Here is a 72,089-nt window from a genome sequence, read left to right on the forward strand (position 1 = left end):
ACCACCTGCACCTTGTACCCACGTGCAAATGGCAGAAAAGCACCTCTGTGATCCAAGCTCACAAACGCTTCTCCACGTGACCTTCATACTCACAGTGGGACATGTAAATCCTACAGATGCACATACCTCTTTAGTAATAGGATTCAGGTTCAGTGCTTTCAGCCACGCTGGGTATGAACATAAGCTAAGGCATTTCTTGCTGCATTTGGGAGTACCACAGAGGGTACTTGTCAATAGGATCTGATTGTAGGTTTCTTGAACCCTCTGACTGAGGCCAAGCAAGCAGAATAGGGGTCAAATCCATGTCATCCCAATTTTAGACTGAGGCAGTCCAAGACCTGCTGGCAGTACAGAATCCACAAGCATTACAGCAAGCTCACCCCCACCACAGCCATGTATGAGACAAGTGAGAAAAGGAGTATGTTTGATTTCCCATCATCTGTACAGAAGAAAGGAAAAAGTTCCTGGCTGTTGGAAGAGCACTGCAGATCTGGAAAAGAGAGTGCTCAGCACCTATTCTTTGCAAGCCAGAGACCCTTTCTTTTATGGGAGGAAAGCACTTCCCTAATAGCCAAAGGAATGGTGAGGTCCAGCATCCATGGACCCAACAAACTTCCCTCTCTGTCTAGGGATACTTAAGAGCAAATCCCAGTTTCAAGAGGGATGCAGGACATGGAAACTGCTCCTGAGGAATTTGACTGGTGTCTCCAGAGCAAGCAACTGTGGTATGACTACAACCGAAGGAGTTAATAGACATTGAAATTGTTTTATTAAGTAGGTTTGCCAGAATTTACTTATTATTAAACCTCATTAGTCGGAGCCTGTCCTTGTACTCCATGTTCTTACCCAGTTGCTGCCTGCTGCCTGCTGAATAGACGGAGGGATGCTGGAGAGATTATTTCTAAGCCCTTCCCCCTTCCCTCTCCCCTCCTCTTCCAGGACCACACTGACAGTCCCAAGGGAAACAGAGGAGAGACAGGGAGAGGGCAGGATCCACCAGCTTTCACTCAGCATATTTCTCCAGGAAGCTCCAGGAGTCCAGAAGAGGAGCTGCCACTTTGGACGCTGTCTCCTTTGCAAAGGATCTATTAGTACAACATATATTACATGAACACATATGAATATTTTCCCTTTCCAGGAAGGAAGGACAGAAAGAGAAAGAGGAAAGAGACTGCAATCTCCAGAGTGCTATAGTGATTTTTCATGTAATCAATACTGTAAAATATCCCCAGGTCTTTCTGCTGGATTGTAACTCAGAGGACAGCTGATCTGTTGCGGCATGTGTACTTCACCTGCGGGGAAGCCAGGCACCGGGCAGCAGCCCGTGGCACGGTGGTAAGTAACTTCGGGGAAGTTTCCTTGCAATTTTTGCAGTTCACTGACTTGGGGTAATAAGTGATGCCTTTGAATCTTTAGACATTATGAACAAAACCAGGGGTTTGCTCCTGAAAGGGGGAAGTGAAGTGGGGGCATCTTTCAACTGCTTTCCCCCCCGAGCCGGTAAAATACTTTGCTTTCTGTTTTCTCCAGGGTGGGCAAATGTTCCCTATATCTTCTCAGTAATTCACAGTGACATAAGACCGGGTTGATAAGAATAGTCGTCATTTACAGAGCACTTTACCTCTTAAGGCATTTTACAAACAGCTACTAGCTAATCCTTGCATTACCCCTGAGAGGCAGGCAAAACAGGCGTGCAGTGAAAGGAAGAGGAATTGCAATCTGAGCATTCAAGTTAAAGCAATTAGGAACTTTGCATCCAGCTGATGGCAGGTAATTGACCACTCTAACTCTAATAAGTATTAAGCAGCTTAGTTGAGTTAGCATGTATTTAAGGGTTTATAGAAATAAGAAAGCAAAGCAACAACCACCGGAAAATACAACGATAGAACGATGACCGAGATCTGCTCAGAGAAGAGACCGATCTGTTCACATTTGGATTTGCAGGCATCTGACCCTTTGCGATAATTATGAATGAGGCTTTAGCTCTCCTCTGTGTCTGTGTGTTGCCAGACAACCAATGAGGCTGCAAAGCAAATCGCATTTACAGGCTGCAGATTTCAGGAAGAAGCACAGAGGTGCCTTTTACTTACAAAACAGTCACTCATTAATTTTGTGATTTAGGAAAGTAGCCTGAAACACATTTTGTCTTGCAATAACCTCTACTATGTTTTCTCCTCCTTCCTGTATCTTTTGGCTGACAGATAACCCTGCTCTGATGCCATTTCGGATGTCCCAGTGAGAACTCTTAGAGATGCCTATTCTCTCCAGAGGCAGTGACCAAGACTATAGTAACGTTAGCTACAATTCTTGTAATTCCTTGACCCACTTCTTTCCTGTCTCCGTTGAAACCCCTTCTGTCAAAGGGGTCCATTACCAGAGAGCCAGGAGGATTTACCATCCTGATCAAGTCTCTGCAGTCGATCTAAAGACAGAGATCATGATAAATGTTGGAGGCATCAAGTACCTGCTACCTTGGAGTACTTTAGATGAATTTCCCCTGACCAGACTGAGCAAACTTAAGTTTTGCAGCAGCTATGAAGAAATAATTCAGCTGTGTGATGATTACGATGAAGACACCCACGAGTTCTTCTTTGACAGGAACCCCAATGCTTTTGGGATGATTGTCAGCTTTCTAGCAGCAGGGAAGCTGATGCTCTTAAGCGACATGTGTGCCTTGTCTTTTCAGGAGGAGCTGAGATACTGGGGGATTGAGGAATCCAACCTGGAGAACTGCTGCTTTCGAAAACTATTTCAAAAACTGCAGGAGTTGGCCGAGGTACGCAAAGAAGAGGAGCTTCGGAGGAGCAAAGAAGCTACATGTGTCTTGGATGAGAAAACCAAATTTGGACAGTTTATGAACAGACTCAGAGATATGGTAGAAAATCCCCAGTCAGGACTCCCAGGCAAAGTCTTTGCTTGTCTCTCCATTCTCTTTGTGGCCACCACAGCTATAAGCCTTTGTGTTAGCACAATGCCAGACTTAAGAGCTGAAGAAGACAGGGTAAGTAAGTCCTTTTTAACTGGTCAAACTACAGAATTAAAAGAATTTGTCTGTCTTGCTAGGCATACATCATCAAAAAGATAGAAAAGATACAGAAAAACCATAGTGATGAGGTTCAAAACTGTTGCTGGTAATGAAATGGTCTATAACAGAAAATGCAACAATGGCTTAAATTAGTTCTATCATTTTCAAAGTGATATTCAATTAAGAATAATGTGAACAAACTACTTTACTAATTGTTAGCTAAAATACAAGAAAGATGTTCTGGACAGAATAGATATTGGAGCCCTCTAATACAGCATTGTTTTTCCTTCTTAAGAAGCAGTTGCTACTTACTGTAAGTTATATTAACTTGTTAGCACTGAGACTCTCAAACTGACATTGTGGAGTTTTCTCTTCAACGTGCTTTACTCTCTAGTTACAAGCAATCTCTCATTTGGACACATCAGCTAAAGAAATATTTTCCTCTGACACCTTTACTTTTAAAATAGCCAGGTATCTTCCCTTGTGATAATGCAGTCAAATCTTCAAAGAGGAACAAATATTCATTAGTTTTTATAATGCTATAATGTTACATTTCAATAGTTGCATAAAGATTAAAGGATGAGAGACAGATGAAGTGTTTACGCAGATACTGATACTTAAAAGCTGCGCTTCCAAAGATCATAATTCTAAGCTAATAGAATTCGGTGTTTGCCCATATATATATGTACATATTGTAGGAGTAATGCCAAATACTAGCAGAACTACTAACTGCATTTCAACCTTTTTCAAGTAAGTCAGTCACCCACATTAATTCAGGGCAAATAAATCAAGCCTATATCACACATGAAGGATCTTCTCTATAACATTGTTGTGAATATTTCAGCATTATAAAGATTTGTTATCCTAATAATAAAACAGAGGAAAGCAACAATCCAAAGTTATTTCAGATGTAGTAATGCCCAAATTCATCAAATAACCCTGACTAATGTCTTTAATAAATCCTGCACTTTATTTGCAAACTGCCCTTCCGAAAGTGTTGAGGAAATCCAGGTCAAAAAAACTCCCTGCCCCTACCACTGCTATAAGATAAGACATTCCTCAGAGTATTGTATATTGACAAATAAAGTAATTTTTACATTTATAGCACAGCATGGCATACACAATACAAAAATCTGTGTATATTTTATTGCTCAGGCAGTAAGTCACAGCAGCACAGTTGTGGTGAAGATATATCATGATACTGATGTCTCTGAATAAAACTAAGGACTGCACAGAAGGTTGAAATTTAAGATCATTCCTTGTTCCATTTAACCCCTTGAATATTAACTTACATTTGCATAGGAAGACTATTACCTTTCAGTAATAAGTCTGGTGCTCTTGCAGCCTTCCACAGCTATTACTTTTGGCAGGAAAAAACTGTAACACTGTTCCAATGCTTCTTCCAAGGAAGTACTTTAAATATAGAACATCCTTCTTACAGCTAGATGTAAAAACATTACAAACTCTGCTGTAGCAAGTGCTTCCTACTAACTTTGTTAATGGAAGTAGCCCGATGCATTTTACCGTAATATCCCAACCACTGCAGAAAAAGCTTTTATAAATACTTTTCATGCAAAAGAACAAGCACATAATGTTTCAGAGCTCAGCTAGATGTTCTATGTTGTGTGTTTTAAAAATAATTAACCATATGTTAGAAAGGGAAGCATGTTGAGGGTTACAAGTATATCTGGTAGCTGCGGTGTAGCTGCTGTTCCTGGATTTCCTATAAAACACAGTTGACATTACTCCTTAAAGATGTGCGTATATATCACTACTTTAAAAACAAGCAAACTGGATTGAAACAAACTCAAAAGATGGAATGTTTAAAGTGCAGAGAGGATGAAGGATGAACTACATTTGTCCAAATATTTGGAAACTTTACATAATTTACACTTACAGCACCAGTCTAATGCACTTTGTCATTGTGTCCCAGAAGCACAGAACAGAGTATTAAGAGTCCTATTATTTGAATCATTTAAAATTATGCCAGAGAAAACAGAGGGCAATAGATGAGACAAAATACTCATGCCTTGTAGAAAAGCAGAGAATATGAAGTACTAAATAGTAGTTTTTCCATGGCTAGGGATGGAAAATTCCCTAAATTTCCATCCCTAAACTCTTCGCCTGCAACACCTAAGATTTTCTTACTGGGATCCCAAAAGAGCATTTTAGCTAGAACTGGACAAATAACTCAGAGAACTTAACTGACTAAAAATACTACTTCATGGTTGCGGCTGAGTCATACCCAGGCAAATTGCAACTCTACGTTGATTCGTAACTCAAAATTGTTCACTGGCTGACCTCTGCAAGTGATTCCAAGATGGGGCCACATTTACCAGCAACCTGGGACAGGCATGCAGAATCTGAAATTTTGGATTTCGGGGCTGAACATAAAGATCACACAATATCTGTATGCTGAGTGACAGAAAACAGTCAAATTCCTTCAATAAAGTTTCTGAACAACCTGTAATTCCACACCTGAATTCAAAGTGCCCTGTCCTGAGGTTTATTCATTTCTGAGTTAAAGCTTGGCAAAATGTCTACGGTAAATGTGCTTACAAGTACTGCAAGGATCCATTTTCCAATGTCACTAACACTGGAAATTGAATTTATCCATTCTGAAATACAAATAAAAAAGGCTTTACCTCTGCTGCATAGGTACCACCCTAGGGTCCTTTTTCTCATCATCACAGCCACATTAAGAGAGTGAGAACTGGCTGGACTCCAGCTCAAGGAGAAGGATCAGAGTCAAAAAAAAAAAAAGGAAGAATAATACAAGGTGACTTCCACTTCTCTCAGAGGCTTGGCTGATCCCACCCTGCAGGCACATGAAATCACTTGTCCTTTTAGCAGTTGCTAAACCAGGTCTGCTTAGAAGGGAGGATAGCTGCCCGGGCAGGCAGAAGAGCAAACAGGACTCCTCACCATTCGAGGGAAAGTGAAAACTCCAGTCTCTGGGAGAGGGATGGCAAGGAGCCAAGGCAAGAGCATCTGCATCAGGGAAGCCCAGTCACCCTGGCAACCAGAGGGGAGGGAAGGAGCCATCTCTATGGGCAGCAGAAAAGGGAGGGGAGGGTTAGCCTAAAGATAGCAATACAGCCAAAAGTAAAATAAAGAGCGAGTTATTACAATTGATACCATGCACACACTCTAGAATATGTCAAATCACATTTAGGAACCTCCTCGTTAGAGATATGAAAGAAAAACACAGATAGATGGGCAAACAATTCTGTAACTATACATCACATAAGCACCTGCTATGAATCCCAACCCAGAGCGGACAGCCCCAAGTGGAGGAGGCCAAAAGTTCAGGAAAACTCTAGAGCAGTAAATGTATAGCTCTAGTGATCTCAAGTTTAACTCTGACCATGAAACAGATATACAAAAGAATTTATCATACATGATGCTAAGGAAAGAGGACTCATTAGTAACAAATTATGTTATTTGGGCATAAAACAACTGAAATGTCACATCCTCCAATGGCAATACATCCTTATCTAGGATATTTGCATCTGTTCTTTATGGAGACCAAACTATCTTCAGTAAGGAAGCAAATGTGGTATCATCAACATGTAGTAATCAAGGCACGTGTGTATGTTGAGATAGAAAAAAAGCATATTTGAGGTGAGGAACTCTGTTTATTATTGATCTGAACAGATAGCCGGAGAGTCCCAGTCCCACATAGGAGTTACAGTCAGGAGCCAAGAGGTATAACTGAAATAGTCACTGCTCAGCACATCTAACCCAAAGAAAAAAACTTGATTACACCAGAGAACTACAGAATAAAACCACTGCAGAAGAGCTTGGACAGGGAGACTGCTTTGAAGCACTCTTGGGATTTTCCTTAGGAAGAGATATTTCTTTTAATGAGTCCCTAATTGGCGTCCTCTAGAGAAATGACTCAGCAGAAAGGATAGAGCAAGGTCTTTTCTTCAGGAAGGCAAGCAAATTAAGGTCAGGGGGGGAAAGAAGAAAAAGAAACCCCAGACATTTCCATTCCCTGTCCCTCAGCACTGGTAACAACCAAATAATTTTCTCCTGGTGTAGACGGCTCCCAACAAATCACACTTACGTGACATTGTAGGTAAGTGTGGTTTAAGAGAGAAGGAAATGTCTATTCTCTGTTCTCCCTCTCTTCTCTGGTGATCAGCGAGTAGTCAGACCTTGTTACTACTATTTTTGTATTTGCTCTTAACTGACCTTGAGAAGCTTGTGATTGCTTTATGTATTGTATATAACCTAATGAAACGTAACCAACATAAGCTGCAATCAGTATTGTCAGATCTAATGATTTTATCTTGAAAATTAGAATATTCATTTTTTTAAAGCTCCCGTTCCTGGGGTCGTTTGATTATGTGAAAATCTAATTCCTTTTAAAAGAGTAAATTTTTAGGCTCTGGTTGCACTGAGAATCCAGAAAACATGCACAGAGGAAAAAAAACAGTACCTAATATAGAGAACCCTTTTGAAATTATTTTTTCATTCTACACTATTATTCTAGAGGCCCTGACATGTTTTTCAATGTTTAATGTTGCTGATATTGTCTGTATGATACTAATACCAGCATATTTGGCTTGTACACTAGAGGAAACTCCTGAGAAACACATTTTCTTTAAAAGTGGAGTAAACTTACTTTATAGGGGAAAAAACAATTTATTGGTCTTACTGTGAAGAGAAAGAAAATCAAACAAGATATTTGTTTGATCAGGGTTACCATTGCCACAGCTGAATGTGTTAATTATAAAAATTCCCATTGACTTGTATCTAGCCAGTTCAGATGTGAAGATATGCTTGCAAGAGGTATATCCTCAGTATTGAAGCTATTAAATCCATTACAAAAGCATTAAAATGTAAAGCTTCAACCCTGCCCATAACCTGCAGATAACACTAAATACCTCTACTGCACTTATTAAAGGAGAACCCAAAGAACTTGGGAGTGACTGGAGGAGATAATAATCCATATGGAGAGTGTCAATGAGAGGAGTGTAAACCTAGTTCTGCTGCTCACATAGTCTGCAAAGATAAGACTCTTCATCAAAGTGTAATTTGGCCAACTGTTAGAAGCAATCACCTTTGGTAAACTGAATATGACAGCCAGATTTTGAGAGATACTGCTGGCTACCATTTTTATAGCTTTTAAATAAGGGGGCCTAAATATTGATCAAAAAAGAATTTTCTAACTGATTATTAGCCAGGGCAAAATAATTCCTGCTGAAAAATATCTTTTTCAATGACTAGTACAGAGTACTATTAATGAAGTGGGGCACTATTCAGAATCTACCTGAAAAGCAGGGGTATTTCACAGTTACTTGGTGTTCAAACTTACCTTCTAACACAAGCATACATGACACAAAGCATGGTCCAGAATGACTTGCTCTATTGCAAAGGGATTAATGAAATCCTGACATTCAGAACCACTTCTAATGCCCATTCAAAAGTGTAAAACTATACAGGTGTATGTGGACATGCCTATCTATAAATATATTGGTATATACATATGACCTGCAATTATTTGGAACAAAATAAAGCTGGATGTGCATTAGTTCTATCGCATCTGCTCAGTACATTTTTCTGGGTTCTTATCAGGACGCTTACTGGGGACACTCACTCGCTCCTAAATTATCTAGTCATCTAGTACAGTTCTGATTTCTTCTAATCATTTTGATCAGCCATGAAAGTATTGCAGCATTTTAAAGTAGGAAAATGTGCTGAAGCACCAAAAACCTCCCAGCCTGCTAGGTGTACTCAGCACAGTAGAATCCAGTGAATTGACTTGCTTTGTGGATTGGATTAGTTACATTAGTAACAATTGAAGAAAGATATAAAATAAGAAGGCGTGAAACAACAGAAAACAGAATATTCAAGCCTGGGATTGTGATATATAGAGAAATTATTGCTTTATGGGATCTGCCTGTTCTGAGGTTTGCATATCTGTTCAGTAACGTCAAAAGCTTTGACCTTGAAATCGCACCATTATGTTAAGACTCTGATTTCATAGTTCCACATTATAAGTAACTGTTTTCCAAGCATCCGCAAATGGAATTGCATATTTCAGCATTAAATCTAATATGAACAACATTGATGAAGTTCATATTACTTAAGCCCTGCTCTACATAGCCAAAGAGGGGCACCAGCGGGGGGTGGACGCTGCTGAACATCTGTGTCTCAGCTTACCCTCGCTGCCACAGAAAACCATTTTCTTTAGAAAGTCTGGACACTCTAGTGACTAAATGGATTCTGCATGGTTTTCAAAAGCTGGCTCTGCCAGTACAAGGTCCGATGTTCAGAAAGCACAATTAGACATTATTAGTTTGCCTTATGTTCATCCAATTTTGGCTGTATCCCAACAGCACTAAGTCTCCTGGCTTTGCACGCTATCCTGGGGGGACACCCAGCTGTTCTAGCTGCTCTGCAACGGGCAGTCAATCAACTGCTATTCAATGTGCCAGCACATGTGTTCCTCACTGGGAATCACGCTTCCTTTTCCCTTTTGCTGCTTTCAAGTTTGTAATACTTACAACAGGAAAAAAAATCCTGTTCACTTTCCTCACTTGACTCATCTCAAGCACAGATGATTACCTAATAAATGCCTTCTTTGGGAAGATGGGTAATTCCTCTGAGGGAGGCACTCTATCTTTGGAAAACGCTATTTGAAATCAATGCATCCTCCAAGTTTGTAGCAATACTGCAACAAATATTAAAAATAAATAACAATCCAAATTTGCATGTGCTTTAGAAATTCCTCTTTGAATATGATGGAAATCTTTGAGGACTCCTCAGTCTACTGCTGCAGTCGAATTCACAATCTGGTATTTTAATTCTAAACAAATCTAATTGCTAATTTCATTGCAGCATCAGGGCTATGAACTGCATATTTTGTGTTGATTCCCACAGTGCCAGCATCTCCTGTTAGCACTAGTATTTTCCTTATAACAGATTCAACGACATTTGGGACCCCGCTGTACACCCTGTACTACACAGGTACAATAACAAGTAGTTTCTGCTCCAAAGAACTTAGAATGCAGTGAGGAAAGAAGCAGAGAAGAAACTGTAACAGGGTAAATGATTTGACCAGCAGCAAAATTGGAAATAGAAGGATATCCTTCTAAGTCCCAGACCTTGTCATTTTGACTATATTGTTCTTCACAGTTACAAAATGAAGTCTGTTAAATTTCTTATTAGAAAAACAAGAAAAAGATAATACTTCCACATCTTTTTACTAACACAAACACTCTTGGGTCACCAATTGGTTTAAATCAAATTCAGATTCTTCAGACTGATTCTCACGGTGTTTGCAGAATAAGGACCCAAGCTAACAAGTTAACTGAAATATTTTAGTTACACTTCTGCCCCAGAGGAGATAATTATGTGTTGGATACAGAGATAATAATTTCCTTCTATGTTCTTTCTACTGTCCACATTAATATAATCCCAATATTTGTTTAGTTTCCTCAAATGTACTAGCTGTAGCAATTGTTTTCACGAGTCCAGGCTTCTTTCCCATAAAGCAAAGTGAGTGGGAAGTCGTTCTGTGATCAGAATACGCAGCACTCCTTTAACAAGCTCATCATTCTGTAAATCAGGTTACAGTCTCTTTCTCAGCAGGCTGTAAACCTTTTGATTTTATTGCATCAGTCTGTAACCATAAATCCAAGTACTGAAGTGATCCATAACATAGGGTTTTCAAATTCTCCCTAACCATGATGTGATTCAGCAGAGCATGGTTTAATTATTCAAATAATAGCAGCAATGCGGTCGCAGTGATTCAGCAGTACCTGCTGCACTGCAGCTGGATCCCACAGCTCCAGGTACGCAGGGAACGTAGACTGACACAACACTTCCTAACTGAGTCATCATTTTACAGCCAAAAGGGATTTCTCCCCTGCATCTGTTCCTTTCCTGCTGCGGACTGGGATAAGAACAGCCAGGAGCCGGTTAGGTATCTCGGTTCCCTACACTGAGGTCTTGGTCTGCCTCTGCTCCTGCCTAACCACTCTCTAGACTTGTAGCCTCACCCTGCAGACCCACCGCCTTGGATTTGTGGGCAGGCAAGAGCAAGAACCGAAGCTTGGTTTTGCACTATCACGTTAGCTCGCATTTTTTTCCACAGAGGGAATTGCCCAGGGAGAAGCTGTAGACCAGGATGCACTGCCCACGTATAAAAGCCTGAGAAGCACAAAAGGCTGGAAAACAGCACCCTTTCCAGAAAATGTCAACCTTGGGCTTAGAGAGGAAAATTCCCGCGAGTTTTGCTTCTAAATCCTCCACATAGAGGGCTGAATGTTTTTTCTCTGAGTGGGCCAAAAGGCCAGACTGCAAGAAGAGCAGTCGTGCTGAGATAAGCCTCTCTACTAAGTGTTGGATAGCACGAGCAGGCAGAAGGCAGGTCAATAGCCACAATACAGACTGATCCCATCTGCTACCACTTCAGTGGACATGGGCCTCTGCCCACAAAACACTGTCCGGATCAGAGGGAAGGATCTGAGCAGTAACTGGCTGTACTTGAACGTGCCAAACAAAATCTGGACCTGCCAGGGTAGGTTTAGCAGATGTGAATTGCGACCTTGCATCAGCCACGGAGCCAGGCGCGCTTCTGGTGTGAGAGATGATGTTCTGGCAGCCTATCCTTTGACTGCAGAGTGCTAAGCAGGTCCGGGTCCTATGTTTAAAGAAAGTCTCCTTTAGAATTCCAATAGGAGTCTGAATCAAGAAGAGTCAAACATATTGCTTTGTGAGTTCCTTTCCTGCTTTGTTTTGAGACTGTTTAGTATGGGTGACTGAACACCAAACCAGCCTTTACTTGGAAGCAATCACTACTGCATCTAGGGTAGATCTAGCTGGGAAGAGGTTTCAGATCCTTTCTGTCCATCACTCATTTGTTTTATGATGATGAGCCAGCTGGTTTCCTTAAATTTACCCTGGGAATAACAGTGTTTGCTTACAGCGGTTCAGTCATGACTTCTAGCTGTGTTCAAGGACTTTTATCAACTTGGCTTCACAAATAATATTAGTTGTTTTTCTTGTAAGTATGCTGTATAAGCAACGTATATACATATTGCTGATGTACATGTTGATTTCCACTCTAAAGCTTTGAAAATATTAATATCTGTAGGGATTACATGATTCTGATCTAATCCATATACCGAACTAGCAGCACCTATTAGCAAAGTGTTCTACAAGCATTGGTGCAACTTTCGCTATTTGAAATAGATTATTTGACACAAGAAACACTTAAAATCACTAACATCATCATGAACAGTGTTAACTGGCAAGCATAGAAAGGAGATCATGAGAAATGCTGCAGGTTTGCCTGTCCTGCATCTCAGACTCCACCCTATTTATAGATTGTGTGAAATCCCAAATTACACACCATGGAAAACAGGTTCAGATTGTTGCCAATGAAATTCCACTTAGAGTCAGTCACACCAAGGGCAGAAAGTTGGTACCTATCCAACTCCTATCCCAATACAGCTGCAATGCTGCACTTCTAATATAATGGGAATAACAGGATTTCTTTCCCCATTTTTCCTCAGATGAAGAGAAACTTTGCATGTGTCCCTCTGATGTTTTCAGATAGTTTCAGTTCCCTTTTTTACACTCCAGAAATTGCTTCAAAAAGATCTGGTTTGGGTTTTTTTGTTTTTAAGTATCAGCAACAAAACATGAAGAGTCCATGGCCACAATATAGAGTAGGCGGGGATCTGACACCCCTTTCCAGAAAAGTGCCAAACTTCGCTAGCCTGCTGGTAAGTAGTCCACCACTACCTTGCCATCAAAATTGTGCCACTGATTTCCACAGTGCTCTGCAGAGGATTAGAAAGATCTGTTCTGGTTGATACTGGTGAGCGGACCAGAGGTAAAACCTGACACCCTTTCTGTCAATGTGCAACACAGCCTTCAGCTGCTAACAGGCCACACAGACTCAGGTTCAAATGTTCAGAATCCTCAAACAGTTTTGTAAGAGGAGCACACCAAAGTGTGTGATTTGCAAAACACAGATTATCACTCTGTTTTGTGTTTGCTTCAGCATTTATGGAAAACACCTTACAATGGACTAAAGGGTAAATATCCACTGCAAAAGGTCTTGGGGTAAATCTTTGGCAGAGGCAAATTAATTGGCAGATCAGGTAATGATTCAGAACAAGTTTTCCAGATCATATTTTAATTACAGTGTGTCTCAGAGTTCAACCAAGTGGGACACAAATTATCAGCACAGAGCACACCCTGAAGGCATAAGAATAGTTCCTTGGTGTTCTCATCCACTTATCCAGAAATAATAAATTTTTTCCTTGTCTAGAAAATGTAACAAAGTGAGTTGCATCTGAAAACCACTGTGGATAGACAAGATATATATTCCACAGGGGAAATTCTGATTCAGTCTCTGTGGGCATTGTTACAATTATTGATGCATGTAAAGATACTGTTTTCACTAGATGAGATTTATATCTCTTGTAAGATAGGTTAGTGCAGCATAACTCTAAGATCTGACTTTTTTTATTATCCTAGATATCATTACACTTTAACTAATGTTTCCTGGTAAACTAAGAGGGCGCTTGGTCAGCAAGTTTATCTTATTTGTCTTGTGAGTGGCACGTATCTCAAGTTCATTTAGCTTGAATTCACTGTTAGTGAGTAAGTTTCTTTTCTGTAAACTCACTTGTGCAATTGAGGTCTGAGATTTGGCTGCCATACACTACCCTGGCCAGTCCTGGCCTTGGAGGTGCTGAATTCCTGAACCTCAGATCCTTTTGAAAAAAGTTACTCCAAGAAAGCTGCAGTAACACCTTCTGGAGTCACACAATTTCTCACTATAGAAATACTACATTCTAAGCATTGTCCCTACATGGATCCAACTTGCTTAAACTTTTTTAAAGAGTGCACAATAAAAAAGCAAAATTTCTTGAATTCTTGATCATAAACTGGATATAAATTTGACTATATAACCTACAGCTCACCCACACTTTAAAACTGCAGTCTCAGCCCCTTCCACCTCAAAAAGGAAAAGGGCCAGAGAAAGGCAACAAGGATGGAACGACTTCACACAAGGACTAAGGCAGGCAGAATTCCTCAGGATAGGAACGAGCTATGACAGTGGCTGCAACAGAGGTCTACAAAATTGCAAATGGCAGGAAATGAGTAAATGACAATCAAGTAGCTAGCGTCCCTTCCAGTGACAGAGCTTAGGGGCGTCAGGTGAAACTACTGGGAACCTAGTTCAAAGCAAAGAGGTGAGTCTTCATGCAATAGGCAGCAGACAAAAGGATGGCCAAACTTTGTAGAAAAGCAATTCAGTTTTCTTACACAAACACCACCTTCAGCTCAGGAAGCTCTGGAGTGGAAAATAGAAGCCAGGAGATTTGCTTTGGGCATCTCTTTTCTCAGGGTGTTGGAATAGGGCACTGGGCTAACTGGACTCAGTACTGCCATTCTTATATTTTATTATGAGTCTATTTTTTTATATCTAAAGAGAAGTTAATAGAAGTATCCTAAAATAAGGAATTTTCCTGTAACACTATAAACATTCCACCACATAAGAGAACGCAGAAAATGAGCCATTGCCTTGTACAGCGGAAGGCAATAATGAAAAGGAAGCCTTAATTGCTTCTTATCTCTGGTGGTACAGAAGTTTGAAGCAGCCACTTTGCTTCTTTCAGGTGGTTTATAAATTTAAGAAATCACTCAATATTTCAGGCATCAGGCTCAGTATATAACTTTTTACATACAAAAGATTGTTTCCTTCATTGGTGAGCCAAATGCTTTTTCCATATGTAAGATCAATACCAGGCACTCATTTTATATCGTATGTTGTAGATTTTCAGCTAGAGACAAGATCCATAAATCCTGATAAATTCTTGCATTGTTCAAAAGTAAATCTGCAGGTTGAATAAAGTATAAAGAGTTAGATACTCACTCACCACTGGCTTTGTGATAACTGTTCTCCTGCCAGAGTTGATGATAGTTTGAGTACTGATTGACTCTATGGTAGTGCAAAACATGTCAGAGAGTTTTGTTGAAAAAGCCCACCCAAAATATCTTGCGGTCAGTTATAAATAAAACCTCATCTTCCCCTCATGTTCACAGTCAACACCATAGTGGCTCAGAACTTTTATAGGTTCCACTACACCATGGCAGTTCAGGTGCAAAAATGCAGACAGGAGAAAAGTCAGTGACAAATTTGACTCAAAGATCTGAAAATAAAAGCTCAGAATTCTCCTCTAGTTAACAGCAAGGTCAAGAGAGGGAGTTGTTTGTTGTGTTTTGTGTAGACAGGCACTGATCACTAGAATTTCCCAAATGTGTTTGCTTTGTTCAGAAAGAGGAAATATATAGAAGCTGTTGTGGCACAGAAATTTCCTTTATTGGCCACTTCTGAAAAAAAACCCAAACCCTTTAATGGATCAGAGTATTTGGGCCACAATTTGGCAGTTCACTGAAAGTAACTACCATCTAACAGGAATTTGGTGACAGCAGCAAATTTGAAATCTACCACTGACACAGAGGCAGCGCTATTTTGGTAAGAACATAGTATTTGAATTCAGTATGTTATTCTGCCTGCTCTTTGGACAACAGTTGTAAGTGGAACATAAAGCACTCTGAGGTGTAATAATCATCAAAAATACTGGGAGAAACAGAAATTGGCTTTGGTACTTATTATTTCCTCTTTTTCCCTTTTAGTCTAATATTCGCTGCTTTTAAACAGGATGTTCAGAAGGATCACGAATCTTCAAAGAGACTGACATTAGAGAGGGATATTCCATATAAACCATATCACATATATTACATAATATATACAAATATTCCTAGTACATAAAACATTCACATACAAACTCACTGGATGAAATCTATCTCCCAGTGTGAAATCAATAATCATGTTCTCATTAAATATCACAGAGCCAGGGTCTTACACTCTCTTTCCAGACACTGGTGACAGAGAAATAGACAGGCAGAGAAAGAGGCTTGGAAGTTTCTGGCAGATGTGGTATATGGACTGACTAAATTATGGTACGTCTACACTATATAATGGAGTGAAATGGCCCTACTGTGAGATGGTAGCCCAGCTGCGTTATTTCTAGGGCTTGAGTTAGTCATCTCCATACAGAACTACTGTGCTGCACAGGTAAATCAGTTCCCTCCCAGAGGAACAGGGCTGGTTTTGCTGCATGCCTTCACGTAGCGTAGGTATGTTTGGAGCAAACACACCCTTCTTTTTCTGTCTCTTCTGACAAAAATGAAGCACAGAATTCTCTGCATTAGTCACAGTGTCAGAGACTGTGATATTGTCACTCTTTCGTTTGCTGCAGCAGAAAAAGGGACTATGGTTTGAATCATATGCAAACATTTCTGCAATGTCTTTCGCAAAGTACATAAAAAAGACAAAGTGTGCTAACAGGGGAGCACTCCCCATCCTTTACGTCCACAACTATGCACAAAGGAAAAATAAAATGCACAGTAACATTCCTGAAAAGTTTGATTTGAAGGATGCTCTTCTGAAAAATGAAATATGCATTTAGGAAGCTGACTGCACAAGTTGCTTTCTCTAAATATATATAACTTTCCATGGGGAATACTAAGGCAACCGAGGATGGTGAGAAGAACAAAATCTCCCAACCAGTCCTTACAAAGCTACACCTTGAAATTTCACACTCAATTCAAAAGACACCCTAGATCTCAATGGTTAAAACTTCCAGAAAAGAGAATTTCTTTTCTTGTATTTTCCAAGGAAGGAATAGTGAAAGCTACATGATGATCTGAGAGCAGTCACCTGTAAATGTATAATGGTAAATAAGTAACAGATGTACTGGAAATTCAGCCCAGTTAATAAAAAATAAAATAAATCTTGATGGGAACAATGAATAATTCACAGGCCACACCACTAGAATGACCACAGGCAGGTCTGTGCAGAGTCCAGGCTGCACTGTACAAATAATTTACAACTCAGAAAAAGTGAACACTGCATAACACAACTGCTGATTGCAAGAAATCTCATCGAGCCAAGTCAACAGCTCTGCAAACATCAATGCACTCTAGGCACTGGCATGGCAATGACTTCAAAAGGAGCTAAAACCTGATCCTTTGTGCATAACTCTAGCAAGGCCAAGTCTTCATTACCTTTTGCAATATTTACTTTAAGAGATAAATTATGATCTTGACAGTCTACTGTGCAGAAAGAGGAAAAATCCCCAAATGGTGCTACAGAGCTAAATTGTTCTGAGGGTTAGACAGGGTAAAACGTATACATAAGGGATATGTTACCATTTTACCTGGGGAACCTCAGATAGCCAATGATATAAACACTGCCTGAACAACAAGACTTGCTACTCCCAAGAATAGCAGTAATTCTATCACAAGGGACACTCTAAAAAACCAACATCCCATTGCAATGCAGAGGGTAACTGAACATTGGTAGCAAGTTTAATTAGTAGTTGGAGGGTGTGTTTCCTATGGTGTTTTAAATGAATATTGCTCATTAAATTTGGCTGGGAATGGATAAGACTGTATGAGGAACTGTTCCTCGAAATTGCTTAATTTCACAGACAGGCTATCAGGAAAGATGCATACAGCAGCCCTGACTTTATTCTACAGAGGTTACAAAAAAGCCTTTCATGAAGCAAGGGTCTGCAGTTATTCCTGAATAACACATGGCCACTCTGCTCTCCCAAAAGGAGGTTCTTTCTCTGCACAGATCCTCCATCATCCCTAATTCTGCTTGATCTTCTGCAGTTGTGAAAATCTCAGAGATGCAAATCCCTGTTCAGCAGGAATAAAAGGAGAAGACACTTTAACCTTGCTAAGGCTTCAGGTACCAAACTTGTAGCTGGAAAGAGCTATTTGCTAAATACTAATTTTCAAGCAGCTTAAAAATCTAGAATGAAATTACCACCTTCTACATTCAGGTTTTCTGGAACATACAGTGACAACCCATATTCTGAGTCCAGCCCGGAATTTCAAAGGGTTGTGAGACCAGCCAATGCTGTCCTCTGATTCCCAGTTATAGCTAAGATTTCTCATCTTCACCAAAAATTCAAACCACGTACACTTCATATGCCAGTGTTTTGATAATGTGCTCAGCAAAGAAAAGCACACAGGGCTGCTTCAAAGTCAGCCAAAGTCCATGAAAGACTCCAGTTCACTTGAACTGGTTTTGGATTAGAACTGCAAGCCAAATATTTGCACCGATGCAAGAACTTAATGTAAATAGCAGCATCCACTGTGAAAATACCATACAAGTACTGGTTAGGTAGAATTCTTCAATAAACTTATTCACAATGCTTAAAAGCAAAAAAACCCCAGCATTAGTCCAATCACAAAACCAGGTTTCTTAAGAACATATTAATTCTCTGTACAGGTACAGGAATGTATTTATCAACAGGATAGACAGGGTGTGTAAGAAAGCAGTGACACCAGTATTTAAAAACGATGTGTTCTTTTCAGGGGGAGATGTCCAGCTGCTAAGCAGTACATGCTGCTTTCACTGTTATTTCTTATCTTGTATGAGGCAAAAAATGGTGGCGGGACCTGGTTTGTTTTCTGCCAGCTGGAATACAGTAAGCAGACACTTGTGCATATGAAGAAGGCAGCATGTAACAGTCCCTGTAATTGATGTGTCCATCTGTTAGCTCGCTCTTTGGATGGACGTAACGTAGTGGCTGCCCATCACTAAAGGACAAAGCTCAACGTGTCTCTTGCTTACCCAAATAATTACGAGGTAGTTTACATTTGCCTCTTTGTTTCACTGGAATAGGCCAAAAGAAGTTTCATTTTTTTAAGCTCAGCTCAGGAAAACAAAAACATGTGAATCCAAGGTAGTTCAACTAAAGTAATCCCTTTGATAACAAACCTGAGAAAATGCTGCTTGTAGCAAGTGGCCTCAACACTGGGAGAGGATTCTTCATGGCAAGTTTCACCTACTGGGTGGATATTTATTTTCCTTTAGATTAAAACATTTGCAGGTACAGAAAGAAACAAGATTTATATATGGCATAACTGAGCCAAGGATCCAGATGACTTAATGAATATCTCTGAACCACTTTTAACTGCACCAGAGTACACAGCATTTGTGGAAGCACCATGCATTGAACAGCACCAGAAGTTTACAGCGACATTCAAACATTAATCTTTCTTTTGAAGATAAACTGATTTTTGTACAGGCTTATAAACCACTCAAGTTTAAATTAATTTCTATTTGAGATCAGAAAGTGGGACTTATTTGGGACTTACAGGCTGCATGCCAAGACTTTATACAGAGACGAGTTTCATTCATTTACACTGGAAGAAACAACATAATAAAAATAAGCAGGTAGATAGATCTGTTCATTCAGATATTTCACATGCTCATTATTGTCTACACACCATTGAAAGATGTCTGCCATATGACTACCTGCTAGCTGGGATTTGTTTATTTCTGATATCAGTGACTCAAGCAGATACATATTGCTTCTTCCTTAGTGTTTTTGGATGCTGGTTCACAGACTGTTCTTTTATTTAATTCTCTTTTTGTTTTGTGTCAGGGCGAGTGTTCCCAGAAGTGCTATTACATCTTCGTCATAGAGACCATCTGTGTGGCTTGGTTTTCCCTGGAGTTCTGCCTCCGATTCATTCAGGCAAGGAGCAAATGTCAGTTCTTCAAAGGACCCCTAAATATAATTGACTTTGTGGCTATTTCGCCCTATTACGTTTCCCTCATCTTCTCAGAAGATGACTCAAATGAGGAGGATGACAGGCCAAGCAGCAACACATATTTGGAGAAGGTTGGTTTGGTGCTACGGGTTTTACGTGCCTTGAGGATCTTGTATGTAATGCGCCTTGCCCGACATTCCTTGGGCTTGCAGACTTTGGGCCTCACAGTTCGGAGATGCACACGGGAATTTGGCCTGCTTTTACTCTTCTTGTGTGTGGCTGTCACTCTGTTTTCTCCTTTGGTCTATCTTGCCGAGAATGAATCTGGGAAGGTGCTTGAATTTACAAGCATACCTGCTTCTTACTGGTGGGCTATCATTTCAATGACCACTGTGGGGTACGGAGATATGGTACCACGGAGCGTCCCAGGCCAGATGGTGGCTCTCAGCAGCATCCTCAGTGGGATTCTCATCATGTCTTTTCCTGCAACATCAATATTCCACACTTTCTCCCATTCCTACTCGGAGTTGAGAAAGGAACATGAACGACTACAATCTCGGCTAAACAGAGTAAAAAATGCCAATCAGTCTGGTGAAAGTGACACCTTCAATGAGACAGACAGCTTGATCCTGGAGGATCAAGCATCACCAATCAAATACATTTACACAGGGAACTAAGCCTCGTTGTAAAGCATTCCCAAGAACAGGAATAGAAATATACACTTATGTACGTCAACATAACACACAAAGCCAAGCAACAACATAGGTTATGACGCTATTCTTTTCTGCCAGCATAGGTATAATAAGCAGTCAAGCCAACACAGCAAGCTCCAACACATAATGGAACTAGAGGTTTTGAGAATGTCAAAAGTCAGAGTTTATTCAATAATATATATTAATTCTTCTCTATGACTAATAAGAATAAACTTTGTCTCTGCCAGTCATGTATCTTGCTGAATACCTAATATTGAACAAGTAACAAACAAAACAGCTTCTTGTTATTTTATTTGCCTTTGAGTTCCCAATGCTCTTGCAATTAATATCTTCAGCCAAGCATTAGGATGCATTCTTTCAGGGCTATGCACCAGTGTTGTTTATACAATGCTCATCTACCAGATACAGAAGAAGCCTCGATACAAATCTGAATTCTGTATCTAAAGCCACTAATAAGCTTAAAATAAAAGCACTGTATGTGAAAGCTTTCGAAGTTCGCCTGTAGCCAGACAATCAATCTATAAATAACAAATTGCACTGCTATTGTATAAAACATATAGTCTTTACAAGAGAATTTGCTTGAAACGCAGTTGCGGTCTGCAAACTGTAAACATTTCATACTAGATAGCAAAAATTTTCAAACTTCTTTTTCATATACTTATTTAAAATAATAATGAGGAATAAAAAAACCCTAAGCTTATTGACCATACTAAAAAGAGCTGGTGTTATCTTTTTCACTGAATGGTGATGGCTCCTCTGGAAGAAAGATGAAAAATTATTGAAAGTTAGTTATTGAAAATGACATGATAGCTCAGGAGTATCCAAAGGTATAAATAGTAAAGAATGAGGTGAATGATTGCCAAAGAGGCAGTGGGAGAAATTTCCTAATGCAAATGTTGGGATATCCAAGTATAGCCAGAAGAAAGTGATAGGACTACACAGAAGTCAACAATGCTACTTCATGGGATAGTCTAGATGATCTTTTACAATTTCTTTTACCTTTACCTGTGAATGCAGTTAGTGAAAACCAACACCAAGACATGAAGGCCAGCTCTGTGCAAACCCCTGTGTGTTGAGGGCCTGCGTCAGCTCACGTCAGGTCCTCAGTTTGTAAGCAGTCCTGCTGCTACCCACAGAACTTTGACATGCTCAACGTTGGGCATGTATTTAAGTACTGAGATGAATCAAGGCCTAAATTATTTTTTAATCAGATTTTCAGCTTTCATTATTCCATTTCTTAAATCTTACCAAGGACCCCATGACCTTGTGATGGAGCAAAGCTCCGTGAAGGGACCATTCAGTTCCAGTTTTCAGCAGGCACCATTCTTGCCCAGTACGGTGCAGTTTGGAGCCCAGGGGGTACTTTCAGGCGTCGTGACCCGTCTCCCACATGGACTTACAAACACAGTCACTTGCAGAGTTATGCAACTTCATGCAGGCATTCGGGAGTTTCGGTTTTTAGATACTATCCTCACTGCGCTGCATAGCTTAAGTACAGAAAAGCACAGTTGTTGGCACAGTTTGGATCACGTGACCCAAATTAATCTCTTGGATTTATCTTGCTATTGACTCTATGATTTAAACCAGAGAAACTGTAGCGGATTATAGATGGGATGTTCCAACATAACCGGAAGAAGTCGACACTAGATGACAGGCATTTATATTTGCCACATAAAGGGTGGAATTTCTGCTGGTTTATGCGTAGGTCTATCTGATTTTTTATTTTCATTTTTCACAATTAGCATTTATTTTTTGCCAGCAATTCTCTACAGTAGGACTACTTAGATGGTACACCAGACAAAATCCAACCCCAAACTCGACCATGACCCAGACCTCTCCATGGTCCTACGCATGGTAATGCCACCTGCATTTCTGTGGGAGAGTCTGTATTTCTTTACAGTTATTCCAGTTTCTTAGGAAAAACAATTGCACACTGCCACAATACCCAGCACAGTCCACTTCTGCCCCTCTGGCCTGGCAGAGCCAAAGACAGTGCTTGCTCCCTGCTGACTGATGCCTGTTAGAACACGTGTCCTGATGCAGAAAAGCCACATCTTTTAGAAGATATTTCTCCCCACAGACACACACTTTGGAAATACAAACAATTAGGTAGTGCAACTGATTTGTTGCTTCTAATTAACAGCCTTCTTGCTAGTTCAGGAGTTAGTTAACAGGGTCCCACAGAAAATTAGCCCAGCCACATTGTTCTAAACATGTAGATAGCTGGAAAAATATTGCAGCTTTTACTGCCCAAGTACTTATAACACCAACAGGTTCTGTGATGTAGGCAGGGTTGTGGATATAACATGCACCCAAATTCACAGCAGTCCAGACCTTGACTCACTCAAGCATTTAAGTTTGTGTAAGTTCTTCCAAAACACAATGCAAGAATGTGCTGAAACACGGAGGTAAAGCAAACAAACAAAAAAATCACCAATGTTCAAGAGCGAGGTAAGTGCTTGTACTTTCAGCAGAATCAGGACCATAACATACATTTCTGTTTCTAACTTCATCTCCTCCTATAGCTGGGTCTGGGCTGCACCAGCTTTCATAGAAAATGTCCTTCATGATTCATTGTGTTACTAGGGAGGGAGAAAATATGTTGAGAGGAACATTTAGTTCCTGTGTAACTCAACTGAGTAACAAATTCAGAACACTCAGTTACAATTAGCAGATATTGTTGTTGCCAAGATCATATCATTTCATAACTAGACTTAATTAAAAGAGCAGTTTAGGGGCCTGGCATCCAGCTTCTCTTAATTCAAAGCCTTTTCCCTGAATCTAAATCCTGGAAGCAGCAAAGGAACAGCACCCATTATCCAGAGAAAACGATGTTGTTCAGCCCTCACCAAGGCATTACATCTCTTTTTAAGCTTCTAATTGCTACTCTGATATAGCAACAACTCCTACTGTATAATGAAGGGACCCACAAAACTCCACACCATGCTGTTTTGTTTGGGGATGGTGATACATATCCTGCTCTGCAAACCAGCTACGGACACCAGCCAGTGTGACAGCGTCACATGAAAACGCAATACAGGACCCTTCCAATTACTGGTCTGACTTGGAACCAAAACACAGTGAATGGGTTTTGATCACAGGCTAAATGCAAATTTTCTATGACGTTGAAATTGCACTGAAGGGCTAAGACCTTTGCTTTGACCTAACTCTCATTTCTTCAGAGATTCTGCAGGTTGTTTCAAATTCTCATGGCAGCCCTTTTACCTCCTGGCTATTCTCCAGCTGCTTCTCCTCTTTGATTTTCATCAGTTCCTCTGGTGGAGAAGCATCACAAAGACAGACATACTATTATTTCAGTAATGAACTCCTATTAGTTTCATAGGTTCAGTATTTTATTATTTCAACATACTGTTAGGTCTCCTGAAACTTGCCTTTCGTGTGTCTTTGGCAATCTGAAGTTTCCATCCAGTCATTAGTATTCATATATAATTAAAGTTACCAGGTTTATTATTTAAGTCACATAAATTCATTTGAGGGAAAAGTACATTATTTTAGGGGTAAATTGCAAAACAACTCACTAAGCTTACTGGATATACTATGCAAAAATTATAGCAGAATTATTTAAAACTTTTATTGGTCAATATTTTTATTTCAAACATACCCAAATAGTATTCTGCAGTTATTTTGAACAATTAAGCACATCTGCTGATAGAAATTACACTCAGCATGCCCCCTCTGATTTTATTCCTAATGAAAGATTTTTTCCCTTTTTTTTTTTTGTTCAGGAAATTATTTTAATACATTGCAGTGATCTATAAATAATGATGAAAACCTGGAAGGTCAAGGAAATGAAAAGTACAGCACATTCCCTGAAGGAGCATTAGAAAGTTTTTACTTCTACAAGTAATAAATTATTAGCCACATGTTAAAGTTAAAACTGATAAAAGGCTGATATAACGCTCACTTTTCCTAAATGGAAACTGGTTTCAGCATGGTAAATAGCTAGATATTCTAGCACATTTTACTGAAAGCGTTAAATTCCTTCCTGCGAACTATTTTGCTTCTGTAGCAATGGCATGGCACAATACCTGGCAAAGCCCTAAGAAACAGGACAAGGTTTGAATATATCAGGTGCTCACAGTGTGCACACTGGATTCTCTGCTGGCCTCTGATGTGGGGCATTCAACTGGATTTTCCCAGCAGGTGAAGCACAGAGACTGAGCTGAATACTCCTCTTTCCTTGCAGGACACCAGCATTCAGCTCAACCGAGGTCTGCAGAACTCCCCGACTAGTTTGGGCAAACTGATTGTTGCATGTGGGGTGCAGATCTTATTAGGAAGCTTCAGTTCTTAATTTGCAATATTAGGATGAAACCTAATACTCTACTTTTTTTTTTTCTGGATGACTAAAATGATACTCATAATGAAAAGATGATGAAGAGAAAGAACTAAGGCATTTCCCTTCCCCCCTGTGCTCCTGTCTGTACCATTTTACTTCTTATAGAAGCTAGTACTCAAAAACTTATTTTCCCCAAAGTTTAATGTTCTTGTAGTTCCTTTAAGCCAGTATCTGATCTCTGTGAAAAGCTCACACAGAGGGGGAAAAAAGCTAACCCAAAGCTACTTCACTATAAGAGAGATCTGCATTCAGAATAGTACTAAGGAAACTCATGTAAAAATCCAGGCCTGGATCATCAGCACCAAGTAGAAGTGCTTAAGGAACACCTTAGCTGAGTATTACAGTAGATTCAGCAAGAGGGATAAAAATCCAACTCAAATTTCATTATTTCCATACTTGATTCCTGCCATAACTACACCAGTTATAAAAATCACGCATATGTCTAAAAGGAAAGGGCTGTAGAAGACTCTTCAGCTGTTTCTCTTCTGAAAGTTATAGTCTGTTATATCACCAGTAATAAGTACCATAACTAAGTAATAAAACATAATCATCCCGAAACAACACTTAAAATTTAAAATCTTAAATGAAAAGGTCTACTGCTTCATACTTGACAATTTTGTTTAAAAAAAATCCTTTAGGACTTAATGTATTAGCGTAGAACTCCATACATGCATATAATAAAGTCATAACATCTTCCAAAATTTCCTGATTGCCAGTTCTAGCATTCAGCCAAACATTAGTTACTCAGACACTACCTATGACTCAACAGGTTTTATCTTGCCTTCTTCAAAATAATTTCATCAGCTTTCAAGAAACTGTGACTATTCTCAGTAAGAGCAAATGGAGTGATACAGAATTTGTCTTCTGCCTGAAGTTAAAGCAGATAAGGTACAATTTATATTGACCTTGCAGGGCAATAAAGCCCTCACAACGCTTCTGTGACAATCCAGTGACGTTTCACTTCATTTCAGACAAACAGCATGATCATTTGCTGATGTTCCACCAGTTGCCTTTAACTCCACATCCAGGTCCACATCATTTCCCACGCAGACAGGACGCAGACCAAGTACCTTCCTAGTTCCACAGCTTCTTTTGTTTTCACCTGCCCGCTTTGGAACCCCACATCAGGAATTGTTCCTTTGCTATACAAGAAGCCAACCCATTAAAGAATTTTCTTATTAAAATTCATAACCTTAAAGGTACCGTGTGACACATACTAAAGATAATTGGATTGCAGTCATGAACAGAAAATACTAATAAAACAAAGGACATGCTTTTATGTCCTTCAATCAACAGGTCTTGTACTGTCCTTTAAGTGTCTTACATCGTCTTTTAAGAAAATATCCATTAAAATTTTCTAATTAAAATTTCACTTGCAAATCACTGTTCTTGAAATATCCTCACCAGAACAACAAAGCAGGTAACAATCATAAAACTTTATGCCTTGGGGATCTACTTCTCCAAATTATTACGTTTTCATTAGTCTGATGTTTTACTTTTACCTAGCTATCCTGAAGCTTTCCTAACTGCCTAGTTCCACAACAAATTAGTTAGAGCTGTTGTAACTCTGAGAGACTTTTATATGAGAATTTCACAAAAATAATCTCAGCTCAAAGACAACAAACACCAGGAAATATCAAAGCTTCAGAGGGACAAAAGAGCTATGAGCTACTTGTGATTAAAGAAAAAAAGAATTATTACACAGTTCAGCAAAGATACTGCAGGATTTAGTACAGTCATTTCCAGAGTTGATAAAGATAATGCTATCAGCTCATTAAGGTGTAAGTATGCATGCTTAAACAAATTAAACTAATTTCATACTGATACAAAGATACCTAAGGGAAATTGAAGGTCAAATAGATTTATGCCATAAGTGGTTCAGAGATTGTGAAATGTTCTAACAGAATTTAAAACTGCATTTTGTCTACAGAATTTTGCATTTCTGAATAAAACTGTAACCAAGGGTCCATTCCTCAGAGTTATTACACAAGTGGCATTAAAAAAAAAAACCAAACCAAACCAACAAAAACCAAAGAAATGCATTTCAAGAGCAAGAATGTTGGAGGGAACACTACACAGAACGAAAGATAAATCAGTTCCAAATTATTTCCCAAAAGACCAAAATATGTCAGTAGAATAGGTTTGCTGGTCTTTAATCACTGTTTGTTGAAATAACAGCAAATTAAAGGCCCATTTTTGCAGGCTGTCAGATATTCGGGTGAGCTGCAAAGTGCCTCTGGCTTTGTGAAAGTCTATAGAGTTTGAATCACCTAGTATACTGAAAATTCTAAAAGTGCAACTAAATATTATGATAGTGAAATTTTATACTTGACTATACTTTATTTCATTGAAGTAACGTAGGTTCTGTCTGGTTTTAGAAAAGACCTCTATGTTTCACTCTGCTTGCTTCTGTGTCTGAGCTTGGGATACCAAAGAAAAAAAAAAAAGCAGCCTAGATGTGGTGTAGGTCAGTATCACTCTTAAAATCCATAGATTTAATCCAACTTACCACAGCTGAGAATAAGGCTGTAAGTACTTCTGCATTGCTGCAATATGTTCACTGTCATTCTCGTCCTTCATCAAGTGATTCTGAAATGTAAAAAAATCAATCAGAAAGCTGAAGAGAAAGATCAACCTCCCTTTTACCACCAACCATGATCAACACTCCAGGCTTCACAAGTTTTGTTGGACTGTGATCCCTGCAACCTGTTGACAAGAACTGCAAACCCAGACACAAACACAAGCCTTTGTATTTCCATTCTTAGCTATACTCCTACCACTGCCTGTTGTAGTTTTATATATATATGTCAATCTTCCTAAAAACACTGACCGTGCACTCTCTGAAAAGGCTACACTGAATGTTCCCAAACACCCGCATTTCCAAAAGGGAGGGAGTTTCTTAAGACCTTCAAAGATTTCCAGTGTGGCTGATTCTGGGTAGGAAACTGGAAGAAAAGGGATGCAATTCTTGATTCACCCCGTTTCCAATAGAGAGAAGAGGGGCCAGCAAAGGGTCTCTAATACCAAGGAATATCCCAACCTGTAGCCCACTATTAGACAATTGTGTTCCTGTGCATGGGAGAGAATACACTCCAATTATAACTACAAGGAGGTGCTGAGCCTGCTCCTTAAGGGCATGCTCATTTGAGAGAAAAGCTGGCATAGTCATAGCTGTTTGCTCAACTCTGGCTAAAAAGCAGCACTGAGGACTGCCAATATTTATGTGATTCTCTCATTTTATTCAGAGAGCAAGAACAACCAGCCAAAAATCTTAGGGCACCCTGAACATAACAAGACAGCAATAGCACTCATTTCTCCTAACTGCTTTTCTGCTGAATAATCAAGCTTGTATTAGTTTTGGAAGTTTTCCCCTTCCAAGATGTGGCGGGTAAGTCAAGTGGCTTTTAAGCTGAAGACTCTGCACAGAGTTTAACCCTGCCAAAATTTATGTATGGGAATTGTCCCAAGGAACTGTATTTGCATGACTGAGTCTCATGAGATAGCAGGGAAGCAGGTCTAGAGGAACAAGTCCTAATGGAGGTTTTTCCTCAGGGAACCTGTGGGTTTACCCATAAGAAATTACTCCAATTTCCACAGCTCACTGGCTGCCACAGGTACAGTTTCCTCTTTCGTTCTTTCCTTCCATTCATGCCTTTTGTGCTGCATGGGGGCAATCCATTTTTTATTCATAGGCTTTAGGAGGATCACTAAATACGCTGTGCCATGGCAGACAGTTTTTCAGCTAACATGTCCCCAGCTGTGACCTAAAGTTGCACATCTGAGGAGTGAAGTGTATCTTTGTAACATTGCATTGGCTTCCCTCCCAATGCAGTCATTCAGTGTACTTCTACTGACTGAAGAAAATTATTGAAGAAGCATCTTATCAACATATGAGCCAAATGTCCAGATGAGTGTAACTAAATCTGCAGGAACATCGCTCTGGTGTTGAGCCAATATTAAGACATCAGTGTTCAGGATTTTCTCCCACTCTTCCAGTCCATCAAGGAAGTGAAGCGCATATGGACAGATGATGTGCTCGCTCTTCAGGGGCTGTGTTCCAGCTAGATCCGAGCCTAAGACTAGGGGCCAAACAGGACCCCCGCAATCAAGTCACTCTGCTGGTCCCCTTCTTATTTAACATCTTCTCGATTTTGTTACTGCCTTCTGAGACAAACACTTTGTACTATCACAAGACAGCTTTAAGATACACTTCTAATACTGTTATACAAATTACTAAGTTGAAAAAAGGAAAATGCTCCAGTGATTCAGCTCTTCTTGTCTCTGGGACCTCTGTCTCTTCAACGTCTGAACTACCAAATCAGAATTCACTTAACCTGACACTGGTGGCTCAGAGAGAGGCCTCCAGCCTACGAAACCCCATAGCAGACCACGAGTACCCTGCCTCTAAATGTTGCTTTCCAAGCCAAAACATCATCCCATTTATAATTAACAGTGATGATTTGCATCATACAAAGACAATTCAGCATGATTAAGTCTCTGCCTGCCCCCAGCTTTCTGATAGTTAAGACCCCACCTCAAAAACACTTTGTAAAGGCCCGACATTGAATCCTGGGCTGCCCTGGATGCTCTCCCAGAGGTCCTCACACCTTCTGTCTGACAGCCATCTAGTGGTACCTGCACTACTTGGCAAGGTAAAGGAGCAGCTAACTCAGTGCTCAGGCAGATGGGTCCTCCCTTTCCTGTTAGAGCTAGAAGCTGTTCTGGAAGGATGGAATTTATACTATATACTTCTGTCACTTTATTTATTGGCCATTATCCTATAAAAAAATTACTGTGTATTTCACACATTAAACACATCACTAACAATGCTGTTAATGGCTGTCAACTTTTTATGCTTGCCAACTGCACTCTCCAATGCATCCTGCCCTCTGAGGTGAGATGAGATAATGGGTAACAGGGCTAGTGCTGCTGCTTCCTTCACACAAATGCTGGTGCAAGACCTCCCTCCTTCTTGCAGCCAGGCCTCTCTTCCCCTCTACAGGGAAACTAAGCACGAGGTATTCCTGCTTTCTTCCAGCCCAACAGATGATTGCTCCAGGACACGTACAAGGTATACAAGTGGTTCAACCACGGACACAGTGAAGATACCACTCTAGCCTCTCTAAAAGTCTTGCCGAAAGGTTTTCATTATGAAATGCACAGAGCAGTGATTCTTACAGCTGCCTTTAGCTGCTGCATACTCCTCCTCGGTGCCCCTCTTATCCCTCCCCGGCTTTCAAGCATGCATCTTGTGCAACTCAAAAGTTGTCAGAGTCCCTCTGCAGACTAAGCTCCTTGCTACAGTAATTTCCAGTTGACTGAAAGGACTTCCTGCCCACCATAACAAATACAACCTGAGCTTTCCTAGTTTCTTCCTCAGTTACCGATTGCATCCTTTAATATTCTAAATGCTCAGATTTACACCACCTGGCCAGAATCACCTAGAGATCTTTGTCATGCTTTTGTCTTCACATATCCCCTTCTGTAATTGCCTCTTACTTGAGCCTCCGTCTGCACTGTCCCCAGCAGAAGCAATGAGAGCTAGAACAAATCTACAAGATACTTTGCATGACAAAGTAACAGAAACCCATGTAATGCTGAGCACATTTCTAAGCTCAGTAGACCATTGCACTCATTCCTAACTATAGACATTGTTCACTAGTTTTGAGACTTTACAGGTGCTGCATTGCCTTGAGGTTCCAAGAACTGTGAAATTAACAGTAAAATATCTTGGGTAGCTTAGCATGAAGGCAAAAAGATTGCAAATTAACATTAAGTTTTATTCAGGTTTACCCAGAAGGCAGGAATGTATTCTGGTGTTAAGGGTAGAAAAAAAGGAAAAAGAATATTTAAAAGAGTCAGCATGAGTATTCAGAGTCAGTTATGATTATTCCATATATCACAAGCAACCCAAAGAAAACTTCCTGCCTCCAGTGTTTGCCTGTAGCTGTACATGTAGTACATGTACATTACATAGTAAAAAGTACATAGTAAAAAGTACATTTACATTTCATAGTAAATAGATTGATATAGTTCAGGGGAACATCTCGTTGCCAAAAGCATGATTTGACCCCAGAATACAGTAGCTAGTCAAACTACTATCCAAGTGGCATCAGGCAGATTACTCAGCCTAGGGTACCTACGAGAAAGAAATGTCATAACTAGGATTTGAAGGAACCCAAGTTCCGGTCAGCTACAAAGATAAAGATATTGGCAGATCTCAGCATACTGGACTTCAAGCTTGCTTTTCCTCTACCTTCAATACATTCAAGCCCTAACTTAATTAAACCTCTCAGTTTATCTCAGTAGAGATGCCTTGTAGAGCACTTCTATGCAACACTTTCCTCCAGCACTCAGAAGGGATACATGAAACCCTACAACCAATAAATAATGCAAGAGAAACTAGTTCTAACTTTAAAGATTGACAGAGAACACCCCCCACCCCCGCTTATTTCCTCCAGCATAAATTCTCTACAGAAAAGAAGATACTTTTCCTTCTGTCTACCAGCACGCTGACCACCCAGCCCGAGGTGTCTCAACTTCCCATGCTGTTCCTAGCAATTTATAATGACCCCAGCTGGCCCTAATCCCCCAGCCTGATTAATTAACACAGAGATGTTTCTTCACTTGCCGTGGCTCTGTGTCTCTTTGTAAAGTCCTGCAAGCAACCAAAAGGAAGAAGAGAAAGGGAAAAGCTTTAACTGGCATTCCTCCAAACATATTTCTTTACATGGAAGATAATATCCTTAGGGAGGAAATATGACACAGTAAGTTTCCCAGGATGTAGTGCAGCAAAAGAATGCTGTGCTATTCACTCTCTGAAAAATTCACTTTCAGTGTTTTTGCCCCTGTTGAAAAAGGCAGTGGGTTTTGTCATAGACTTTATACTAGCTCCTTTCACAGTTCAGAGGTATCAATCACAGAGAGGTCTCAGGACTGGCCCTCCTTCACAATGAATTCACACCGAAAGAAGTAAATCGACTTGATTACTGATGTGTACCTTTCCAGAATGGAAGCTCCAGCTAATAGCTCAAAAGCTACCTGGGAGCTCCTGGTGAAACAAATTACTTCTTTTTTTTTAATGAATCAGAGCAAGTGGACCAAATTACAGAAGTATTAAAAATCAGGCTAGTATTTTGTCATTTACAAATACAACGTGTGCAAGCATACAGAAAAGCAAACAAATTACTCCCTATCCCTCTGAAACTTGAAAAGGTGGGTGGGAAGAAAACATAACAAAATGAATTGATCTTTAGACCTCAGTCTTTTCTCTGCAGATAAATCTCTGTTGAAATTAAACACACGTAAACCAGATTAAAAAATCTAACCACAAAACCAAAAGAGCATTCAAATTAGTAATATAAGAGCAATAGGAAAATAGGGAATATTGAAAATGAACTTGCATCTTTATATTAGCAAAAGATTAAATGACATGTTTAAAAGATTTAAAAGATTTAAATTCCTTCATCATGTTTTTATATTACATTAAATTCATCTAATCTATAATTGTCATATTAAACAAACCTAAATGGTTTGGTTTTACACTGCGTAGTGTGATATCCAATGCTATTTGAAGTACAGCATAAAATTCTTAAAACAATTATTCTTGAACACAGTGGTTATTACTGTACTGTACCATGTTACACTGATAAACACCTACAAATGTGGTTCGATTGAACTGCAAGCCCAAAACCATGATTTTGATCATCCAGTCTGGCCTATAGACTTTTCCTTCACATTAAGCCACTGAAATGACTGAATCGAAGTCTGTCACAGGGTTACTTATCGCTAATTGTCTGTAGGTCCAGCAACATTGTATACTGAGTGTATTACCTGCAGAGAAAATTAAGATGTCTGCTCAAAAGATTTCACAGTCGATGCAAAAGGTAAAGGAGGGAGAGTGATTTATTATGAACATTTGCCACATGTCTTAGTGGTTCCACATTTTTATGTAATGTTCTTATTTTCAGCCATCTATTTTTAAAACATCTCAGAAGGATGTGCTAGTAAGTGAGTCAGTGGGAAGACTTGAAGGAGGCAAATTAAAAAGAGAAAAATGAAGCACAGTGGACAAGGTTAAGAAGGCACGTCCACGCACAGGGTGATTAGGCTGGAACACATACAGTGTAGAAGAGCTGTCTCAGTGCCATAAAAGCATGTTTTGAAATGTGGCTTTAATTGTTGTCCTAAAGCTTGTCAGCACCAGGTCTCACTGATTTTCACTGTTCTACTGACTTGTCTGTGATGTACTGTCAAGTCTGCATTTTGTGTGGCATGCACCCAACAATAAAAATGTCACTATTTGCCCTCCCACATGACAGCAGTAAACATGCAGTAAGGTTAACAGTAGAAGCAGTACGTTCATTAATACTATTTAACAAGTAGATTTTCCCTACTTCAAGAACAGTGCAAAATCATTAATTACATTATTGACAACATGTGAAGATTCAAAACCTGGGCGAGTACCACACAAGATTTTCCACAAATTCCAGTTGAAAACCAAAGCCAACTCCTGACTAAAAGTTACAAAGCTCAATTCTGACCCAGTTCTCTACTTCTCTGACCGTTACATATTAATGTACTGAAAAAGTCCCTCAGCTGTTTAAGTATCACATACTAGGCATGAAGCAGCACAGCAGGTCCATGAAGAGTAGCTTAAAGTGTACATCTCAGTCTGAACAGACATTTTGCTCTTGGCCTGGCAGTTTATAAACTTACTTAAAGTTATCTTTTTGCCAGCTTTTATGATTGCTGCTGTGGAACCTGGAGTCTTAGGATGATTTTTTAATGTGGAAAATGAGCTGAAAGTAGCAGATTAGGAATACGTATCTTTTGAACTAGCATAATACTGCTGAAATGACTTTAAGAGAAATTGTTAATATGACATTTTTGTCTCAACCTGTCCTTTTTAAAAAAAAAAAATTTCCTCATATCAGCAACAAATATTAATTACATTTTGCAGATTTTTCTCTATTTAGAGATCTTTTTTCCTTTTTACCAAACAGCTGTTTTTCTTCCCAAGACAAAAAATTGTTGATTTATGTGAAGCTAGATCACATCTTTAGACATAAACACCACCTGTAATTAACAGGTTTTCTTTTCTTACTTTTTTCCTGATGAAATGGAAAGGTAGGCCTTTGGTCTGCTCTCAGAGAGTACAAAATGAAACCCAGTAAGAACTGACCATCTATGATAAGGATGCCTGAAATAACTGAGAATATTGTGATTAGAGAGTTCACTGGAAAAAAAAAAAAAAGAGGAGAAAAACCCAAACAACCCACATTTCTTTTTTTTTTTCCTGTAACAACAGAAATTTTAACATAAACTTTTAGCTAGCAGCAGTAAAACATGAATTGTTTCTTAGGCTGAATTATCACTACATGTTTCGTAAGGATTAAGTAGTATGTTGTTATTAGAGTAGTCAGTGATTCAGTATGCCAGAAGACTGGAAGATTAAACAAAAGCTAATCTCTAGAAAAGTAGGACACAATCCTTTGTTTCTTTTTCAGGAAAAAGAATTCACAGCTTGCAGGTTCTCAAAAGCTGGCTTGCCCCTTGCTGTCTCGGTAAGCCAAAGTTCTCAACAGCAATACTTTCCCAGCCACCTCTCCCAGAGGAATGCAGCTTCCAACAACTGTGTATTACAGAACATTAGGGATCAGGAAGCACCATTGTTGTTCATTTTATTGACAGCTTAGCACGAATAATAATGATTTTTTCTATAAATCAAGCAACTCTTGTTGTACTGGTGGTCAGAGTTTGACACAACTTGAAAAGGCTGACACGTCAGATTGCTGCAAAGTTTGAAGAGGTATTCAGCAAACCGCTGATAAACAAAATGCTGTGAAAAGTGTTTACATGTATTTTAAAGAAAACTGTTGGCAGATTCAACATTTATTTTAACTTGAATGCACAGTATAAAGCATATTTCAAGTTCTTGTCACTGACTTATCAGCTGTAGGATCCATCTTCTAAGAGAACAACGAGATCAGTTTGACACATCATGTTCTACCTAAAATCCCTTACTACAAGGGATTGTCACTTTCACATAACTGTGAGTGCTGCCAACCTTTAATTATTTTCAAAAGAGAATAACAATAAGAGTTTTGGATGCAAAACCTGAAATCAAATTATTCCAGGTTATAAGCAATGCCTCTTTATTCTTTTCTTGTGTTTCCATGACAGTCTGTAAATCTAATCCAAAGCAGATGCATGTTCAAGTCTTAGCTTTTGGCATTCTCTTTCTAAATGTAGAAACAATGTACTATTGGCATATTGATGAAAAAGGTTATATCCAGTTCTTGACTAGGCAGTAATGTCACATTCTTCAAAAGAACAATGAAATAGAAAAGTGTTCATTTAGCATAATATTTAAATAATGTCAAGTTTTTATATGAGAAAGATGGTGAATTAAGAGCCAATCTCCTAATACAATTCTACATCACAGTTGCCTTTTATACTTAAGTATTACATTTTCAGCAGCACCTTCACCCAAGTTCTCTATTGGAAATATCAGTGGCATTCAGGACTGACAAACAGGTAAAAGAGAACAATGATAGATACTGTTCTTGGTAACATAAGACACAAACAGAGGGCAACTGATATGCCTCCTACACAATACTTAAGATTTTCAAAGGTGGCTGAGGTTCTGAACATTTTAAAGAGATTTTCAGTATTTAACGGACCTTTGACAGCTATCAACAAAAAATCTGGAAGTTTAGCACTCAGCTCATGCAGAAAATTATGAAAATGGTGTAAAATAGCTTTGAAATGTCCAAATATCTTCAGTAGCTCTGGACAATATTTAGTATCGTGCTGTATGACAGAGAAATGCCACATATTAAGTAGATCTCTCGTATACTTCTATTAAATATTCTCCTGCACGGGAAGAAACTTCCCATCCAAGTGCACGAGATTGGCCAGGAATGGCAGCAGCACAAATATCACAGCTCCTAGGAGGACTTATCCAGGGGAGAGTGAAGCTTTAAAACATTTGCAATTCATACCTGAATGATCTCTTACTTTCCCTCTGGGCTCCCTCTGCAGTCATGTTCTGCTGAGAGTCCCAATTAAACAGATGCAGCTGCTAAAATTAGTTATCTTAAGAGCCATGCATCGGTTCCTGCCTCTCCTTGGGATCAAAGGCACCTCAGTGGGAGCGACTCTCTGACAGCTGGAAAGGTCACCTAGGAAGTTTCTGCTCATCTGCTCTGGGGTCAGATCTTTCCCGTGGCAAGGTCTGGACCCAGCAGTTGGTAGCAGGCACTTTTTACCTTCAAGGAAGTTCTGACATGGATGCAGTGATCTGCTAAGAAATTGGCAGCAGCAGGACCGGGGTCTTAGGTCTGCATAGTACATCCCCTTCAGTTGGGCTATGTAGGAAAACGTAAGAACCAACTTTGACTTCCTGAATTAATTAATTTTAATATTTCTTGTCAGTCTTGCAGCACACAACCGTCTATCCTTTGAGACTGAAGCTCAGCATAGATTGACAAGCCATAGACAGTGATAATCTGCAGGAGAAAAATGTTAAGACTACTTATCAGAACTAAAGTACATGAAACATTCATCTCAACAGGATTAGGCAAATTACAACAAGCTTAAAAGTCCCTGTTCCTTTTATCTCTGTTTTGGTTTGCTCTCCATCTCCTACGTATCCCACTTATGGTACCTGACTTGCCTTGTACCTCTTCTCAAGAAACATGAACCAAATCAGTGTTCAGTGAACCCATGGGAGCCCTCTTACTGATTCATAGTTTCAAGTGAGGTCCATGTGTTAAGCATCATTGCATAAACATGTAAGAGTGTGAGCTAGCTTTAAACTCAGGATACTCAAGGCTAAGGGCTAGAATGGAATGTTTATTAATCAGATCATATATTCACTTACTAGTTTGTTCTGTTTCCACAAGTTCCTCTACCAGTCCCTCAAAATTAGAGTAACCATTCCTCAGTAATGAATAAAGTTTCTAGAGTTTCAGATCTCACAGTAAAAAATTAACTGTTATCAGTGTTACAATATTTAGCATCTGCTGCAAGTCACTCATGGCTAGTTATCAGCTCTTCTGTGGCTCCCTAATGATTTTCTTAGAGAGGGAGAGGCAAGGACGAGCTACATTCGATCCACAGTGAGGTGATTTAGCTCATGCTGCCAGGCAGATCTGGCAAATGTTTCTCTTGAGTGACATTTCTGATGGACATTGCTGCAGTGACACTTGCCAGAGCAGCATCTGTAAAAGAGTAAGGGATGAGCACATCTATACCCATGTTCTGTGCAGGCAAGCTGAAAAAAAGCTGTAAGGAAGAACTTAGCAGGCGTTACTGTTTGCAAACAGCCACTTTGGAGGATTAATAGCTTCTGTAGCCTGAATAAAATGGCAGAGTTGGGTTTTTTCCCACTGGAAAATAACTTTCCTAACAGACCCAAAATCAGAAGGCAGAAGATCTATTCAATTTTACATGCATCATTCTAATTTCAGTGAATGTTCCACTTTGAAAACAAAGGCATGAACAGCATCATTTTCAGGGTATTTTGGCCAAAATGCATCTGCATATATTTGATAGGTAGGGCCTAGAGTCCTTCCACACAAAACATATCTCAAAAACCACAGTCAGAAATTTTTATTCACATTCACAGGTATGTATTCCCAAAATACTGTATGTGCAGTGATTTGTGGAAAACCCAAGGAAATATCCATCATATCCTCAGCTGATGTAAACCAGCATTACTCTACTGAAATAAACAAAACCAGCTTCTAACAGATTCAGCTAATAATTTCTGAAATGAACTGTATGAGATTGCCTCTGTGCAGCTCATTTCTAAGGGACAAGAAAGATGAAACAACGATGTCTCATTTTTAACAGGCTACAAAATGAACCTGAAGCACCTATCAAAATTACTAAACAGCGATGACTTACAACTCGGCAGCTGACCTCATTCTGTGATTCAGGTATGGTTACCTGCCTGCTCAGTTACTTAAATTTTCATTGAATAATCATTTTGTTTGACACCAATTCCATTGTATTTTATTATTCTAGGCTAACCATTTACTTGAATAAAGAAGCTGAAAAATTGACTATTAAGGTCAAGACTTCTGGGGTGATGTAACAAAGCATTTTGTTAACTAAACACACATCAAGACTTAGAGTTATGGTCACAATTCTTAGTTTTCCTGAGACAACTGGAAATTAAAAGAATGCAGAATCTGGAGAATTTTATGATCTTTTTACTAAACATAAATTAGACACGAAAAATAATTTTCTACATACTGATTTACAGTTACTTGAAAATTCAGCCTTGAAAATAGGGATAATTCTTTCAGAGACATACTAATTGTTCTTTCTCAAATCAGCTTGTTTCCCCATATATAAAACTGTTCCTTGGTGGACAGTTTTTTACACTGAAAACAGTGCTGATTTGTAATCTACTTTTGTATCTCTATATAGTTTAATGCCGTAAGAAGTTTTTCTGTTTACATCCAAAGTTGTAGTGACTGGTTGGGATCTTAAAACATAGTAGGACAGCTATCCATCAGGAACACCTAGCATAGCCTGGAGAAGAGAAAAATATCATGGGCAAAACCAGTAACACAGCCCTCCCCCCAAAACCAAACGCAATCTTACACAACTAGTAGCTTTTAGAGTAGGTCTGACCAGTGAGAGAAATCCCACCAATAAGCCATATCCACATGGAAGGAAATGGTAAAGTTGGAGGATGCCTTGTCCAGTGCTCCCATTTAGCTAGGTAATTGGGGTCCCAAATTATCATCATTTCCACTAATATCTTGTATCCTTGGTATGAGAAAGGCTGAACTACTGTTTATGACTGTTACCCAAGGTGAGGTGCATTAATAAAGCTCAGAGTGAAAGGGCATTAGAAATCAAGAAACCTGACTTTTATTCTTTGCATTTGTCAGAGGTCTTAACAACAGGGTTATTCTGTACTCAGTCTACTAAATGGACATAGAAAGAATTACAGTTCCCTAGTTGTGAATGATTGATTACTCTCCTTGACTTCTAATTTTGCCTGAGTAAATATTTCAGGTTCTGGTCTTGAGGCTGTAAAATAAATCATAATATAATTATACCTTGCCAGTGTTTCAGAGGAAAAAAGTACATGAATTTATTATTTCTGATAAGCAGTCTTATAATAACAGAAGCCTGAGGTTTACCAGCAAGACAAACAAACTTCTTCTATCCATGCATTTTGTTCCATATTAAAATGGCTAAACTCAAGAATTTAAAACTGACCTACTTCATTCTGGAAGTTGAGCAGGCTAGTGCTTATAGACACCAGGATCATGCAGCAGGACAAGCACTTGTACATTTGGAAGGCAGCTAGTTTCAAGCTATCAAATACATCAAGCCAAACAGTGTGCACTGAAGCGTTGTATCTACTGTCAATGGATATAAATTGCTTTATTTTACATAATGAAAGTGCAATTTGTAAAGCCAGTGTTTGGAATTCAAGACAGTGAATTTATGTTGTAAGCTACCTGGTTTTTGGCTGTCAAGCTAAAAACCTGTCTGGAGAGGATGGAAGTCAAAGGCTGAGATTCACTCAAATTCTAAAGCAAGATTGCCGTGACAGATTGGACGTAAACTGTGTGACAGAACAGAAAAACACTTAATAGTATGTGATAATTCTGTATGTTTTTAGTTGGGAGTGTAATTTCCTTGCAACCTCATCACTGTCTAGCTCCAGAGATGCCTGTCTCTTCCCTTCCTTTTCTTAGGCACATAGGTAATAACTCTCCTCCAGTGCATAAATAGGAGTTGGCCTCAGTCAGCATGCAGAAGCAGAAAAGTGCAATTTGGAAAGGCTGAATTAGCTCCAACACTTTTGATTTACCCAAGCAAAAGCATGAAGACTTGATCCTGAATTCATCCTCAGATGCAAGAGGCAGACACTTCTTTTGGACACTTTCCTACCCATCCTCTTGCTAGAAAAGCTGGGCCTTATTCAACAGCCATGATGGATAATAATCTAGCTGTTTGAGTTAATGCATACTCACTCAGCCAGAACAGGACTCTGCTTGGCAATAACCATGACCCAGACCCATAACAGCACTTGATGTCACCAGTCATCTAAATTTACTGTGATAAATGGAGTATTTCAGTGGATCCCTAATGATTTCTATTATGAGAGTATAAAAGGCAGAGACCTGAAAAACCTAAACCACACATCTTATTGCTATCTGAATGATAATAGCTCTGCTGCCTGTTTGCCTAGCAGGCAGGGTGAGCTGCACAGAGTAGAACATGGCAAGCTCTCGCTGCATTTCTTTTCTGTAACCCATTTTTATCAAGCAACACTTGATCTGGGACACATTCATGTTACATCTGGCATATTACCAGAAAGCAAAGGCAACTGCAGCTTAAAGAAGCTGGAGTCCATGCTTGCCCTGGACAGCAAGTAGTCTCTCAATATGGATTACTTTCAGCCTTCCAGTCTTTTAAATTTTTTTCTCTTTTGAAAAGTTGTGAATTATCTACCAGTATCTTTTTTAGCAATGGAAACTCATTTTAACCACTCTGCTTCCTAATCTCATTGTAATTGTAGCATTCAAGAATGAAAGGGTCTCAAATTACATTAAACTCATCAGAAGACGCTCTGGGAAATGCTATGTTTTAAACATCAGATAGCAACCTGAGCCATAAATTCAGAACAATGGACTAACTAGATAAGGAAAAGAGAGTTAATTTAAAATTACCTGATTTAAAAAGACACTTAGCTATAGTCTTCCCATAATCACCAGACTAATTCTTCAAGGACTCAGCTCAGTTAAAGCATGTCATCTACCTAGTGTGATTCCTACTGTACTTCATTTCTTGCTCATTTCAAAGATATGGGATTGTTAGACGAGCTCTGTGACTTTTTTATTATCTACCGTCAATGCTTCAAGAGGGGAAGGTATGCTAAAATTAAGGGTATGAAGCCCACATCCCTCACAATCACAAGAGATTGAATATCTCAGTTGATGCAAGGCAGGGTCACATCAGCATGATCATTGTGGGAGAGAAAGTGAACTCTTGCCTCTGTGCTGCAGGGAGTCTCATTTCTAGCTGCAATTAGAATTTATCAGAAGACATCACCTGGTGCTGGCAAGGTCAAGAAGATCATGCCGATCACAACAACAGATCTTGCTCTGCACTGGCATTAGCTCAATTGAAATGTCCTGGAAGGAAGACAAAAGTTTAGGACAAGCACAATCTCTCAAAAAAAAAGGATCCAAATGTACTCAAAGCTCTAGAGCTCAAGTCTAATATCTGTTATACGAATATCTAAATTCATATACAAAATAATGTGTTTGGCCAAATCCAGATACCTGGTGAAAACACTCCAGAGTTTTGGCTTAGGTTGCATCCAGTTTGAAAATGTATATACTTAAAAATAACCTTTCACAAAAGTAAAGGAAAAAGAAGAAAATCCCCAACAATACTAATTTTGAATGCAATGAATTTCAAAGAACTACACAGTCATATACTGGGAGACTGAAATTTACTCACAGTGGGTTGAAAACAGAACCTAAGAAGGACATTCATGGAGCAGAGCTTCATGACAAGCCCTTGCTCAAGGTTGAGTTTCTCTCTGCATGTCTAATTCACTGTAGTGCACTCCAAAAAATTCCTACTCATTCAAGGCTCTTAAAACTCAAATGATCTCTGAAACTGGTGGCTGGCCTCCATATTCAAATGATTCCCCAAATATCAATTCAATTCTCTCCTGTTTGCTTCAGAACTTCCTGTTTTGACAAAGACTGCCAGTTTCAGAGCACCAACAATGATGTAGTAGATTTTCATCATCTAAACCACAAATAGAATTGATCACGTGGTGGTCAGACTGCTACAGTCATGCTGGATTAGAAGACTGCTATGATTCACTATGGGTACCTATTCAATTAATTAAAAATTCTACACAACATATCTACACAGATTTAAAGCTAAGTGGCTGTTGATGTGTGAATGGGTTTAACCTGAAGTTAACATTAAATAAAAAACAAAGGTAAATAACACAGCATTTGAATGGACAGTAATGCCAAGAAATATAAGTTTACTACATGGAAAAGGAATTTTAGAACAAAATCTTTTCTTAAAAAGCTATTGACTATTTGAGGATATTGAAAAAAGATTTCATACAAGCCACTGCTAGGTAATGTAATTTTGTAGAAGAGCCAGAGTGAATTGAAAGAGTTCATATAATGGTCAATGGAAGATTAAAATAATGAAATTTTGACCCCGCAAGATATTTTAAAGTGTATGATTGGGATAAGGCAATCCCATTATCTGGTTCATCATCTGACATTATTGAGGAAAGTAGCCAAGAACATTTCAGAGAGTGGATTAGATGCTGTGAGTAAGGACCTCAGTGGCTGTGAAAAAAGACCACGGTGTGGAAATCCATCCCTTAGCCTTTGCAGCAAGTCAGAAAGCTGAAAATAACATAGTTTGAGTGACACCAAAACTCTTGCATACATGGAAGGATGGGAAATAGATGAAGATCCCTAATGATTTCCTTAATCATTTCCTGAGAACTTGACATTCTATAAAAGCACTGGAACCCACGACGATGAGAATATCTCTCTAGCAACAACCATCAATAAAAGCATGTAGAATAAATAATAAATGCTAGATCCCATAAGCAATCAGACATTCAGAAGTCTTCTTTTTCCCTTATGGGAACTATTAATACAATAAAAAATTCAAAATGGCATTACACAAACAGAATTTTGCAAACATGCCTGCTGCAGAGACCAATCCTATTGACTGTGGAGGATTCCCAAGGCGAGACACAAATGTATTCCTCCCCAGATCAGTATTCAGGAACATTCTGGACCAAAAGGCTTCATACTAGATGAATCTGAGGCCCATGATATTCAGCACAAATCCTGCTATTGAATGAAGGCTCCTTCTAGAGAATATCCCATTGAAGAGAAAAATTTTGTCCCAAACTGATGACTTTATTGTGATTGAAAGCAGTCTTTTAATAACAAGAAAGATTTTTTTATGACAACATGTTTCTGGTTCACAACCCAGGCTACTCAAGTGCTAAAGGAAAATGACTTGTCGACTAATTCCTTCTTTACACTCAACATTTATGAGAGAAAACAGAATCATGATTCAAATACCGAGAAAAAGGAATTTCATGACAACCACCAGAACTATCTATGCTGCCTTGAAAGAGAAAGTCTGGGACACCACGTCATCCTTCTTGTTTTTCTTGCTAGTAAAGCACCAATGTTAACTCTACCACACTAGTCACTTCTATTTAGCTTTGTGTTTCAGATAAGACTTACCACCTCATTTATATATCTGTGACTAGCATTGACAAAATATCATCCTTTTCAATGCACATGCAAAGTCTGCAGCAAGCAGCATTGATCATTCCATTATCACTCTGTTATGCTTAATTTCCTCTTCATCTTTCAAGTCAAACTCCATCTCAGACTACATCAATAGTGGTGGCAACACACTGATTGATTACCCTTGCCTTTGGCAGGCATGCATGCTGCAGGTACATTGTAAGATTGCTTTTGTGTTACCCCAGCACAACCGAGCTCTCCTAAACTATTCAAAGAATCAAATTAACAAGTGCATTGCGATCTTTAAGCATTCTGATAGGACTTTGTAACAAGCAATTAACTGATGCAACCAGACAGTTTGACAAAGCACTAGAAATCTCTGCCAAGAGGAGGACTCTGCTGCAAGCATAAACCAGCTTCAACGTCCACCTGGGCAGCTCCTTGCCTCCGTTCTGCCCTAGACAGTAACAGACAAGGCTCACGTGATTTCACCCGTTCCTAGTCAGCCAAAGGAGACAGCATGACTGCACTATGGAAAAGCAGGGATAGTCATTCAGTATTCTCCACTCTGAATAAATGAAAGCAGAGCAGAAAATTGAATGCAAGAAACTTTGTGAAATGAAGCAACTCCTTCATCCTTCTAGAGCAAAGGAGCTTTTGGGAAGTAATGACCCTAGAGTTCCTCCTGACAGTAGCAGTACTTTCCTGATGAAATCAATGGTTACCATTGGCTTTGATTTAAAGGATGAAAGAATCGCTTTTCCTCTTCCTTCTCCTTTCGAGAGCCAGCCAAACCACCAGCACTTGCCTCATCCATAGCACAGCCAAAAGGTCCCATTGTCCTATGGCCCCAGAAGTTAAATTACTGAACACAGTGGATATTGGGATTATAAGAAATGCCAATTAAAAAACCCAAAATCTCATCAGTCCATCTTTTCTGATACCTGAAGATCCTTTGAACCTTTGGCATTTCCAAACATACCCAGGATGTTATCAGTAGCTTGATTTCATAGTTTATCAACAGAATATCTTGCAAACTGTCCTGCATACCAGAAGTCCATAGATAGGCAACCCTGCAGGCAGAACAGAAACTGAACAGCAGGTCAGCAACACAATCTGGTGACCCTTTCTTGTCTTGCTTTGTGAAGCTTTTGTCCCTTTACAGTTAGCTGTGCTAGCTAAGGCCCAAAGCAGAGGAAGTTTGCTTCCCACAGAAGGACAGGTATTACCCATAGATGCTGCTTTCAAACCTGTATTGTAATCTGCAAGCCAGTGGCAAATAAGGGAAACTGCTCTATTCCAAGATCAACCAACTCAAACAAGAATATTCCACAAGTTCCTTGCCACCAGAGCAGAACCCACACTTGCAGACTGTAATGAAGAAATAAGTCCTTTTTAATCACCATAATTTTTAAACATTTTTAGAACATTTTAACCAATTTTCTTAGGACATCAGCACCTAATAATTGTGGTATTACTCAGATTAGTACGTATAAAAACACAATGGGCAAATTGCTAACAGTATTTCATCCATCATTTACCACCCTAAGCGCATCTCTTCAGTGCCTGCCTTTTCTTTATCTGGCCTATCTCCACAGTATACGCACAAGTTAACAAAGCATTTGAGAAAATTAATTATCAAGAGAACTTTTGCTCCATTTTTTCTGGCAAGATCAATTTAGTAATTTGCAGTAATAATTACAGGCACTCTGAGTCTACTACTGTTTGTGTTCCCTAGATACTACTGGTGCAGATCTGAACAGAAGTGGTAACTAAACCAGGCAGCATACATTATTAACTCTAGTTAATGCACCGGTTTAATTTCAACAGTCTTTGATTATGGAAAGTGCAGTAAAATAACCACTATCTTTAGATGGAGTTTTATTCATGGCTGGCTGAATAATGAAATCACAATGTGCACAAATAACATGTTGACAAGTATTGATTCACAAGTATTTATCACATTGTTTCTAGGATTGTTTTCCAGTTCCAATTTATTTTCAAAACATGCCTCCTCTCAGTTTCCATCTTTCTCTTACTTATATGACTATGCATTACTGACCCTGCTCAAGTTATGTATTTTGACATCTGAAAGTAGTAAACTTATAGTAAATAACCTTAACTCTTCCCCTGGCAGTCATGCATGCACACACAATTTTTGAAACAATACATCACTTTAAGTTTTTTAGCTCATGTAGCTTTAGAACAGGGAAATGAAAGATGACCTCTTCATGTCCCTTTCAAGTTATGCTTCTAATGGATTTCTTCTATAGCTTAAGATACAGTAAAAGTGTTTCTAAGATAATGTAACCAAAATTATAAGAGTTGAATTTTACTGCCATGCAGTTAGGGTGCTGTTAAAGTTTAATTTCATTTCTTCTAAACTTGCTGGTTTTTTCTTCCAAATGGGCTATGACTATGTGATCCTTTCAATAATTTTCTGCTTGGTATAGGCTTCACATTTTTGCATGGAGCTAGACAATACTACATTCATGCAACAGGAGATTATACCAGTAGTCCTGCATACACTTTCATAGCTTGATATTGTGTATTGTTATGCATTTTACTGCATAAATAAGCACTCACTACTGATTATCAAAGGAAATGTATGAAAATGTATTACATCGAAGAACTAAAAATAATCACATACTACCAATGCAGTCTAAAAATAGGCAGTGTTTTGACACCCAAGAACAGATATGTTCTCTCACATGCAGACAGGTGTAACTCTCATTTATCACATGCTCTGAACATCTTTATACAGTTTATAACAACATAAAGAAAGAATTAGTTCTTTTCAATATTAGCCACTCATATTACTGATATAAGGGGAAAACAGATCAAGATGTTAAAACCCAGTCTTCATCATATCTGGCAAAGAAATATCCCTATAACATATTCCTAGCATGCATCACAGATATAACAACACACTGAATCCAGCATGAAGAACACAGCTTCCCATAGGAAATGCTTACTTAGAAACAGAAACAGAAGAAATTTGGATCAGTGGACATTTTTTCACAGCCATGTTTAACCGCTTTCCCTGCACTGAGTCTTATTTATCTTAGCAGGGACATAAGTCCAATGTTAGGACCTATCCGCTGTTAAGTTCACATGAGGAGACCTTGTTGCATTATGATAAACAGAGACAGAACAGCACTGACACAATCTGAAAACTAAGATAGAAATTGATGATGTGTGGTAGCATAAAAGACTAACAGGATCTTTAAATGTATGTGTGTGGGACTAATAAGTAGGAGTAAGAAAAGTTATTTTACAGCACAGCTGAGGCAGACTGGAGGACTGTGTGCAGTCTGGTAGCCACATTTGAAAAGGATATTGAAAAATCATGAAGTGATGGATGAGCTGTGTCTGGTACCCGGGGTTCTGTCTGACTGTTGCGTGGCAACAAGGGGTGCACGCTTTTGGCCCAGCTCTGGTTCTCAAAGGAGCGCCTTTAAAGGGAACAGGTCTGCCAGCTGCAATCTTTCCTACAAACCCTCCTCCATCATCTGACTTAGTACATGGATTGTCACAGTCAGGCTCAGGAAAACGGTGAAAAGTTTTCATACCTCCTGCAGATAAAGGGAAGGGGCCCAAAAAAGAGACAATCTAGGAATGTCATGCTGATATGAGATATTGCCTATAATTAAAGCAGATTTTTTTTCTTTGAAGCACTTCATGTTGCCAGTTATGATGTGTTTGAAGAAGTACTTATTTTTCACCAGTGGGATTTCTAGTTTGTCTGTGATAACAATTTTCTGTATTTTTTTCTACTGGAGACATTTCAAGCTTTTCCTGAGGAAGAGTAGGGACTAAAACAAATGATGTTTTTTCCCTAGTATTAGAAGAAAAAAAATACCCAGTCTCCTTTGTGCTATCAGTTTTTGCTGTATGGTAGAACAAACGATACATATGTGGGTTCCACACCACATTTACAACTTGGGGAAATCTAAATCTCAAGGCTTAAATTTTACAGTACCATTCTGACATTTTTTAAACACACAATCTTCCCTTCCTGTGGCAGGGTAACAAGAGTACACCCTCCACCCCATTCCTTACCCCCTGATTCTAAGGATGAAAAAATAAATCAGTCTCCCACACTGAGGCAACTGATATGGTTAGTGTCTAGTGCCAGCAGCTTGCAGACTCAAAAATCCAGTCAGACTCCAGAAGCTATGTGATTGCTCCCAAACAAGACATGTTTTACTAAAAAAAATGATGCTTATGTCCCCAGATGTATTGTGTCTTTCTGCCCCACTATCTATTGAACACGATCCATGTGAGCCTCAAATCCCACCAGGGTTACTGGAGAGATCCCTTTTACTTCAGTGGTTTCTGGTGTGGATTCTTGTGAGCAAACCGCCTCTTCCTTTTCCAATTCCTACTCATTCTCACCCCAACCTAATCTAAGCTGGCCAAAGGGTAGAGAGTGCACAACCATTAAATGATGAGGATCTTGCCTTCACTTTATTAATGCCTCCCTTGGGAGTGCTAAGCACAGACTGGGAGAAGATGATCACATTATCAGAAGCTCTATTCCTCAAAGAGACAAGTCTTGAGAGTTTGTTTACATCAGATGTAGTGACTGAATTTCACTTGACATGTCACAAGCATCCAGTGTGTTGGCCACAGAATAAAGTGAATAATTTAGCAGGGAACTGCTGTATGCCAAACAAACAGGTTGTAAAACAGTTCTGCACAAAATCTGGGGAACCAGCTGTCTAGATCTGAGGCACAAAATAGTATTTATTGCTTATGCATCATGCTGAATTGCTAACAACATGGCCGAAAATTAGGAAAAGGATGATGAACATGGAGGAGTTCTTTTTTGTTGTCCATTGTCAAAAACTCTTTTAGCACATGGACAATCACAAGGAACTGCAGGCATTACTTTTAAGGTTGCTAACAATTAAAGAAGTGTATACTAAAGCAGATATATTCATGTTGCAAACAGCATAGTCTACCTACAACAGATGAGACAACTGCAGATTTTTGTGTGATGAGAGCAGTGGTACACAGTTTGGGCAGGAAATGAAGAAGTCATTCTAATGAGTAATTTGGGAAGCTAAATGTAGACCCATATTTGCCTGGACGTTGCAGTTAGAAAACCTTCCCTTTCCTATCATGATACCAAACAAACAAATGCTGGTTTTATTCATTCCTCAGTGGGTGGATTTTGCAAAAGAGCTCAGCATTAACCTAACTGTGATCGTGCCAGCATCAACAGGAATTCAACACCAGATTCAGCCAGAGTAGGAATTGGCTATCACTGCCCCAAGATGTCTAGTGTTATAGATTTACACGTTCTGCAAAGCCTTTATAATTACCCCATTATTCAGAGTGGCTGCACAACCATGTATTTGCCCCCTTTTCTGGTCTGACTTCTCTGCTGGCTTCCACAGTCCATTTGTTTTCCAGGTGGCACCTCTGTCCGTTTATAAATGACGCCTTTCTCCTGGCTTTAAAGAGTTGGAATTGGAAGGAAACATTTCAAATTTCAATGAGAAAAAATTTCAACTGTCCTTAATTTTAGTCTCGGATATGTAGTTGTAAATTTGTGATTGATTTGCCAAACTTCTTTTAACTCAATAACAGAGGGAAAAAACATCTTAGTGGAGCAGACACTGAGAATAATTACCTATTCTCCTCTACACATGAAGTATTTATAATTAAATATATCCAGCTTTGTCTATTCGAAGCAGCAGAAATGCCAATGAATTCTTTAAGAAATGTTCAAGGAAATGTAATCTTTTAAATTTTCAGCTAATTCTGGGTAGATTGTCAACATTCAAAAAGTAAGACATACTTAAACTTAACTGCGCTTCCAGAAGAAGGCAAGAAATAAAATAAAGGAACATTTCATTATGTGCATAAAAACCTAAAACTGGGAAATAAATAATTATATAATCTTTGTGGAAAGAAATGAAGACTTCAGCAAAAAAGTTGTACATGGAGATATATTAAACAGAGAAAACATCTGTAATTCAAACAAGAATGTATACTCATTAAAGCAGAGAAGCTCTTTTAATAGAATGCAAATATAATGAATGGAGTCAGAAGATATGAGAATAGCAGTATTGATTTCTCTCAGAAAACTCTAACAATTAACAATGATAACAATTTTTCAGGAAAAAAAGGTGACATAATCCTACCATGTAGTTACAGTCATTGTTCGGATATAGTTTACGGCACTCAAGCCTTACCAGTCATTGGATGGAAATTCCCCCCTCGCCCTACTGGAGTCTGTAACCTCCAAAGCGCTTCATTTCCCATAACCCACACAGTATTTTTACACAAGAGTAAACATAATTTGTGTCCCTTACTGAGGTTGCTATTATAACTTTGTCTTAATTTTTTGCTCTTCAAACTTTCCAGCTGAGACTAAATTTTATTCCCTCTTTTGTAGCCCAAACATCTCTGGGAGCACTTTTAGTATTTAAACCAGAAACTGGCCAACATTTAATTAGTGTCTGGCACACTCTATAACCTACAGTGTCTTCCCTGAGGAAACGACTGTAGTTTTGCAGGCTGTGTTTTTGCCACCTTCTGTGTGACACTGACCTAGCCCTGCAAAACAAACATGCTTCAATCCTGCAATGTCCTGAGGTGCTCAGCACCTGCAATTCCACATGGCAGCTGTGGATAATCAGTAATGTGCAGGATCAGCCTCTTAGTACACATTATTTTTTTTTGGCAAAGAAGTAGACAGGGCTAATTAACAGGATAAAAGACACAGGCTTATCTGTCTATGAGTTAAACCATAAAATAACTTCATTGTACTATACCCTTATGAACCTTCAAGTAATTCCCTGGCTTGATTGATTAGACTCGAAATGCAAAGACTGCAAAAACAGCATTCAGTTGTTCTATTTGTTATAATTTCAATTTAAAGCTGCAAGTAAACTAGCCTGCCGCCCAAGTGCAATTCCAGTTCCTCTAGCTCAGAAAAACTCCTGCAAAACTAAATATGTTATTTAGCACTTACTGCCTATCCTTTGCTTAATTTGGGAGCATGAAGAGTGAGACCGCATGCTCAAAGTCATGTTCAAAATGATTTGTCTACATCTTCAAAACCAACAAATAATTCTTCTCCCTGACAATCTACTAAACAGCTTGATCTGTCTCTGCTCTGAAGGTGCTTCATCAGGAAATTCCAGAATTCAAGACACAGGAAGATTACTTCCAGTGAACCCAGACACAAGTTTCATATCTCACTGGCTCCTTGCAAATCCTAAGCTGGGATGACAATGGACACTCAAGTACCTCTGAAAGCAACACATCAGTGACTTTAACAGAGGTAGTGATCTGTACTAAAAAACATCAAGAACAACCACCTGCACCACAGCCAGACCCAGCAAGGTACAAAACATTTTACTGGCATCTCTACCTGGAGAAGAAACCAAATCTCCATTAAGAACTTCTCTCTTTCTGCACTGCAAATCTCCTTGAATTTCAGCCAACGTTACTACTAATTACTTGATGGAAAAATCCAATCATTTACATTTAATTAGCACAACAAAATTATTCCTCATATCTGGCATGCTTGCTCTTTTCGGGAACCGTAATGAGATGCCCTCTGGAATGCTTATAATTGAAGGAGAAAATGGACTTCAAGTTTCTAAAAATGAAGGTCTTCAGGCACTATAGGCCATAAATGTCAATGTATGTGAGAAGAAAATATTTCATTTTGGTGCATAGTCCACAATGCACATAGCTACGATGAAAGATTCATATCTCTACATTAACATTTTACCTGTAAGGTACTGGCACGCACAGAGCTCATTCCCTTCCACTGAAGTTGGACTCCATGATTCTTTCATAGAAAAATCAGCTGGTATTTGGTGCCAAGGGGCAACAAATCAGGGATGGACCTGAAATTGGCAGTGAAAGAGAGAGACTGTTATCTCTAGAACTGTCCAAAGGAGATCGAGACCGCAATACTTCGTGTTAGCAGAGTATGGCCCTTCCTTTTCTCCTCATACTGCCTTAGCTGCAGTAGCACTGAGGCAAGGAGCAGCTCAGACAACTTCACACTAACGAAGACTTTCTCTTTTCAGTAGGAATTCCTCCTGGTCCTTTGGCACTCAACTGAAACAATTCCACAGCCCGGTTTTTCTGTCCTGTGCAGATGCCCATCAGAAATAATGGGATTCTGGATTCAGTGGTCCTCATGAAAATTTTATCAAGGCAGAGTTAGAATTGGAAGGTGCAGTTTTAAAGTAAAGTCTCTTTTTGAGGCCCACCTTTCCTTACCTCTCTCATCTTGCAGTCTTTTCTCATGCTTAATTTAAAGTCACCATACATAAAATACCAAAATTCAAATAGCTTTATAAAGTTACTACACTTTTTTGCTCTTGTCTAATCATACATTTCTCTTGGTGAATTTAATTATTGCATTTAATGGACTGCTACCAAATGAACCGTACACATGCTGATCACATAGATCATGTACATGTTTTTATAAATGTGCTGATCATGGATTCTTTGACCAACATCTCCAAAGACTGAATCTACCAGAGGACAGATGGCCATGTGAAGCAAAACATATCTTAGCAGTTTCTTTTAAGGCTCACCTGTTGACAATGAAAGTATCTATATTTAGTTGACTTTTCTCCTAGTAAAATGTCTGGGTTTGTACACATGACTTGTCCTTTTCCTTAGAGAACTATAGAGTCCACTAAAGGTAACAAACTATAATCTTACAATCTCTTTATTGTCCTTTCATAGGTCGTTCCTTGAGCACAGTTCCTCTTGTCCTGGCCCTAGAGATGCCAGTAAGCAACACCATACATTACCATGCAGTTATTATTAGGCCACTGATATTGCCATGCATTGTCACACTTTGGTATTGTTTCTGATTGCTTTCTGCTGCTGAAAGCTTCGTAAATCTGAAGGAAGAACAGTGTAACATCCTTCTCCTTCCAGCACCTCAGCAGGAGTTTTTGGCTTTGTGGTCATTGGCCATCAGCAAGCTTTTCCCTTTGGGAAAGTATAGATTAGAAAAGCTTTTCTCCTGTCAGTCACAGAGGGTTTAGTAGCAATGCTAAGGAAATAACATTCTGAGGTGTCTGCATACAAGAATGAAGTGGGAGAGCGAGGAGGAATGAGACAGTGAAAGGGTAATGTATGAAATATGATAACATCCCTCATATCTCTGTCTCTTACCTTGCTCACCTTCCTCTGGCCCGATCTCCTAAAATGAAATCTGTCTACTCGTAATGAATCCCTGCTTGTCTTTCTTTTCTCTCATGTGGCCCAAAAGACCTGAAGCACCCAGGGAAGTACTCCTTGATCCGTTCTGATGGCCAGTAACAGCAAACTAATGAAAGACTGAAAATACAAAATATAGGATAAATTACCAGAGGGGAATAACTACTTCAAAAATAACTTCATTTTGTAACAGGGTTAACGTCATGTGAGAACTACTCATACAAAAGCTATTTGGTTTAGTTGCTGAAGAATAATGTGAAAAAAGCTGTTGTGGTTTACCCCCAGCCAGCAACTAAGCACCATGCAGCCGCTCACTCACTCCCCCCCCATCCAGTGGGATGGGGGAGAAAATCAGGAAAAGAAGTAAAACTCCTGGGTTGAGATAAGAACGATTTAATAGAACAGAAAAGAAGAAACTAATAATGATAATGATAACACTAATAAAATTACAACAGTAGTAATAAAAGGATTGGAATGTACAAATGACGCGCAGGGCAATTGCTCACCACCCACCGACCAACACCCAGCCAGTCCCTGAGCGGCGATTCCCTGCCCCCCCCTTCCCAGTTCCTAAACTAGATGGGACGTCACATGGTATGGAATACACTCTTGGCCAGTTTGGGTCAGGTGCCCTGGCTGGGCATGAGAAGCTGAAAAATCCTTGACTATAGTCTAAACACTACTGAGCAACAACTGAAAACATCAGTGTTATCAACATTCTTCACATACTGAACTCAAAACATCGCACTGTACCAGCTACTAGGAAGACAGTTAACTCTATCCCAGCTGAAACCAGGACAAAAGCACAGTGAATTGTTTCTGTTTTAATACAAATCACTTTCACATTTATTCTAGAGCTGGTTTTGCTGTTTCTATAATTTGTGCTTTATCCAGTTAAATATTCACATGAGTTGTGATACTGAACATTTACTTTTCCCTTGACAGTTATTTTCTAAGCACAGTTCTTTGTTTAATATGTTCTGGCCTCATGTATATTTGACAGCCTCTAAGGAGTGTTATTCCTCTGGAAGTAATAAATGAGTTCTATTTGTTATATTTTCTCAAGAATTTCTGCCACAAGCAACTCAGGTTGCAACTGAGATATTATATTCATTCTCAAGACTTCATCGTAAGTCTTTGGCTTGAATAAAAACCACATATCTGTGATTTTACGTGCTGGGTATCTTAAGATCCATAAACTCAGCACACTCCAATGAGGCAAGAAGAGTTGCAACAGTTTGAGTGCACAATCACTGTACGAATAACACTCAGAACTACCACAATTATCTGAAAGTCATCAGGGAGCCCAAATAAGACCTGATACTCAAAGCAATTAAAGTATAGTTGCTATTTATTGCCTCACAGAATACACAGACATAATAATATCATCTTTTCTAGACTGTTACCGCTGAGCTAATGCGCCAGAATTCTACTAGGTCCTCTGGAAGAGCTGCTATTTAAAAAAGCTGTAAATAGAGGACAGCAACTCTTTGAGGTCATTACAGAATCAACAACAGTGGTTTTGGTAAGAACAGGGTCTTTTGCAAAAACAACCATCTTTGAAAAAATTGCCTTTGGGAAATTTTATTCTGCCTTTTTAAACTTATATTTCATTAGATGCTTCCCAATCCCTGTGTTGTGATTACTGGGGAGAAAGCCTAACAACAAATATACAATTAATTCTGCAGCATTAACTACTTAAAGTGATTTTGGCATTAACTGGCACAAAAAATAAGATGTTAAATTGATAGCCTTTTTTCCAAGTTGTTGAGCTCTAATCTTATGTCACCAAAGGAAACAGGAACTAAATCAGACCTAAAGACACCAGTACCAGAAATCTCTATCATGATTCCACAAAGGCAAAGTTCATTTCAAGTTCTCTGGAAAACTGAAGATGTGCCTGCTTTTGTACAAAGCCTGACCATGACTTACTGCTATATGAGGTCTAATCATTCTGCATTGGAACTACATATCCCTGCATTTTAAAGGAGTTTCATTAACTGTTTGTAGATTTATCATTGTAAATGTCCCTTGATTTTAAGGAAAACAACAGGCTCTTTGTAAATTTTAAAGGTCCTCCTCTGTATACTTTAAATTAAGACTTTGTAACTAAAAAGCTAGCAAGAGAATTCAGCCTTCTACAGCTCCATTCATTTTAGTAATCTCTGAACATTACTGTGAAAGGATCATTAATCCTACCAGTCCTCCTTGCATAGCATTTTCTTTCAGTCCAGTCTCAAAAAGGAGACAAAACCCTGCAAATTTTAAGTCAAGCCATTGTGTAACTATGCCAAAGTCAGTTATTGTTTAGCTATGCCATGCTTGGAAACAAATGAATAACGAAAATGTTTTATCCTGACATGAAAAAAAATTTCTAAAGTTATGAGAACAAGTGTGCAGCCATTTGACACTTAGTGAAAACCTTAATGGCCTGAGGAATCATTTTGTTAGTCAGATCCGACTCCCTGCATAACAAGGACTGTTATACCAGTTTAGTAGACACACATTTTAAGTGATATGTCAAAACCTTCTAGGGCTCATCTGTACCCTAAAATGGAACATGGTATTGGGATGTTTGTGCTAGAAGAGGCACCAGCTGAATCTATGAAGTGCCTTATCTAAATTTGCCACAATTGGTAACAGTATGGTCACAAAGTGGTGAAGTCAAATCAGTAATGTCTCAATCTCAAGGTCAAGCTGCAACAAAACCATCTACAAGAAAAAAAGCTGGTGAATCAGGCCAATCCATAATTTTTTCTTGTTAAATGATGGAGAACCAATAAAGGCACGTGCATTGTCACTTGCTGAAACCTGGAGGACTGCTGCAGGGAGTAGGCTTTGGACCATATGTCTTCTCCTGGCAGGCAGCCAGACTGTGGGATGTAGCCTTGACACCCTGGTCAGGAGGCTAGAAGAGACAGAAATGGCCTCCAATAGCTTGACATATCAAGCAGTTTCCTGAGAGCTTCCCCCTTTTCTGCACTACCTAAGGACAGCAAATACTAAGAAGATAACGGGACACAGCAACTTAGTTTTACCAGAAGAACATGTAACAGAATAAAGATCACCCTCAGCTCAGAGCGAGAAGGCACAAGCATACACCTCAGACCTCTCCTGCTCTGTGCACATCTCTCCCTGCTGTGTTTGCATCTGCTAAACTCTTTGCAGAAAGCCACAACTGCCTGACCGAGCAACACAGTGCACACGAGAGTCCACGTCAGTGAGCACCGTGTCATCTCCCTGTACAGCCATATGTTCAAAAGCCTGTCAGGGAAGACACGGTCCCCGGACAGACACTGCTATGCCACATCCTTTGGGGTCTGGAGCGGCGGGGCAGCAGCCACAGCCCGACCCTGTAAGCACCGCTATCTGCCATGAGACTCACACCAGCGTTGGGGGGAGCCAAGAGATCTGCACTTTGACGTGCACCAAGAGACCAGATATGACGACCTTTTCAAAACAGTAGTTTATCTGACTCAAAATAGCATTATAAAAACAACCACCTTCCGTAAACACATCAAACAAATAAATGGGAGTTAATTTCTTAGCATTTTTCAGAACTAGAAGCTGTATTTACTTTTCAACAGACAACAAAATTTCCCCGTGCTGGCACTAACTAGTTTTTTTATTACTACTGCAGTGCTCCAACAGGCACATTAATAATGCAAATGCCCCGCATCTCACATTCGTTACTAGTTATGGGATAAGGCAGAGTGTGTCAGCGCATCGTATCGGCTTTCGGGCAAAATGAGACGTTTGAGAATCATCTGCTGCTAATGGGAAACGTTCTTCATTTACAAATTCATATTCAATGTTTTTGTTAACTTCTGTTTAGATCTCATCCCAGTATACAATAACCAAGCTGTGTAAACATTGACTCATTTCACAAACGAAAACTACAAATGAGTAGTTTTGGTCTAAAAACCCTATAAACGTACACTTAGGAAATGCTTATCCTGCATCCATCCCCACCACAAAAATCCAGCCTACGAAGCTTTCAGTATCTTAAAGACCATGTCACTAATCTGCAGCAGACATTAATCTAATGCACGCAACTTTGTTATTTGTACTTTCTTTCATGAAGACAATATGCCACAATAATATACTCCCTTTAATCATCAATCCACTTATATAACGTTCCTGACTTCCAGCACTAATCTGTAATGCCGCCCTTCCTCCAGTGAGCCTCCCGCGGAAGCCAGATTACCTGCAAATGTCTGCTGGCTGGGTTTAACTGCTCATTCCCTTTTAAATTAAACGATAAAGAAGGGGAAGGCCTCTTCAGGCAGCACCGTTTCTCAGGCTAGAAAAATACATTTGTAATCTCCCCAACTCGCAAAGCTGTTTTTTAAGAGCGTGAGCAAAACTATTAAATCTCTGTGTGAGGAAAGTCTTCATTCTGAGCGTAAGATTACATGGGGGGGGGGGAGAAAGGTGTTTCAACGCCTTCCCATCCCACACGGCTGTGCCAGCGCTCCGAGACTTCGCCTCCTACGCTGAGTTAGCACCCGCAGGGGAGGCCCACGAGGTCCTCGCACCTCACACCAACAGCCGTGATGGCGGTGGAGGGGGAACAGGCCGGAGGCCGGCTCGGCAGCCTCGGGGGGGATGAGTGGGATCCCCCACCCGGCCGAGGGACGCCCTCCCTGCCACGGCGTTGGGTGCGGGCAGCCCGGTGACGGGGCTTTCCGTGGGTTTTCCGTGGGTTTTCCCGCCTTTCGCCCGGCGTTGCCCCGTACCCACCCTCTCCCCTCAGGCCCCGGGGAAGGGGACGGACTACATTTCCCAGAATGCTCGGGGGGGGACCCGCCTCTTCTCGCGAGGAAGCGTCGGCGGAAGTGGCGAGGCGCGGCCCGGAAGCGCCGCTGCCGTGGAGACGGGAACCGGGACCTGGACCCATCATGGCCGAGACCGACCCGAAGACCGTGCAGGATCTCACCGCCGTGGTGAGGCCGCCGGGACCGGGCCAACCGCCTCGGGGGGTGGGGGGGGAAGCGGGGCCGCAGAGCCGCCTCCCTGAGGAGAGGCCCCGGCGGGAAGGGGTAGAAGCCTCCGGCCTCGGCCCGTTGGCGGGCCCTGGCGTTACCTCCCGGGGCCCAGCTTGGGTAACCCGCGTCTGCCTGCTGTTGGAGGGGCTGCTGGGCTTGTGGTGTCGCCTGGGTCTTTTCCCCGGGTCGTCGTGTAAACCGGTTCCACTGTAGAGTTGTTTCTGCCGAGTCCCTGAGGGACAGCTCGGCTCAGAGCGGGCCTCCCTTGGGCAAGGAGGAGTTATCTGTGTCCGGGAGGGATATGCTGAAGAGCAAGGGTTTGGGAGTGCGGAGAGGAAGGCTGTTATTCTGATGGGGAAAGTGTCACCGTGTGATTAACGTAGGACGCTGGAAGCAGCTGTTGTGGGTTTAGTCCTGGTTGTGCAACGCAGGCGTTTTCTAGATCTTAAAGTTGTTTGCTGTGAGCTTCGGTTCTTCTGTGTGTACATTCATATAGATGTGAAAATGTGATACTTAAATATGGAATTATACTGCAGAGTTTGTGCACGGTTGAGCTCAGCAGTGAAAGAAAACATTGTAATTACCTCATTACATGAGACTAAATACTGTAACAGCCTCTTTAATGAAAACAAAACAGACTTCTTTTTTTTCCTTTCTATTAGGTGCAGACATTGCTTCAGCAAATGCAGGACAAATTTCAGACCATGTCTGACCAAATAATTGGAAGAAATATCCTTTCTTAAGGGCAGATAGGTGCTATACACTACAGAATCAAAAGTATTTAAAAGTATATTTATCAGTGGGATTTGTAAGATAAATTTAAAGTGACCAGAAGAGTTTGAGCAAAGCTGTAATAAAAAGCAAACAAACAAAAAATCCCAACCACTACTAGATTGCAATCATAGTCCTTAACTCCAGTGAACTTGATGACATGAGCTGTCGCATAGATGACCTGGAGAAGAACATAGCAGACCTCATGACACAAGCGGGAGTGGAAGAATTGGAAGGCGAGAACAAGACCCCTGCTACTAACAAGAGTTAAAGTGAGACAATTGCTTGCTAACCTTGAAACAAATCCTCAGGTCACTTGAAAATACCGACTTTAAAGTAAATGGACTTTTTCCTTTGGTTTGTGAGGTAGTCTGAAATTCATGCAGAGCAGAACTACATATATATATAGTATTGTACTCTCTCTATATAGAATTATATATGGTGTTATAATACAAGAAGCCTTAAGAAGCTCTTCTCAGCAGGCTCCTACTAGCCTCTTCAGCAAGGATGTTTTCCTCATCAGTATTGGGAAGAAAATTATTTTCTTCATGTCTAGGTAGCTTTGAGGAAGTGCAATAGCTGTATTCATCCTCTGGTTCTCTGAGTGTGATCTGAAATAATGACTGTCTTTGCAGCATGGGAAGGAGAAGAGATGGGAAAAAATACCAGCAGCAAACCGAGCTGTTCTCTTTTTTTTTCTCATCATATTTGAGTGTTCTGAAAAGGGGCGTAATCTCACGTACGTTACCAAATCAGCTCCAATTTCCATAGCTGGCAAGTTAGTGTGAGCATGGTGCTAATCTTCCATCTTCCGCTGCATCCTCTAGACTTCAGCTCCCACTAAGCTCCTAAAGATTGTAGACTTGCTGCTGTGCACAGGGGCTAATGAGTGAGCTACTATAAATTCCTCCTGTGTAAGTTAGGAGCTTGTTGGAAGTATGTGACTCACACGTACTACTGCAAAGCAGCAGGTCCTGACTCGACAGTGTAAGACAACACTCAGAGATGAGGTAGGGCGTATTCTAGGGCAATGCTCCCTGGAAAAAGAAATTTCTTATTGAAAGGTTAAATGTGATATATATTCTTCTTATGTAATTTCTTAATTGATAACCTGCCCCTATATTATACAAAAAAATTGGAGAAGTAGATGTTTCATCTACTTGGCAAGCAGCAGTTCAAAATCTAGTACAAAACCATGTAAATAAATTCAGGTGATCAGGTAGGACCACACACAGCATTTACAATTGCTAAAGGCATTTCAGAAGATGGGGGCAATGCAAGAGTGCCAAAACTGTTACAGCATAAACAAGGGGGGTGTGTGTGGTGCTTAAGTATGATACGTAAGCACTAAGATTTCACTTCAGTTTGTAGAGAGCTTGATTTTTGTAATCCATGGAAAGCAACTGGTAAGTAAAGTACAGGATGTATCGCGTTAGATTCACTTTTTTTTCTCAGGTGGCTAAGACAGACATATCTCAGCCTCTCTTAGGCTTGAAATTCTGAGGTCATGTCTAGAATGCTATGCAGCCTGTGTAATAGGCATGTGTGTTTGAAACAGGTATACATCTTGCTTGTTAAAGTACCTATTTTTTGTGATACTTTGACAGAAATACAAATTATTATGGGTGTCATTGCCCCCTGTGCCAGTTCCCTTAGCCTGAACCTCACAAATGAAAATTTCTGATGAGTATGATTCTCTTAATTCTTCTCAGTAACATTTTTTATTCTTATTATTTTTCCCCAACAGATTGCCAGTAGCTTAGGATGAATCCTGGAAGATTTCTTTTTTTTTTTTTTTTTTCCTACAAGTCCTTGGAATTACAGAACAGCTTTTTGCAACTACTGTGTGTAAAAGCATTTTTATATTGTTACAGAGCTTGCATTCCTAATGTATATTGTATAGTTAGGGATAGATTAGTTTATATTTTGATTTGTGTACTGTAATTTCACTTTTTGAATTCTTGTTATGAGGATCAATTAGTTGTGTTATTAAAACACTGATCTTCTGGTTCTCAAATACTGGGTGTATTTTTTTGTGAAGTCACTTTCTCTTTCTTATACTTTTTCTAGACGTTTCATTTTTGATAGCTAAACATCTAGTGACTCCCATTAAATCGAAATCTTAACTTGTCTAATGTAACTTTGTAGAGTGAAGCACAAGGTTGAAACTTTTCATTAATCTTAGCTCTGAGCATCAGTCACTCAACTAGTTGAGGACTATGTGCCGTTTTCTCGTAAATGTAATAAGGTGATTTTGGAAACATAAGGCACTGAATATCAAAATCATATCTCCTACTCCTGGTATTACCTTACCTGTGTGTTCCTAGAACATAAACCAGAAATAGAGATTTAACATTAGAGATGTTTGTACACAGTTGAGCAACCACTGCCATTAAAATCTGTTACATTTAGACAGACAAGGAACTATTAACTATGAAAAATCTCACTATGGGATTTAAGTTTTTTAACACTGTAAAACTCTACTTTGAAACTGCTGATGTGTCATTTAGCATCACCTTTGAACAATAATTATGATTAAAATAGCAACGCTGGACAGAACAGGGATGGAATTGTGGGAGTGTCTGTATGTGGTCTTTCAGTTTAAATCACCAGCTCGTTGTACAAAACAGTTTGCTAACAAAGCAATGTTATACTGAGTAACAAAAAAGGAGAGAATCCAGTTAGAATTGTAAAGCCTTTCTTCTCTTTGAATAACAACTAGCCGGAACTCTTCAAAATACTTGGTTTGGAAAGGTGTTTGTTTTTCTAATCACATCCACGTTTATGGCCCTGGAGTGTAATGGACTACGTTACAGTATTTTGGCAATGAAAAGTGTATTATTTAGAAGAGTCTGTACTATGTCACGTGTGAAGAAAAATGACCACTGTCGGATATTACTGACAATCGTTGCAATGCTCCTCAAATTTGAAATACAAGTTTAAGAAAGCACTAGTAGCAGTCAGCAGTTATATGTGGACCATACTTAAGACTGCTCTTTGAATGCCACCAAATTAGCACCTGTGTATTATGAAGGCAATATGACAGGTCATTTTTCAAAACTGAGGGGAAATTGTAATAAAGGCTTGTAATAATAGGGGAATTTTGTGAACATAGGAAATATACCAATACACCTTGTAATACTAGCCTTAGGCTCTTTGTAATGTCATTTAAAAAATCTAATAAAGTATTATGTGGTAACAAATAGTCAGGTCATATATATTAAAGCAAAATCTAGCATAAGGATATCATTATATGTGAGATTGTATTTAGTTATAAGTTATAGAAAGAGTTTAGCACAGCTGCGGCTTATAGAACATAGTCTAGATATACTAGAATATAGTCTGTATTATAAAAGGGTGAGCATGATTCATGCCCTGTAAAATCTGGATTTTACTAGGTAATTACAATATAGACCAAATTCATAGGAAAATATATTAAAGTGGAGGATCATTTTGTATGATGTTTATACAACTATAAATTCTCATCTGGCCACCTTCCTCCTGTGGGAGAAATGGTCATTCTTGAATTTGCTTGTGCTGTCCTATATACAGCAGTAGTAGGCCTGCTTTCCTGAAGTTTATTGTGTCAGAATAACTTACTGGAAAATTATTTCAGCTTTAAGAAGCAGATAGATTATCCAAGTCATCGGAAAGATTCTAATCACTTTTCAGTAGAGATAGTCTTCCATCATAAATTTAACACTTAACTGATTTTGTAAAGTAATAATCCAATTCAAAACAAGCCTTTCAGACGGGAAGGTATTACTTGTAGCTCTTTAAACTCTGCATATTTTTGAGAAACATGTTTTATTCTTACTCAGAACCAGTGATGGAGCTTCTACATATAACCAGCACATGCAAACCAAAGTACAATCCCTTTTGGCCACGTTTTCTTGAAGTGCAGTTAGTGTAATTGACAAAGAAAGCACAAGAGGACTGTTCTTAAGTGTTACTTTATATGGATTTGATAAGACTTTACAAAATAATAGTGGAGGGGGGGGGGTTCTGAATATGCTGGTTCGCATCTTACCTGACAAATAATTTGTCCCTTCCAGTGGGCTGCCTCAGTTGCAAAGAAGATGATCAAGCTCTTGAATAGGGACTGTCTTCCTTATTAGAATATGAAGAAAGCTGTTGCATATATTCATTTAAATCAAACTACGTGCTCTGTTCTGTTCAGGACTGTCATTTGAGACTGCAGGTTGTGTTTTTTAGTTATTTAACTCTATGCTAAAGTCTGTTTAAGCACTTTCTACTTTTAAGAGAAATTTTCTGCTACCTGTCATCATGGTAACATACATTTGGATTTTATCGTTGATGTATTTATCTCCTACAGTGTATTTTCACAAACAGTTACAGATTAAATGCACCCTACTCTGGTTTCCTGGTACAAGCAGGTGTGGTGGATGGTGCATTTTCCAGTTTGCAGTTCAAAGCTGGTGTTGACTTTGAGCAGACCCGTCTGCTCTGCCTGTGTGAGTGAGCATGGGTATCATCTGCTCACGTCTGCCTCCTGCCTACCTGCAAGTGGGGAAAGGGTTTCTGGTATGATAGGTGCCATCTCAGAGGAGGTGAGATGGAAAATGTGCTGTCTTGAACTTGCCGCTTCCTTCATTCTTTCCTGTCCTAGCCCAAGCAGCAACTAAGGGGACAGCAAAGCTACTTTCTGGAAGTGAGTGTGAGGTATGGAATTACACAGAGCAAGTAGAGAGTCTACGGGTCCTGCATTTATGGGAAAAAGGAAGAACAGCTAAGGACGGAGAAGACAGAACCCCCCCTGCTCCTGCCTAAGTTCCTCAAGCTCTCCACTGTCTCTGCTCTCATCTCGCCACTTCTGCTCCAGATTTCCATTACCACCATCCTCTTCAGCCCCTGCTTCTTTTCCACTCTGACTCTTCAGAGCTGTTACTGAGGAAAAAGCCACTGTTTCCAAACTGTTTCCAGGTAACTACTGAGTATAGACGCTCTCACAAAAGATTTACATTGGGAACAGCAAATAGAATCGTTTTTTTTCTATGACAGGAATTACGAGTGACACCATGCAAGTCTTCAACCACAATTTTCATAGCCAAGCATTAATAACAGTATTGTTTTCTGAATGCTAGACTTAAGACCTAACAAGCCAGAAACAAGCTGAAGATCTCTGGAGATCTTTGTGTGGCCTATGTATTTTACACTGGGCAACAGAAATAAATTTGAAACTCCTGTCTCGTCTCTTCTGGTGTCTTAATTCCTGTCTTTATAGCAGGAATGATACTCTGTCAGTAGAGAGGAACAGTGTCATAATAAATCCATGTTTTGAAACACTTAGGCCCACTGATGAGTGATCCAGAATTATGGTATGCTTAAGAGGATTTTTCATTTAATCTCTGCCCTAAAGACAATGTACGGTAAATAAGACTGCACACAGATAGCTCTTCAACTAATACCATCTGGTCCATGCACTAAATGAAGCTGGTTATAGGCCAGAGCAACCCACTAAACTACGACACTTGCTGTCTGCAAGAGCTAGTTTCGATGCCTTCCTTTCCCCGAGTTGAACCCAGGTCTCCCAGGTGCCCGGCAGGTGCCATCGCTGCATTGCTGCCTGCTTTGGGACGGAGCTCGTGAGAAATTACTTGGACTTCATCTTGCAAGTCTCGCGGTCACTTCTTGGCAGGGGAGACAGGGAACATTTGTGCATATTCATGTTATCTGGCCACCTCTCGACTTACTGTCTCAACACTCCCAATAAAGTACCGTTGGTTCCTTTCCTTAGATGAGTGAGGCATGGGGAATTGGTTTGCCTGAGATTACTATAGAAATCAGTAAGAGACCTAACCCATCTGTCTTCCAAACCCTGGGGGAGTGCTGAAGTCATTCAGGGGTTCTTCCTCCAAACTTGAAAGCTCATGAAATTAATTCCTTCATGCTGTAAATACATTTGACACAGTGCCTTTGGAAAGAAAATAATTTTGATTCTGTCTGGTTTTGCTGTGAAGCACCTGTAACCAAGGACAGAGATGCTGTCCATCCTCTCGCTAAAATTACACCTGAGTCTGCAGTTTTTCTGGAGGTATTCACATGGAATTATTTAATGAAGCTCTTCACTTTTCCTCAAGATGATAACTTTCTAGCAGAGAGTGCCTTCTAGTGGGCACACTGTCACTAATACAAGGAACACTACTCGGATTAATTATTTGGTTACCTTTAATGTACAAGTTCAGATGTTAGGACTTTAATGAGCCACATGCTGTTTTGAAATGCGGTTATTACACAAGACACTGAGGCTTTGTTTACAATTAAGAAAATTAATAGGATACACAAAGCCCTTCCTGAGCTTTAAGCCTTACTGTGTTTTGAAAAGACCTGATGCTCGCTGAGATTTTTTTTTTTCTGACTCCAATGTGGAGTTAATGAAATTAGATCATTAGGAAAATAAAGCATGGGAATAGAAACTTTATGTCTTATAAATACTCTGAGATAAGAAAGATTAAACAGGAAATGTCTCTCTGAAAACTGCACATGTATTAATAGAAAGTGTTCTTTTATGTCATTTTGCTACAGGCCTGACATTTTTTATTTATGAGGCTCTTGTAGTCAGATACATATGTAAAAATTTCTTCAGTTTACAAAGCTGTAGAATATACAATCCTTGCTCAAAAGATTAAATCCTGTTCGAAATAGCACCTGGAGAAGTGATGCAATTGTGTGTTTCTCAAGTCTCAGATTCATAGGTGTTCATCTGACAAGCCTGGGTGGAAGACCTGTGACCCTGTTGTGCAAGCCCTCATACAGATATGGAAAATAGAGCAAAATAATCCATCCTTTTATGGGCAAAATGGAGAAAACAGGCAAAGCACTACCTGAAAAGTGGAGGCAAAAGAGACGAGAAAAATTACTTAAGGCTTCACAGCACATCAGTGGCTGAGCCAGGCCTTCGATTTAAATCTTTCTTAAGCGACCTGCAAAAAACATTTGAGACAGACTAGTTAGCACTTGCCTGTCCCAAAACAGGTAGGCAGGCAGGTGTACTTGCAAAATAAGGATCTGCTCCTTCACATCTGAATTCCCTTAAGAGTTTAGATCAGAAAAAAACACGTGCTGCAGAGTCTGCTTGTCTTCAGCAAAAGGTATCCCAAATTTTGATGCAGTATAGTGTTCTGTTATATGTCAGTGTCAAGTGGAGAAATGTTTGTCCAAATGCATCTCACGGGCACGTAGGAATATCATCAGCTCAGGCTAGGTGGATTACTGACAAAGACCTGTCTGCTATTCTGCCAGCTGACACTCCCAGTTGCTCGGGCTCAAAGTAATTCACCTCCAGGGCACCTCAGTTTTTAATTACATTCCTTCTAGGTCCAATTTCTCCTTCTCTAAGAATATATGAATTTCCCAACGGATACAAGTTTCTGATTCCCACACAGCTCTAATAAATATTTCACTTATTTCTGTTGCAGGCACGTTGTGTTTTGAAGACCAGATCCCTGTCTCTTTAAAGCATATTAGGGAAGCTTTTTGCATTTTAACCGGCACCACCACACTGGAGGAAATCACTGAATTCACTGTTCTCTATCTACTGGCATAGAAATATCGGTTCCTTAGGAGCCACACAGGAAGGTTTCCAGGAAATTTTTGTTTGTTTGTTTATTTTTACATGCACTTTGAGAAGTCAGGAGGCCAAGGATATCCAGGACAGAAATTGTGTGGTCTGGGAAAATTAAAGCAACTGATAACACAGAGGAAAAAGAGACAAACTTTAAGACAGGAGGTTAGCTGCTAGTTAGTTTCTAGGCATTTAAGACCCCATGTGTGAAGACTGTGTGTAATGAAGTGTCCACCATGGCCTGAGCTCTGACATATGACACATCACAGTGGCAATAACAAAAGAGCATTCGTTAGCTCCCCAAGAGGCTGCTCAGCAGCAGAACAGCAATTCATTTAGTTTGCCAACTGCTATAAAACAGGAGAAGTTTTGTATCATACAACAGGTGCCCAATTCAGTTAGACTGTAAGAGGCTGAACCTCAGCCAAATCCTCTCTTCAAAACATGTTCACTCTAAAAAGTATTCTTTAGAGCTAGAAGGCAATAAGAAAAACTCAAAGAGCACTGCAATAGCTAAATATCTAAGGCCCCAAAGTGCAAATGTTACTGATCTTTGCAAACAGATTGATTCTGCAAGGATTTTGTTCACTCCTGAAGTACCAGAAAGAAGACCCTTCACGGCTCATCACCAGATCTTTAAGGAAAAAGTATGCTAATTTCTTCCTGGGTCTACAGAGCAGTCAATTTTTAATGCAAATGACTGGTCATCAAAGATATAACAACCTGAGTGCTGGCTTGCCTAAATTCATGCTGAGAAATGCAAGTACAGGACCTCACTCATGTTATTATCTTTAAAAAAAATAACTAGTTCCAACAACTGAAAGAGTGATTGTTAATGAATGCTAATGTGCTAAAAGGGGGGAAAAATCAAACAAAAACCTTACACTTTTTTTCAGTGAAGCCAGCCCTCCTGCTGTTGATGCACAAAACATATTATAAATCAGACCAAATCTTAAAAAATTAATGGGACTGCAAATGTTAAAATTAATGACAAATGCAATTGACATTTATTAGAAGGGACATCACTGGGATCTCCAACAAATTAGGCAAAAAATTTAATCAGGTTCTTATCAGAGGGTTACAAATAGATGTGTCATTTTAATAAATTTGACAAGTGTACCGTGCAACTGAGAATTGGGTGCATCTTAAAAGACAATTAACCGTAGATCCTTGAACAGGATTCACTGCTCTGGAAATTCTTTGTGAGTACTTTTTCCAAATTATTAGTGTTACCCTGTTGTATGAGAAGGTATAGAATTGTTCTCTTATTCACGAGTAGCCCCAATTCTCTCCTTTTTAACTGAACATTTTAATAAAAAATATATTCAGAACCAGTACAGAATCCATAACCGAGAGCTCTTGAATTCTTTGAATGTTGCAGGTGGCAGTGGAGGAGATGACTGGGGTGCCTTTAATAATCTGGTTTTAAATATTCTTAATTTTATTTTTATACAAGGTCTTCACATTAGCATTGTTCTTCTTTCAGGTTAGAACCACTTCTAAATAAAAATCATGACAGCAGTTTAAGACTTTACTACAGAGCAACTGTGGAAGTGAATATAACCATAAAGTTTTAATTGCTTCACAGAGATTCCAGACACGATCAAGGCCTTCCCCCTACATCCCCACTGAAGACACCCTTTGGGATTCAAGGTGATTGATGAGTTAGATTATTAGTGCCACTCATTAGCAAGAAATGTAGTAAATTGAAGCCCTTGAAGGAAAGGTCTGTTGCTTGCACAAAACCCCTCTTGTTTAAATTCCATTTTGAGCACTTCTAAAACAACAGGCAACAGTAAACAATATTTAGCAGAATGACACCATCTGCCTTTTTTTTTTTTTGCATCATCTTTCCAGTGTTTTAAGCAACGATTTGGTTATAAATACTGACAATTGGCACTATAAATTATGATTTTCTGCTCTCTGAGTAGTGAAGAGCAAAAACAAATAAAGTGCAGATTTAAATCTCAGTTTTCACACATTATTGAGCTTGTGAGATGTGTTTCCAGATTAACCCGCTCCTGCCTCATGTTCATGGGAGGGGATATGGACACTGCTGAAGCACATTCACTGAGGTTTGTAATTGGTTCTGCATTCGGTTGGGCCACCTGGAACTGGGGATAGGGTTCTGCTTCATGGAGATAACAACGAGATGAATGGCTGAAGGAGTGGAGCAAGACAAACCAGTCACCTTTGCATCTTTATTTGGGGGCCCTTTATGTCCCAGTGCTGTTCCTTCTAAGGCTCGGACTAGCAGAAGTGTCCTCTGCTTCCAAACACTGCAAAATTTATAGGAGCTCTGTGTTATTCCAGTGATACAAGACAACAAACAGAATGGAAATTTCTACCGTCTTTACACATTTGTAGCCTCATTGATCCAGAGTGTTTTAGGAAATTCTGCTTCACCCCCCCGAAAGCACTGAACGAAATCACTGTTTCACACATCATACAAAATTAAAAACAAATTTATTGAACCTGAGGCGTATTTAAAAATCAGGAGGCTTTTCATGCCGTAAGTTATTTTAAAACATCTTTGAAACTACTCCATAGACTGAAGTTAAACAATTAAAATGCATAATCACATTTAAAAAGCAGCACCAAAAATGTAAGTCATTTTGTCACAGACACTGCTCCAGCATGGTTTGATTATTTAACGTTATGCTCTAAAACCAATTTATACCCTATACCCTTGATCTCTATTTCAATTTCAGGATGTTAATGCATGCACCATTGCTGTATTAGCTGATAGGGCAGAACAAATACTTCAGGAAAAGTCATGATTAGAATTTGAAATCTCTTTCAGCCATGTTTAATACCCAAATGTACTCACCTCGCTGGCTTTTCCTGCAGATTTTTCCCCCTGCAACCCCCTGTTTTATGCCTGGAAAGAATGATTATTTAACATCAGTAACAGGTGAACGTAGAGCTCTACAGGGAGGACATAGGTGCAGTCACTCCTGCCATGAATGCTAAAATTATCAGGCATCAACTAAATCTCTACAAGCTGAAGTGTTACACAGACAAACAGCCTGTCTCCCTGGGCAGGGAGAGCAAGCAGCCGCCACGTACCACGCTACAGAAATCTTAGGATCCAAATAGCTGAGACTGAAGGTGCCAGAGGCTATTTGCTCATTTTCCTCTTTGCATTACCTGCACCTCCAGTTTCTGCAAACTTTCCTCTATTCTTTGCACTGACTTTGTTTCACTGCTTATGACCCTGCAATGAGAAGATATTAGGGGGTTGGATCATGGAAGCACACCACATGTTTTGAAGCCTCTAACATGGCCCCGAGTTCCATTCATTTGCTACTGACGGAAACAACACGCTGGATAAACAAGGAGACAGAATCACTGTTGCAGGATAAATGATTTTGTATTCCGAGCACTAGCAAAGAAATGAGTGAAATTTGAGGGGAAGCTTATTTATAGGAATTTAGCCAGCAGGCAACGTTAACACAGGGGCTACCATCCCCTGTATTATTAATGCTTTGTTAATTGCATGCATACAGCCAGTAAAGTGATTCATTACCTTTTCTTGTTCAAGACATATTGTGGATAAATATAGTCCACTATTGGAATATGCATTCCCAAGCATCTCAGACTAACTGCTTGTCTAGCAGAAGGGTATACACCTGTGCTCTTTGCAGAAGGCACAGGGGGCAACTGGTCACATCCTCCCCAAATTCCTCCAAGAAAGGAGGGATATTGCAGATGATTGCGCAAAAGGCACAGGGAGATGGAGGAGGTGTAGGGCACGTGCATCTGTATCTCAAAAAACCAGTTGGCATAGATCTAAGTCTTTGTCCCTTCAGATGAATGTGTAGATATGATTCAGTGCCAGTTACCCACAGGGCAGCTGCCATTTCAGGTAGCAGAGGGACTTGCACTGGAACTGGGATTTACAAGGCTGGTGCCTGCCTTGGAGAAGGCAGAAATGTAGTGCAATGCTTCGTAGTGGCACAGCGAAGACTGTACCAACCTTTTCTAAGTCTGCAACAGGGCTGTCTCAAAAACCCTGCTAAATAAGCCTGGTTCCTATAAAAAGAAGTAGATAATTTGAAGGAGACAGCTTTGCCTGGAACTAAGTGAACATTTATTTTCACTGCATACTCCAAATTCACTCTTAAAGATCTGCCTGGTATTTGTGTAATGAATCTTCATTCTGAGGACAGAAATCTTTCATTTATGGTATCACTTAGTCTTTTTCTTACTGCTTTACAGCTTGTTTCAGAAAAGGATGGAAATCTCTCCCTGTAGCAACCTCTTAAAAACCACAGAAACAAGTGGGTCATTCGTGATAGCAACACCCATACATTTTCCAAGGAAGGTTTACTAAGCAAAGGGACTGTGACACTTTGCAAAAAGTCCTGCAGTTTCTCTTGTGTGAGATAGGAAAGGATGGTGAAAGTAGAGAGTTGTCCTTCAAGTGCCCTTGCCTAAACAAAATGAACAGCTTGACTGCCTATCATTAGCAGGCAGAACACCTCTGCAGGAGGCACACGGCTTGAAACCCAGAGAATTCTGCATGATTACAGCTAAGTAACTCCACAAAAATCAAGCAGAAAGTTTTCCTGAGGGAATTAATCTATGAAAAAAATGTTTACACTAAGGTTAGCATGTATTAACTGAGTCTAAGTAGAAAAAATGTTATTTGGAGATAAACAGGGAGTTTCAGCTCTCAGAAGGAGAATGGGTCGAGGGCGCATGCCCTCACTGCAAGGACACAGATGATATATGCTTCACCTCAGGGTACTGCAAACAGTATCTCCAACTTCAAGGTGTTGGGCGAACACACACTCACAGCATAGCATAAATATACAATTACGGGAAATTTTCTTTAAAGATGGGAAAGGCTATGTGCCATGCAATGCAAGTCTACTTGAAAACGGTCTGTTTCTGTTAAATGGGAAACTGGAACTGCTAACTGCAATTACACCATATCAAGGTTTTTCTAGCTCTGTTTTCTATGATTCTGTCTTTAGAACCAGAAAAAACTAGCAAGTACGTTGAGAAATCAGCTATCTCCCAGTCTGCTCCAGAGCATAACTATGCTATGAAGTCTGACAGATTTAGTTTAACTGTTCTTACAGATGCTCCGTGATAGAAATTTCAGTGAGGTTTTGTGATTCTGGAGCACTCCCACTTGACCATCCTCTTGGGCCAGCCTCAAGGATGATGCTTAACCTGTAATTCTTTGGGCTTTGGATGATGTATGCCAAGGTGGAAGACCAGAAACAGTGAGAACAGGTCAAGCAGGTCAACTTTTTTAGGATAAACAAGGCTCTTGTACTTCTGTAGGAGGAGATCCTACAGGTTAAGCTTCATCACAAACTAAACACACACAGCGTAATTCCTCAGAATTATTGCACAAATGTCACTAGAATTTTTATTTAACTAAGGAATTTGGATCCATGACTAAAAATCCTCTAATCTTCACCAAAATATCTATTGCTATTTAAACATCAGCCCATCTTACTTGTTACAATGACTGTTTGTTAAATCCTAGTCTTATGGTAATGATAACTGATTAGATTCCCACTGTTCTCTAGTGCATAGAACTGAATTGTCAACTGAGTGGCAAAAATCTTACTAACAGAGGAAATACTCCTATAGGTTCAAGAGCAGAAATATGTTTTTTTCTGAGCAGACATCTTTGGACTGGTGCTACATTTCTTTTACAGAAGCTTATTACAGCTGAAGTTTTGCTGCAGTATGAAATTAGTCCAGGTTTCTGAGAGTCCATGTAAGCTGGCTGGCATCGAAAATACATAAATCTTCTACTTTAGCCACTTTTTCAGGTATAGTTCTTGGAACTTATTAGTTTCTGAAGAGATCACATCAGTGAGCAGACACATAGGCCAGACCCAACCTAGGCCCTGAATTTGGGTGAGGTTCAGAGGCAAGCTTCCTTGTTACCACAGCCTTTAGCAAGATAGTTCAACAACCTACAAATCTACAGTTGCTACACTGGAGTCAGAGCCTCATGATGGCAGCAAGAACAATCCCTTGATTTTTCCTGTTCCAAAGAGCAGGAACAGATTTATTGCCTGAGGGGAAGGAGAGAAGCAGCACTAAAGCATTTACAACTGTCAAGCCTAGAGCCCCTGGGATAGAAAACCTCCCAGGTTACATGGAAAGAGCAAATCTCATCCATTTTCCCCTTTAGATGACAGGTGAGTGTAGCCTTTTAAAAACACCCAGGACAGTATTATTTAATTCATTAGCTATAGAAAACCTCAGTGTTTGAGTTAAGAATCAATCTCCATTTACTGTAGGATTCTGGCCCACCAAGAAGATTTCATATTCCCTTCCTCTCTCGGAACAGCCATGTTCTGTGTATGTTTGTCAGTATAACTGGGAAGCTTTCGAGTAAGTGGCATATACAATAATCATTCACAAACAGCTAGGAGTGCAAGAGCTATGCAACTGCAAAAGAGCCTAAAAGCTGATGGAAATATATGTGATTTGGATAAAGATTAGACATTTTCTATGAGACCTGTCAAACAGTCTTCAAAATT

General features: G+C 39.6%; 2 protein-coding genes across 2 annotated transcripts; both read left to right on the top strand.

Annotated features, from left to right (window-relative positions):
• Nucleotides 1-2,251: 2,251 nt before the first annotated feature.
• Nucleotides 2,252-20,319, top strand: KCNG4 (potassium voltage-gated channel, subfamily G, member 4). The gene is made up of 2 exons (XM_010579653.1): nucleotides 2,252-3,001; nucleotides 19,534-20,319. The coding sequence occupies exons 1-2, from the start codon at nucleotides 2,252-2,254 to the stop codon at nucleotides 20,317-20,319; spliced, it is 1,536 nt and encodes a 511-aa protein (XP_010577955.1).
• Nucleotides 20,320-57,088: 36,769 nt separating this feature from the next.
• HSBP1 (heat shock factor binding protein 1) lies at nucleotides 57,089-60,003 on the top strand. The gene is made up of 4 exons (XM_010579654.1): nucleotides 57,089-57,173; nucleotides 57,878-57,944; nucleotides 58,139-58,258; nucleotides 59,734-60,003. The coding sequence occupies exons 1-3, from the start codon at nucleotides 57,129-57,131 to the stop codon at nucleotides 58,255-58,257; spliced, it is 231 nt and encodes a 76-aa protein (XP_010577956.1). The 5' UTR covers nucleotides 57,089-57,128; the 3' UTR covers nucleotide 58,258; nucleotides 59,734-60,003.
• Nucleotides 60,004-72,089: the final 12,086 nt, after the last annotated feature.

This window comes from Haliaeetus leucocephalus, unplaced genomic scaffold (assembly GCF_000737465.1).
Source record: "Haliaeetus leucocephalus isolate CR32 unplaced genomic scaffold, Haliaeetus_leucocephalus-4.0 Scaffold668, whole genome shotgun sequence".
Taxonomy (NCBI): Eukaryota; Metazoa; Chordata; class Aves; order Accipitriformes; family Accipitridae; genus Haliaeetus; species Haliaeetus leucocephalus.

What these genes read in the sequence shown, in the direction of transcription:
- HSBP1 (XM_010579654.1), top strand. Translation starts at nt 57,129, where the DNA reads ATGGCCGAGACCGACCCGAAGACCGTGCAGGATCTCACCGCCGTG. An exon ending in TGCAGGATCTCACCGCCGTG is followed by an intron (nt 57,174 to 57,877) that starts GTGAGGCCGCCG and finishes CCTTTCTATTAG; the next exon opens with GTGCAGACATTGCTTCAGCA. An exon ending in TGACCAAATAATTGGAAGAA is followed by an intron (nt 57,945 to 58,138) that starts ATATCCTTTCTT and finishes ACTCCAGTGAAC; the next exon opens with TTGATGACATGAGCTGTCGC.
- KCNG4 (XM_010579653.1), top strand. Translation starts at nt 2,252, where the DNA reads ATGCCTATTCTCTCCAGAGGCAGTGACCAAGACTATAGTAACGTTAGC. An exon ending in TAAGAGCTGAAGAAGACAGG is followed by an intron (nt 3,002 to 19,533) that starts GTAAGTAAGTCC and finishes GTTTTGTGTCAG; the next exon opens with GGCGAGTGTTCCCAGAAGTG.